General features: G+C 57.3%; 1 protein-coding gene across 2 annotated transcripts; it reads left to right on the forward strand.

The window, feature by feature from the left end:
* Positions 1–7,434: 7,434 nt before the first annotated feature.
* On the forward strand, positions 7,435–42,743 carry LOC132386726 (leucine-rich repeat-containing protein 23-like). Of its 2 annotated transcripts, none has more exons than XM_059959075.1 (9): positions 7,435–7,564; positions 8,960–9,062; positions 11,567–11,676; positions 20,485–20,738; positions 29,009–29,139; positions 31,806–31,942; positions 32,966–33,042; positions 42,085–42,236; positions 42,475–42,743. In XM_059959075.1, the coding sequence occupies exons 2-9, from the start codon at positions 8,970–8,972 to the stop codon at positions 42,508–42,510; spliced, it is 990 nt and encodes a 329-aa protein (XP_059815058.1). In that variant the 5' UTR covers positions 7,435–7,564; positions 8,960–8,969; the 3' UTR covers positions 42,511–42,743. The 2 variants fall into 2 exon arrangements, with proteins under 2 accessions (XP_059815058.1, XP_059815059.1); XM_059959076.1 differs by having other exon boundaries at positions 31,860–31,942.
* The last annotated feature ends 28,412 nt before the right edge of the window (positions 42,744–71,155 follow it).

Here is a 71,155-nt window from a genome sequence, read left to right on the forward strand (position 1 = left end):
CAGTACACCATATGCGATTAAATGAGTACAATTTATAAAGGTTACTATAACTGTGATTAATAACGATACAGTATATATGAAGAGAAAATTAAAGAAAAGGCGCCAAACTTATCAAAGTCCAAACCACTTCGTGCACAGCCGTTGGAGCTCAATTACTGAAGTCTTCTGGCCACCATTCGATCCCCTCCGAACTCCTCGACTCTCCAAACAGCTCAGGACCCTCCGAGTGGTCAACCAAGCACATCTAGCTTCATCCCCCCCCTCCTCGGAGAATCTCCCAGCCTCGGACCCCCCTTTGGGGTCCGATCCTCGCCCAGCTTAGAGCATTGCGTCCTCTCTCTCGACCCCTTCGCGCCGATCTGCCCAAAAGCCCGTCAGACTCAGAAGAAAGAACATTAATCCCCATTTGGTTTACAAAGGAATACCATTCTCGTTATCAGTAAATTAGCATTCCTGCGAGTTAACAATAGGAAACCCTTTCCCAACAGTAACAAAAAGGGAAAAAAGAAACCCCCTTTACATTTACAAGAATTGAATGGGGTACAAAATTGACGCATGGAGTGTAAAAGATTGGTCACACCTGGCCGAAATGTTACCCTCCAGGTTGAGTCGGTGGTGAAGCAGGTGAATTCAAAGTTGGCGTTCGTTTCTAGAGGAACAGAGTACAGGGGCAGGGATGTGATGTTGAGGCTCGATAAGGCCACACTTGGAGTATCGTGTAAGGAAGTTTTGGGCTCGTTATTTTGGAAACAATGTACTGACGTTGGACAGGGTTGAGAGAAGATTCTCGAGAATGATTCCGGGAATGAAGGGGTTACCGTGTGAGGAAAACGGAACGTCTGGCAGCTCTTGGGCTGTATTCCCTGGAGTTCAGCAGAATGAGGGGAGATCTCGCAGAAACACTCCGAAGGTTGAAAGGCCTGAACATATTAGATATGGCAAAGTTATTTCCCACGGTAGGAGAGTCCAGGACAAGAGGGCACGACTTCAGGTTTGAAGGACGCCCATTTATAACGGGGATGCGGAGAAACCACCTCAGTCGGAGGGTGGTAAATCTGTGGAATTTTTTGCCACCAGTGGCTGTGGAGGCCGAGTCACTGGGCGTATTTAAGGCAGAGATAGAAAGGTTCCTGATTAGCCAGGGCATCAAAGGGTTGGGGGGGGGGCGGGGGAAGGCAGTGAGTGGGGATGACGGGAAGAAAGGGATCGGCCCGCGATTGAATGGCGGAGCAGGCTCGACGGGCCGAACGGCCGACTTCTGCCCCGACATCTCCGACGGTCTTACGACGCTGGAGGAACTCGGCCGGCCGGGCCGCATCCGCGGGGGAGGAGTGCACCGTCGAGGTTTCGTGCCGAGACCCTTCGGCGGGTCTGGGCACCGAAGGTGGGGGTGGAGGGAGGGGAGCGGAGGGACACTCGAGGCGATCAGTGAAACCAGGAGGTGGGGGCGGAGGGGTGAAGTGACGAGCTGGGAGGATGACTGACAGAAGAGATACAGGACTGGAGGTAGGGGAGCCTAAGGCAGGGGGTAGAAGACCCTGGAAGAAAGGAAAGGGAATATTATCATATTCTCTCTTATTTAAATTTCGAAAAGATCCGCTGCTCAGTCTTAAATTCGAAACAATCTTTTTATGATATCTGGGGACCTTTCCTAAATTATTTTTCCAATTCGTAAAATTTAACAGTGCACAGACTTTTATGTATATTTTTATCTTCTCTTCTTAAGTGAATATGTTTTCTTTTCTAATTTATCCCTTATCATCCATCAGCTTTTTTCTTTGGTAGTTGGTAAGGGGTTGACTTTTTTTTTATAACTTTTTTTAATGATGCATGACCTATCTTTAAAATTTAGATTACAGAGTGGTATACCTTTACGTGTTACGCTACAACATTTTGATCAATTTTATCACAATATATGAATGTACACAAGTTATGTTGAGATGTTTCTAAGTGTTGCGCTCTGTAAATCTTGTTTTATTTTCCTTCTGAATAAAAATATTGGAAAAAGAAAAGGGAAGAGAAAAGGCCAGGCAGGGAGGTGAGGTGAGAGAGGGGAAAGGGGACGGGGATTGCTGGAGGGAAGGGGGGGCATTACGGGAGGTTTGAGAAATAAATGTTCATGCCGTCAAGTTGGAGGCTGCACGGACGGCACACGAGGTGTGGTCCCTCCAACCTGAGAGGGGCCTGGTCCCGAAAGCGGAGGAGGCCGTGGATCGAAATGTCGGAAAGGCAATGGGAAGTGGGATTAAAATCGATGGGCACCGGTAGATCCCACTTGTTCCGGCAGAGGGGGTGTTGACGCCCGGCGATTCGGACTCCTCATCTACGTCTGGGTCTCACCGATGTACAGGAGGCCGCACTGGGAGCACCGGGCACAGTAAACGACCTCCAATGGACCTTCAGGTTCAGGGACAGTTATCACCCCTCAACCATCAGGAATGAGATACAGGAGCCTCAGGACCCACACCACCAGGTTCAGGGACAGTCATCACCCCTCAAACATCAGGAAGGAGGTACAGGAGCCTCAGGACCCACACCACCAGGTTCAGGGACAGTTATCACCCCTCAACCATCAGGAAGGAGGTACAGGAGCCTCAGGACCCACACCACCAGGTTCAGTGACAGTTATTACCCCTCAACCATCAGGAAGGAGGTACAGGAGCCTCAGGACCCACACCACCAGGTTCAGGGACAGGTATCACCCCTCAGCCGTAAGGAAGGAGGTACAGGAGCCTCAGGACCCACACCACCAGGTTCAGGGACAGTTATCACCCCTCAACCATCAGGAAGGAGGTACAGGAGCCTCAGGACCCACACCACCAGGTTCAGGGACAGTTATCACCCCTCAACCATCAGGAAGGAGGTACTGGAGCCTCAGGACCCACACCACCAGGTTCAGGGACAGTTATCACCCCTCAACCATCAGGAAGGAGGTACAGGAGCCTCAGGACCCACACCACCAGGTTCAGGGACAGGTATCACCCCTCACCCATCAGGAAGGAGGTACAGGAGCCTCAGGACCCACACCACCAGGTTCAGGGACAGTTATCACCCCTCATCCATCAGGAAGGAGGTACAGGAGCCTCAGGACCCACACCACCAGGTTCAGGGACAGTTATCACCCCTCAACCATCAGGAAGGAGGTACAGGAGCCTCAGGAACCACACCACCAGGTTCAGAGACAGTTATCACCCCTCAACCATCAGGAAGGAGGTACAGGAGACTCAGGACCCACACCACCAGGTTCAGGGACAGTTATCACCCCTCAACCATCAGGAAGGAGGTACAGGAGCCTCAGGACCCACACCACCAGGTTCAGGGACAGTTTTCACCCCTCAACCATCAGGAAGGAGGTACAGGAGCCTCAGGACCCGCACCACCAGGTTCAGGGACAGTTTTCACCCCTCAACCATCAGGAAGGAGGTACAGGAGCCTCAGGACCCGCACCACCAGGTTCAGGGACAGTTATCACCCCTCAACCATCAGGAAGGAGGTACAGGAGCCTCAGGAACCGCACCATCAGGTTCAGGGACAGTTATCACCCCTCAACCATCAGGAAGGAGGTACAGGAGCCTCAGGATCCGCACCACCAGGTTCAGGGACAGTTATCACCCCTCAACCATCAGGAAGGAGGTACAGGAGTCTCAGGACCCACACCACCAGGTTCAGGGACAGTTATCACCCCTCAACCATCAGGAAGGAGGTACAGGAGCCTCAGGACGCACACCACCAGGTTCAGGGACGGTTATCACCCCTCATCCATCAGGAAGGAGGTACAGGAGTCTCAGGACCCACACCACCAGGTTCAGGAACAGTTATCACCCCTCAACCATCAGGAAGGAGGTACAGGAGCATCAGGACCCACGCCACCAGGTTCAGGGACAGTTATCACCCCTCAACCATCAGGAAGGAGGTACAGGACCCTCAGGACCCACACCACCGGGTTCAGGGACAGTTATCACCCCTCAGCCATCAGGAAGGAGGTACAGGAGCCTCAGGACCCACACCACCAGGTTCAGGGACAGTTATCACCCCTCAACCATCAGGAAGGAGGTACAGGAGCCTCAGGACCCACACCACCAGGTTCAGGGACAGTTATCACCCCTCAACCATCAGGAAGGAGGTACAGGAGCCTCAGGACCCACACCACCAGGTTCAGGGACAGTTATCACCCCTCAACCATCAGGAAGGAGGTACAGGAGCATCAGGACCCACACCACCAGGTTCAGGGACAGTTATCACCCCTCAACCATCAGGAAGGAGGTACAGGAGTCTCAGGACCCACACCACCAGGTTCAGGGACAGTTATCACCCCTCAACCATCAGGAAGGAGGTACAGGAGTCTCAGGACCCACACCACCAGGTTCAGGGACAGTTATCACCCCTCAACCATCAGGAAGGAGGTACAGGAGCCTCAGGACGCACACCACCAGGTTCAGGGACGGTTATCACCCCTCATCCATCAGGAAGGAGGTACAGGAGTCTCAGGACCCACACCACCAGGTTCAGGGACAGTTATCACCCCTCAACCATCAGGAAGGAGGTACAGGAGCATCAGGACCCACACCACCAGGTTCAGGGACAGTTATCACCCCTCAGCCATCAGGAAGGAGGTACAGGAGCCTCAGGACCCACACCACCAGGTTCAGGGACAGTTATCACCCCTCAACCATCAGGAAGGAGGTACAGGAGCCTCAGGACCCACACCACCAGGTTCAGAGACAGTTATCACCCCTCAACCATCAAGAAGGAGGTACAGGAGCATCAGGACCCACACCACCAGGTTCAGGGACAGTTATCATCCCTCAACCATCAGGAAGGAGGTACAGGAGACTCAGGACCCACACCACCAGGTTCAGGGACAGTTATCACCCCTCAACCATCAGGAAGGAGGTACAGGAGCATCAGGACCCGCACCACCAGGTTCAGGGACAGTTATCACCCCTCAACCATCCGGAAGGAGGTACAGGAGCCTCAGGACCCACACCACCAGGTTCAGGGACAGTTATCACCCGTCAACCATCAGGAAGGAGGTACAGGAGCCTCAGGACCCACACCACCAGGTTCAGGGACAGTTATCACCCCTCAACCATCAGGAACGAGGTACAGGAGCCTCACGACCCACACCACCAGGTTCAGGGACAGTTATCACCCGACAACCATCAGGAAGGAGGTACAGGAGCCTCAGGACCCACACCACCAGGTTCAGGGACAGTTATCACCCCTCAACCATCAGGAAAGAGGTACAGGAGCCTCAGGACCCACACCACCAGGTTCAGGGACAGTTATCACCCCTCAACCATCAGGAAGGAGGTACAGGAGCCTCAGGACCCACAACACCATGATCAGGGACAGTTATCACCCCTCAACCATCAGGAAGGAGGTACAGGAGCCTCAGGACCCACAACACCATGTTCAGGGACAGTTGTCACCCCTCAACCATCAGGAAGGAGGTACAGGAGTGCAGGACCCACACCACCAGGTTCAGGGACAGTCATCACCCCTCAACCATCAGGAAGGAGGTACAGGAGCCTCACGACCCACACCACCAGTTTCAGAGACAGTTTTCACCCCTCAACCATCAGGAAGGAGGTACAGGAGCCTCAGGACCCACACCGCCAGTTTCAGGGACAGTTATCACCCCTCAACCATCTGGAAGGAGGTACAGGAGCCTCAGGACCCACACCACCAGGTTCAGGAACAGTTATCACCCCTCAACCATCAGGAAGGAGGTACAGGAGCCTCAGGACCCACACCACCAAGTTCAGGGACAGTTTTCACCCCTCAACCATCAGGAAGGAGGTACAGGAGCCTCAGGACCCACACCACCAGGTTCAGGGACAGTTATCACCCCTCAACCATCAGGAAGGAGGTACAGGAGCCTCAGGACCCACACCACCAGGTTCAGGGACAGTTAGTTATCACCCCTCAACCAGCAGGAAGGAGGTACAGGATCCTCCGGACCCACACCACCAGGTTCAGGAACAGTTATCAACCCCTCAACCATCAGGAAGGAGGTACAGGAGCCTCAGGACGAACACCACCATTTTCAGGGACAGTTATTACCCCTCAACCATCAGGAAGGAGGTACAGGAGCCTCAGGACCCACACCGCCAGGTTCAGGGACAGTTTTCACCCCTCAACCATCAGGAAGGAGGTACAGGTGCCTCAGGACCAAAACCACCAGTTTCAGGAACAGGTATCACCCCTCAACCATCAGGATGGAGGTACAGGAGCCTCAGGACACACACCACCAGGTTCAGGGACAGTTATCAACCCCTCAACCATCAGGAAGGAGGTACAGGAGTCTCAGGACCCACACCACCAGGTTCAGGGACAGAATCAGAATCAGGTTTATTATCACCGGCATGTGACATGAAATTTGTTACTTTTGCAGCAGCACTTCAATGCAATAGATAATCTAGCAGAGAAAAGAAAATAATAAATAAAATAAAAACAACAATATAAATAAACAAGTAAATCAATTACGTAAATTGATTTTACAAACATTTACAAACACAAATACTGTATATTAAGAAATAACTGAGGAAGTTGGTTTGCAGGGGCAGCGGGCCATCAAGGAGACAAACGGGACATAGGCCACTGCTAGAGGGATTGAATTCAAGAGAAGGGAAGGCATAGAAAACATAGAAAATAGGTGCAGGAGTAGGCCATTCGGCAACTGTACAGGGGACTGGTGAGGCCGCAGCTGGAGTCCTGTGTGCAGTTCCGGTCTCCCAACTCGAGGGTGGAGGTACCGGCTTTGGAGGCGGTGCGGAGGAGGTTCACCGGGTTGATTCCAGAAGATGGGAAGGGTTTAGACTATGAGGAGAGATCAAGTCGCCTGGGACACCTCTATCAGGTCACCTCTCACCCTGCGTCACTCCGTGGAGAAAAGGCCGAGTGCACTCAACCTGTTCTCATAGGGCACGCTCCCCAATCCAGGCAACATCCTTGTAAATCTCCTCTGCACCCTTTCTATGGTTTCCACCTCCTTCCTGTAGTGAGGCGACCAGAACTGAGCACAGCACTCCAAGTGGGGTCTGACCAGGGTCCCATCGAGCTGCAACATTACCTCTCGGCTCCTAAACTCAATCCCACGATTGAACTCTCGAACATGAGCGTTGTTTATCATCAGCCTTAGCCACCATCCATAGTCCTGGACGCGGAGTGTGTTTGGAAACGGTCGGGGCTTTCCCAGAACGATGGGCTGAATGGTCTTTCTTAGGATAATAGTAATTGCATTTTAATTTTAAACTGCAACAGGAATGTGATCCCTGATGTCTAACTGTCGGCACCTTTGTTTTCGTGCTGCACGCTGAACTTAATCGGGGGAATCGCATTTATTCATTTCTACTTTTGTTTACTTCCGGTTCTGTTGCGCCCGGCGGCCGCTTCCGGGTACCTGACGTCACGGCCGTCCGGTCCCGCCCACCGGACTCCGCGCCTGCGCGCCGCGCCGGGTCGGGACGTCACCGCCTCCGGCGTCGCGTCTCCCCTGGCAACCGGCGGCCGGGTCGGGAGATCGGAGGGTGAGGGAGCGAAAGGGGCCTCGAAGAGGGAGGTGAGTGAGGAGAGAGAGAGAGGGAGGTGGAGGGAGCGTGAGGGAGAGGGTCAGGGTGAATGAGGGAGAGGGAGAGAGAGAGGAGGGAGCGTGAGGGGTGAGTGAGGGTCAGGGTGAATGAGGGAGAGAGAGAGGGTGGAGGGAGTGTGAGGGGTGAGTGAGGGAGAGAGAGAGGGAGGTGGAGGGAGTGGGTCAGGGTGAATGAGGGAGAGGGAGAGAGAGGGGGGTGAGAAAAAGAGGGAGGGGTGGGTGAGGGAGGGGGAGAGAGAGGGGGAAGGGTGAAAAGAGAGGGAGGGAGAGGGGCAGCGTCCGAGAAGTGAAGGGTGGGTGAGGGAGGGAAGCCTCGGGGGGGGGGAGGGTGAGAAGGAATGAGAGGGAGAGCGGGTGAGAAAGTGGGGGGGTGGGGAGAAAGGTTGGGACGGAGGGGAGAAAGGAGAGGGAGGGGAAGGAAAGAGGGAGATGAGTGAATGGGGAGGGTGTTAGGAGGGGAGAGAATGGGAGTGAGGGGAGAGGGGCTGCGTGAGGGATGGTGATAGAGGGAGCAAGGGGGAGAGAGTGAGGAAGTGGAGGGAGGGGGCATGTATGAGTGACTGAGGGGCATGAAGGGGGCGTGAGAAAGGTAGCGGGGTAAGGGAGGGAGGGTGAGTGAGAGGGTGTAGGGCTGAGGGTGAGGATGTGGGACAGAGAGGAAAGGTTGGGATTAGGGAGGGAGCCGTGGGCTTGAGGGATCAGGAAGGAGGGCGGAAAATCGGGAGGGTCGGGGAAAGTGGTCGTGGTGAGGACCATCGTTGGTCGTCTCCTTGGGTGGGGGTTGGCTGGGAGGGAGGCTCCCCTCTGGGTAGTGAGGAGGGAGCCTGGTGCACAGAGAACCCCGGGTACTGAGGCTCCGCTCCGCCCGGTCGCACGGCCGCCAGGAAGGGGGTCCAGGAGCCAGACGTCCAGCCTGGGGAACAGTCTCTTCCCCTGGGGCCTGAAACCTTGACTGCACGAGAGATGGTTTCTGGATGGGCTGCCTGTACTCTGGCGGGTGGGACAGGTCCACCAGCTTCATTTGGGGGGATTGGGAATGTGTCCGAGGGCATCTAGGAGGGCAAGAGGGGTGGAGGTGTCCCAATCAGGGCTGTGGGGGCCTCGGGGAAGGTACCCGCGGTCGGGTCAGCACCAGAGAACCAGCGGGACGCGGGAATGAGACCCGGAGAGAGAGAGAGTGGTGCGGGCAGATGATCGGGCGCGAGGGGGCGAAACGGCGGGGTAGATTGTGAGGTCGGGAGCCTATCTGATCGTCCTAGGCGGGCCCTTTCAACCATCCGATCACTGCCGCTCTCTCCCCCCACCAGTTTCTCGCGGGCAGGGCAGTTAAATTTCAGCCTTCAGTCCCCCCTCCCCTCGTCCCAGGTCGGAGGGAATGTCGGACACAGACGGGGAGTCGGATGCAGGGTCCCAGGAGGTGGAAGATTCCCAGGAGGCGGAAGACGCCCAGGAGGACAAACCGGAGCAGGTACGAGCCCTTGACCGCCGGGGCCCCCTCCCGTGAGGTCCTTGCCTCGTCGCAGGAGGCCCCCGCTGCGCGGCCCCACGTCTCCCCGTGCGAGGATGATCTGACAGTAAGAGAGGAGATCTGACAGTAAAAGACAAGAGAAGACAGAGGCAGGAAAGTCGTTGCCACTGGCAGCTGAGACTGGAACCAGGAGGCTGAGCCTCCGGAGTCAGGGGAGCGGATTTAGGACGGAGATGAGCAGGAACTGCTTTTCCCACAGAGTCGTTGGTTTGCAACGGGCAGGGGGCTATCAAGAAGGGAAACCAGATACACTAGAATAATTCAGCACAGTACAGTGCCCATTGGCCCTCGATGCTGTGCCGACTCATATAATCTTTTAAAGGAAAGTACTAAACCCCGTAATCATCCATTTTTCTTTCTTCCCTGTGCCTGTCCGAGAGGCTCTTAAATACCCCCGATATTTTGGCCTCTACCACCGTACCTGGCAAGTCATTCCAGGCACTCACAACCCTCCGTGTAAAAAAAAACTTACCCCGGATGTCTCCCCCTAAACTCCCCTCCCTTGACTTTGTACACATGCCCTCTGGAGTTTGCTATAGTAAGTATGCAGATGATACTAAGGTAGGTGGCGTTGTGGATAATGAAGTAGGTTTTCAAAGCTTGCAGAGAGATTTAGGGCAGTTAGAAGAGTGGGCTGAACGATGGCAGGTGGAGTTTAATGCTGATAAGTGTGAGGTGCTACATTTTGGTAGGCATAATCCAAATAGGACATACATGGTAAATGGTAGGGCATTGAAGAATGCAGTAGAACAGAGTGATCTAGGAATAATGGTGCATAGTTCCCTGAAGGTGGACAGGGTGGTGAAGAAAGCTTTTGGTATGCTGGCCTTTATAAATCAGAGCATTGAGTAAAGGAGTTGGGATGTAATGTTAAAATTGTACAAGGCAAGGGTGAGGCCGAATTTGGAGTTTTGTTCTGGTCACTGAATTATAGGAAAGATGTCAACAAAATAGAGAGAGCACAGAGGAGATTTACTAGAATGTTACCTGGGTTTCAGCACCTAAGTTACAGGGAAAGGTTGAACAAGTTAGGTCTTAATTCTTTGTACAGAGGAGATTTACTAGAATGTTACCCCGGTTTCAGCACCTAAGTCACAGGGAAAGGTTGAAGAAGTCAGGTCTTTATTCTTTGGAGCGTAGAAGGTTGAGGGGGGACTTGATAGAGGTATTTAAAATTATGAGGGGGATAGATAGAGTTGACGTGGATAGGCTTTTTCCATTGAGAGTAGGGGGGATTCAAACAAGAGGACATGATTTGAGAGGTAGGGGGCAAAAGTTTAAGGGTAACACGAGGGGGAATTTCTTTACTCAGAGAGTGTGGAACGAGCTTCCAGTAGAAGTGGTAAAGGCAGGTTTGGTATTGTCATTTAAAGTAAAATTGGATAGGGATATGGACAGGAATGGAGGGTTATGGGCTGAGTGCGGGCCAGTGGGACTATGTGAGTGTTAGCATCGGCACGGAGTAGAAGGGCTGAGACGTCCTGTTTCCGTGCTGTCATTGTTATATGGTGATATGATCCAGTGGGACTAGGTGAGAGTAAGCGTTCGGCACGGACTAGGAGGGCTGAGATGCCCTGCCTCCGTGCTGTGATTGTTACACGGTGATATGTATTTGTGCCCTTGGAAACAGGGACTGGCTATCGACCATCTACGCTCCAAAGACAAAAGTCCCAGCTCTGCTAACTTTGCTTCATAGGGACGTTGGCCTTCACTGCGAGAGGGATCGAGTTGGGGAGCGGGGAGGTTACGCTGCGACTGTACCGGGTCCGGGTGAGGCCGCACCCGGAGTACTGTGTGCAGTTCCGGTCTCCCGACTCGAGGGAGGAGGTACCGGCTTTGGAGGCGCTGCGGAGGAGGGTCACCGGGCTGATTCCGGAGATGGGGGGGCGGTTGGGGGTCAGACTGTGAGGAGAGATCGAGTCACCTGGGACTGGACTGGCTGGAATATGGGAGAACTTATAGAACCATATAAAATTATGAAAGGGACGGATAAGATAGAGGCAGGAAAGTCATTCCCACCGGTAGGTGAGACTAGAACGAGGGGGACACAGCCTGAAGATTTGGGGGAGTGGATTTGGGACGGAGATGAGGAGGGACTGCTTTTCCCAGAGGGGGGTGACTCTGTGGCATTCTCTGCCCCGTGAAGCAGTGGGGGCTGCCTCAGTGAATATATTTAAGACAAGGTCGGGTAGATTGGGCAGAGGAGGGGAGTTAAGGGTTGTGGGGAAAAGGCAGGCAGGTGGAGATGAGTCCGTGGTCAAATCAGCCGTGATCTTATTGAATAGCTGAGCAGTCTTGATGGCCGGACGACCAACTCGCGCTCCCGTTTTGAACGATTCTCCACACCTTACCCGCTTATGCGCGCCCGCCCGTACTCGGCTCCCGCCTGCCCGCGCCGAGTTCCCCGGCTGACACCTCCACCTCTCTTCCTCCACCCCCCGCAGGTGCATCTGCATCCGCTGACCCCGGAGATCATGGCGGAGAGTCTGTCACTCCTTTGCAAGACCGGCAATGCCCTAGCACATGCCTACGTCCGCGTCGACCTCAAGGACCGGTGGGTGCTCGGGCTGGGGGCTGCTCGAGGTGAAGGGGAAGGGGGAGTGGAGGGAGGGCGGGGGCTCGATGGGCGGGTTTAATTCTCTGCAGAGAGGGATGGATGTCAGTCGATTAAGCTGAGAGGAATTTCTCTTCTGAGAGGAGATTCACCGGGACGCTGGCTGGATTAGAGAGGGTGCAGAGGAGATTCACCGGGACGCTGCCTGCATTAGAGAGGGTGCAGAGGAGATTCACCGGGACACTGCCTGGATTAGAGAGGGTGCAGAGCAGATTCACCAGGATGCTCCCTGGATTAGAGAGGGTGCAGAGGAGATTCACCAGGATGCTGCCTGGATTAGAGAGGGTGCAGAGGAGATTCACCGGGACGCTGCCTGGATTAGAGAGGGTGCAGAGGAGATTCACCGGGACGCTGCCTGGATTAGAGAGGGTGCAGAGGAGATTCACCGGGACGCTGCCTGGATTAGAGAGGGTGCAGAGGAGATTCACTGGGACGCTGCCTGGATTAGAGAGGGTGCAGAGGAGATTCACCAGGATGCTCCCTGGATTAGAGAGGGTGCAGAGGAGATTCACCAGGATGCTGCATGGATTAGAGAGGGTGCATACGAGATTCACCGGGACACTGCCTGGATTAGAGAGGGTGCAGAGGAGATTCACGAGGATGCTGCCGAGATTAGAGAGGGTGCAGAGGAGATTCACCAAGATGCTGCCTGGATTAGAGAGGGTGCAGAGGAGATTCACAAGGATGTTGCCTGGATTAGAGAGGGTGCAGAGGAGATTCACCGAGACGCTGCCTGGATTAGAGAGGGTGCAGAGGAGATTCACCGGGACGCTGCCTGGATTAGTGAGGGTGCAGAGGAGATTCACCAGGACGCTGCCTGGATTAGAGAGGGTGCAGAGGAGATTCACCGGGACGCTGCCTGGATTAGAGAGGGTGCAGAGGAGATTCACCGGGACGCTGCCTGGATTAGAGGGTGCAGAGGAGATTCACCGGGACGCTGCCTGGATTAGAGATGGTGCAGAGGAGATTCACCAAGATGCTCCCTGGATTAGAGAGGGTGCAGAGGAGATTCACCAGGAAGCTGCCTGGATTAGAGAGGGTGCAGAGGAGATTCACCAGGATGCTCCCTGGATTAGGGAGAGTGCAGAGGAGATTCACCACGACGCTGCCTGGATTAGAGAGGGTGCAGAGGAGATTCACCAAGATGCTGCCTGGATTAGAGAGGGTGCAGAGGAGATTCACCTGAACACTGCCTGGATTAGAGAGGGTGCAGAGGAGATTCACCAAGATGCTGCTTGGATTAGAGAGGGTGCAGAGCAGATTCACCTGGATGCTCCCTGGATTAGAGAGGGTGCAGAGGAGATTCACCAGGCTGCTGCCTGGATTAGAGAGGGTGCAGACGAGATTCACCGAGACGCTGCCTGGATTAGAGAGGGTGCAGAGGAGATTCACCGGGACGCTGCCTGGATTAGTGTGGGTGCAGAGGAGATTCACCAGGACGCTGCCTGGATTAGAGAGGGTGCAGAGGAGATTCACCGGGACGCTGCCTGGATTAGAGAGGGTGCAGAGGAGATTCACCGGGACGCTGCCTGGATTAGAGAGGGTGCAGAGGAGATTCACAGGGACGCTGCCTGGATTAGAGAGGGTGCAGAGGAGATTAACCGGGACGCTGCCTGGATTAGAGAGGGTGCAGAGGAGATTCACCGGGACGCTGCCTGGATTAGAGAGGGTGCAGAGGAGATTCACCGGGACGCTGCCTGGATTAGAGAGGGTGCAGAGGAGATTCACCAGGACGCTGCCTGGATTAGAGAGGGTGCAGAGGAGATTCACCAGGACTCTGCCTGGATTAGAGAGGGTGCAGAGGGGATTCACCAAGATGCTGCCTGGATTAGAGAGGGTGCAGAGGAGATTCACCGGGACGCTGCCTGGATTAGAGAGGGTGCAGAGGAGATTCACCGGGACGCTGCCTGGATTAGAGGGTGCAGAGGAGATTCACCGGGACGCTGCCTGGATTAGAGAGGGTGCAGGGGAGATTTACCAAGATGCTCCCTGGATTAGAGAGGGTGCAGAGGAGATTCACCAGGAAGCTGCCTGGATTAGAGAGGGTGCAGAGGAGATTCACCAGGATGCTCCCTGGATTAGGGAGAGTGCAGAGGAGATTCACCAGGACGCTGCCTGGATTAGAGAGGGTGCAGAGGAGATTCACCAAGATGCTGCCTGGATTAGAGAGGGTGCAGAGGAGATTCACCTGAACACTGCCTGGATTAGAGAGGGTGCAGAGGAGATTCACCAAGATGCTGCTTGGATTAGAGAGGGTGCAGAGGAGATTCACCAGGATGCTGCCTGGATTAGAGAGGGTGCAGAGGAGATTCACCGGGACACTGCCTGGATTAGAGAGGGTGCAGAGGAGATTCACCGGGATGCAGCCTGGATTAGAGAGGGTGCAAAGGAGATTCACCAGGACGCTGCCTGGATTAGAGAGGGTGCAGAGGAGATTCACCAGGATGCTGCCTGTATTAGAGAGGGTGCAGAGGAAATTCACCGGGAGGCTGCCTGGATTAGAGAGGTGCAGAGGAGATTCACCAGGACGATGCCTGGATTAGAGAGGGTGCAGAGGAGATTCACCGGGACGCTGCCTGGATTAGAGAGGGTGCAGAGGAGATTCACCGGGACGCTGCCTGGATTAGAGAGGGTGAAGAGGAGATTCACCGGGACGCTGCCTGGATTAGAGAGGGTGCAGAGGATATTCACCGGGACGCTGCCTTTATTAGAGAGGGTGCAGAGGAGATTCACCAGGAAGCTGCCTGGATTAGAGAGGGTGCAGAGGAGATTCACCAGGATTCTCCCTGGATTAGAGAGGGTGCAGAGGAGATTCACCAGGACGCTGCCTGGATTAGAGAGGGTGCAGAGAGATTCACCAGGACTCTGCCTGGATTAGAGAGGGTGCAGAGGAGATTCACCAGGACTCTGCCTGGATTAGAGAGGGTGCAGAGGAGATTCACCAAGATGCTGCCTGGATTAGACAGGGTGCCGAGCAGATTCACCAGGATGCTCTCTGGATTAGAGAGGGTGCAGAGGAGATTCACCAGGACGCTGCCTGGATTAGAGAGGGTGCATTCACCGGGATGCTGCCAGGATTAGAGAGGGTGCAGAGGAGATTCACCAGGATGCTGCCTGGATTAGAGAGGGTGCAGAGGAGTTTCACCAGGACACTGCCTGGATTAGAGAGGGTGCAGAGGAGATTCACCAGGACGCTGACTGGATTAGAGAGGGTGCAGAGGAGATTCACCGGGATGCAGCCTGGATTAGAGAGGGTGCAGAGGAGATTCACCAGGACGCTGCCTGGATTAGAGAGGGTGCAGAGGAGATTCACCAGGAGACTGCCTGGATTAGAGAGGGTGCAGAGGAGATTCACAGAGACGCTGCCTGTATTAGAGAGGGTGCAGAGGAGATTCACCGGGACGCTGCCTGGATTAGAGAGGGTGCAGAGTAGATTCACCGGGACGCTGCCTGGATTAGAGAGAGTGCGGAGGAGATTCACCAGGACGCTGCCTGGATTAGAGAGAGTGCAGAGGAGATTCCCCGAGACGCTGCCTGGATTAGAGAGGGTGCAGACGAGATTCACCGGGACACTGCCTGGATTAGAGAGAGTGCAGAGGAGATTCACCAGGATGCTGCCTGGATTAGAGAGGGTGCAGACGAGATTCACCGGGACACTGCCTGGATTAGAGAGGGTGCAGAGCAGATTCACCAGGATGCTCCCTGGATTAGAGAGGGTGCAGAGGAGATTCACCAGGATGCTGCCTGGATTAGAGAGGGTGCAGAGGAGATTCACCGGGACGCTGCCTGGATTAGAGAGGGTGCAGAGGAGATTCACCGGGACGCTGCCTGGATTAGAGAGGGTGCAGAGGAGATTCACCGTGACGCTGCCTGGATTAGAGAGGGTGCAGAGGAGATTCACTGGGACGCTGCCTGGATTAGAGAGGGTGCAGAGGAGATTCACCAGGATGCTACCTGGATTAGAGAGGGTGCAGAGGAGATTCACCAGGATGCTGCATGGATTAGAGAGGGTGCATACGAGATTCACCGGGACACTGCCTGGATTAGAGAGGGTGCAGAGGAGATTCACGAGGATGCTGCCGAGATTAGAGAGGGTGCAGAGGAGATCCACCAGGACGCTGCCTGGATTAGAGAGGGTGCAGAGGAGATTCACCGGGACGCTGCCTGGATTAGAGAGGGTGCAGAGGAGATTCACCAGGAGGCTGCCTGGATTAGAGAGGGTGCAGAGGAGATTCACCGGGACGCTGCCTGGATTAGAGAGGGTGCAGAGGAGATTCACCGGGACGCTGCCTGGATTAGAGAGGGTGCAGAGGAGATTCACCAGGAGGCTGCCTGGATTAGAGAGGGTGCAGAGGAGATTCACCAAGATGCTGCCTGGATTAGAGAGGGTGCAGAGGAGATTCACAAGGATGTTGCCTGGATTAGAGAGGGTGCAGAGGAGATTCACCGAGACGCTGCCTGGATTAGAGAGGGTGCAGAGGAGATTCACCGGGACGCTGCCTGGATTAGTGAGGGTGCAGAGGAGATTCACCAGGACGCTGCCTGGATTAGAGAGGGTGCAGAGGAGATTCACCGGGACGCTGCCTGGATTAGAGAGGGTGCAGAGGAGATTCACCGGGACGCTGCCTGGATTAGAGAGGGTGCAGAGGAGATTCACCGGGACGCTGCCTGGATTAGAGAGGGTGCAGAGGAGATTCACCGGGACGCTGCCTGGATTAGAGAGGGTGCAGAGGAGATTCACTGGGACGCTGCCTGGATTAGAGAGCGTGCAGAGGAGATTCACCGGGACGCTGCCTGGATTAGAGAGGGTGAAGAGGAGATTCACCGGGACGCTGCCTGGATTGGAGAGGGTGCAGAGGAGATTCACCAGGACGCTGCCTGGATTAGAGGGTGCAGAGGAGATTCACCGGGACGCTGCCTGGATTAGAGATGGTGCAGAGGAGATTCACCAAGATGCTCCCTGGATTAGAGAGGGTGCAGAGGAGATTCACCAGGAAGCTGCCTGGATTAGAGAGGGTGCAGAGGAGATTCACCAGGATGCTCCCTGGATTAGGGAGAGTGCAGAGGAGATTCACCAGGACGCTGCCTGGATTAGAGAGGGTGCAGAGGAGATTCACCAAGATGCTGCCTGGATTAGAGAGGGTGCAGAGGAGATTCACCTGAACACTGCCTGGATTAGAGAGGGTGCAGAGGAGATTCACCAAGATGCTGCTTGGATTAGAGAGGGTGCAGAGCAGATTCACCAGGATGCTCCCTGGATTAGAGAGGGTGCAGAGGAGATTCACCAGGCTGCTGCCTGGATTAGAGAGGGTGCAGACGAGATTCACCGAGACGCTGCCTGGATTAGAGAGGGTGCAGAGGAGATTCACCGGGACGCTGCCTGGATTAGTGTGGGTGCAGAGGAGATTCACCAGGACGCTGCCTGGATTAGAGAGGGTGCAGAGGAGATTCACCGGGTCGCTGCCTGGATTAGAGAGGGTGCAGAGGAGATTCACCGGGACGCTGCCTGGATTAAAGAGGGTGCAGAGGAGATTCACCGGGACGCTGCCTGGATTAGAGAGGGTGCAGAGGAGATTCACCGGGACGCTGCCTGGATTAGAGAGGGTGCAGAGGAGATTCACCGGGACGCTGCCTGGATTAGAGAGGGTGCAGAGGAGATTCACCGGGACGCTGCCTGGATTAGAGAGGGTGCAGAGGAGATTCACCAGGACGCTGCCTGGATTAGAGAGGGTGCAGAGGAGATTCACCAGGACTCTGCCTGGATTAGAGAGGGTGCAGAGGGGATTCACCAAGATGCTGCCTGGATTAGAGAGGGTGCAGAGGAGATTCACCGGGACGCTGCCTGGATTAGAGAGGGTGCAGAGGAGATTCACCGGGACGCTGCCTGGATTAGAGGGTGCAGAGGAGATTCACCGGGACGCTGCCTGGATTAGAGAGGGTGCAGAGGAGATTTACCAAGATGCTCCCTGGATTAGAGAGGGTGCAGAGGAGATTCACCAGGAAGCTGCCTGGATTAGAGAGGGTGCAGAGGAGATTCACCAGGATGCTCCCTGGATTAGGGAGAGTGCAGAGGAGATTCACCAGGACGCTGCCTGGATTAGAGAGGGTGCAGAGGAGATTCACCAAGATGCTGCCTGGATTAGAGAGGGTGCAGAGGAGATTCACCTGAACACTGCCTGGATTAGAGAGGGTGCAGAGGAGATTCACCAAGATGCTGCTTGGATTAGAGAGGGTGCAGAGGAGATTCACCAGGATGCTGCCTGGATTAGAGAGGGTGCAGACGAGATTCACCGGGACACTGCCTGGATTAGAGATGATGCAGAGGAGATTCACCGGGACACTGCCTGGATTAGAGAGGGTGCAGAGGAGATTCACCGGGATGCAGCCTGGATTAGAGAGGGTGCAAAGGAGATTCACCAGGACGCTGCCTGGATTAGAGAGGGTGCAGAGGAGATTCACCAGGATGCTGCCTGTATTAGAGAGGGTGCAGAGGAAATTCACCGGGATGCTGCCTGGATTAGAGAGGTGCAGAAGAGATTCACCAGGACGATGCCTGGATTAGAGAGGGTGCAGAGGAGGTTCACCGGGACGCTGCCTGGATTAGAGAGGGTGCAGAGGAGATTCACCGGGACGCTGCCTGGATTAGAGAGGGTGCAGAGGATATTCACCGGGACGCTGCCTTTATTAGAGAGGGTGCAGAGGAGATTCACCAGGAAGCTGCCTGGATTAGAGAGGGTGCAGAGGAGATTCACCAGGACGCTGCCTGGATTAGAGAGGGTGCAGAGAGATTCACCAGGACTCTGCCTGGATTAGAGAGGGTGCAGAGGAGATTCACCAAGATGCTGCCTGGATTAGACAGGGTGCCGAGCAGATTCACCAGGATGCTCTCTGGATTAGAGAGGGTGCAGAGGAGATTCACCAGGACGCTGCCTGGATTAGAGAGGGTGCAGAGGAGATTCACCAGGACTCTGCCTGGATTAGAGAGGGTGCAGAGGAGATTCTCCAAGATGCTGCCTGGATTAGACAGGGTGCCGAGCAGATTCACCAGGATGCTCTCTGGATTAGAGAGGGTGCAGAGGAGATTCACCAGGACGCTGCCTGGATTAGAGAGGGTGCATTCACCGGGATGCTGCCAGGATTAGAGAGGGTGCAGAGGAGATTCACCAGGATGCTGCCTGGATTAGAGAGGGTGCAGAGGAGTTTCACCAGGACGCTGCCTGGATTAGAGAGGGTGCAGAGGAGATTCACCGGGACGCTGCCTGGATTAGAGAGGGTGCAGAGGAGATTCACCAGGACGCTGCCTGGATTAGAGAGGGTGCAGAGGAGATTCACCAGGACTCTGCCTGGATTAGAGAGGGTGCAGAGGGGATTCACCAAGATGCTTCCTGGATTAGAGAGGGTGCAGAGGAGATTCACCGGGACGCTGCCTGGATTAGAGAGGGTGCAGAGGAGATTCACCGGGACGCTGCCTGGATTAGAGGGTGCAGAGGAGATTCACCGGGATGCTGCCTGGATTAGAGAGGGTGCAGAGGAGATTCACCAGGAAGCTGCCTGGATTAGAGAGGGTGCAGAGGAGATTCACCAGGATGCTCCCTGGATTAGGGAGAGTGCAGAGGAGATTCACCAGGACGCTGCCTGGATTAGAGAGGGTGCAGAGGAGATTCACCAAGATGCTGCCTGGATTAGACAGGGTGCCGAGCAGATTCACCAGGATGCTCTCTGGATTAGAGAGGGTGCAGAGGAGATTCACCAGGACGCTGCCTGGATTAGAGAGGGTGCAGAGGAGATTCACCAGGACTCTGCCTGGATTAGAGAGGGTGCAGAGGAGATTCACCAAGATGCTGCCTGGATTAGAGAGGGTGCGGAGGAGATTCACCAGGATGCTCTCTGGATTAGAGAGGGTGCAGAGGAGATTCACCAGGATGCTCTCTGGATTAGAGAGGGTGCCGAGCAGATTCACCAGGATGCTCTCTGGATTAGAGAGGGTGCAGAGGAGATTCACCAGGACGCTGACTGGATTAGAGAGGGTGCATTCACCGGGATGCTGCCAGGATTAGAGAGGGTGCAGAGGAGATTCACCGGGACGCTGCCTGGATTAGAGAGGGTGCAGAGGAGATTCACCAGGACACTGCCTGGATTAGAGAGGGTGCAGAGGAGATTCACCAGGACGCTGACTGGATTAGAGAGGGTGCAGAGGAGATTCACCGGGATGCAGCCTGGATTAGAGAGGGTGCAGAGGAGATTCACCAGGACGCTGCCTGGATTAGAGAGGGTGCAGAGGAGATTCACCGGGACGCTGCCTGGATTAGAGAGGGTGCAGAGGAGATTCACCAGGACGATGCCTGGATTAGAGAGGGTGCAGAGGAGATTCACCAGGACGCTGCCTGGATTAGAGAGGGTGCAGAGGAGATTCACCAAGACGCTGCCTGGATTAGAGAGGGTGCAGAGGAGATTCACCAAGACGCTGCCTGGATTAGAGAGGGTTCAGAGGAGATTCACCGGGACGCTGCCTGGATTAGAGAGGGTGCAGAGGAGATTCACCAAGACGCTGCCTGGATTAGAGAGGGTGCAGAGGAGATTCACCAAGACGCTGCCTGGATTAGAGAGGGTTCAGAGGAGATTCACCGGGATGCTGCATCTTTCTCTGCTCGTTCACTTTCCCGACTCTCTGTCCCCTCCTTCGCACTTCCCTGTCACTCCTCTCCCCCATTTCCCTACCCTGTTACTCACTCCGGCCCTGTGCTGCAGCGAGCTGACGGACGTTTATGCCCTGAGCTCTTTCATCCACCTGCGATACGTCGATATCTCCGGTAACCAGCTGTTCGACATCTCGCCCCTGGCCCACCTGAGCCAGCTGCTGTGGCTGAACGCGGAGGGCAATCGGCTCACCAGCGCCCGCCTCGACAACCTACCCTTCCTCCAGATTGCCTCCTTCGCCCGCAACCGCATCCAGGACACCGAGGGCATCGCCCACCCCTTCCTTGAGACTCTCAACCTCAGTCGTGAGTTAACCTTGGGCCGCCGGTAGTGTGTGTGATGGGACGGTGCGGAGGGAGATTCACTCTGTGTCTTACCCCGGGAGTGTGTGATGGGACGGTGTGGAGGGAGATTCACTCTGTGTCTGATCCCGGGAGTGTGTGATGGGACGGTGCAGAGGGAGATTCACTCTGTGTCTGATCCCGGGAGTGTGTGATGGGACGGTGTGGAGGGAGATTCACTCTGTGTCTGATCCCGGGAGTGTGTGATGGGACGGTGTGGAGGGAGATTCACTCTGTGTCTGACCCCGGGAGTGTGTGATGGGACGGTGTGGAGGGAGATTCACTCTGTGTCTGACCCCGGGAGTGTGTGATGGGACTGTGTGGAGGGAGATTCACTCTGTGTCTGATCCCGGGAGTGTGCGATGGGACGGTGTGGAGGGAGATTCACTCTGTGTCTGATCCCGGGAGTGTGCGATGGGACGGTGTGGAGGGAGATTCACTCTGTATCTGACCCGGGGAGTGTGTGATGGGACGGTGTAGAGGGAGATTCACTCTGTGTCTGACTCCAGGAGTGTGAGATGGGACGGTGAGGAGGGAGATTCACTCAGTGTCTGACCCCGAGAGTGTGTGATGGGACGGTGTGGAGGGAGATTCACTCTGTGTCTGACCCCGGGAGTGTGTGATGGGACGGAGTGGAGGAATAATCACTCTGTGTCTGACCCCGGGAGTGTGTGATGGGACGGTGTGGAGGGAGATTCACTCTGTGTCTGACCCCGGGAGTGTGTGATGGGACGGTGTGGAGGGAGATTCACTCTGTGTCTGACCCCGGGAGTGTGTGATGGGACGGTGCGGAGGGAGATTCACTCTGTGTCAGTCCCCGGGAGTGTGAGATGGGACGGTGAGGAGGGAGATTCACTCTGTCTGACCCTGGGAGTGTGTGATGGGACGGTGAGGAGGGAGATTCACTCTGTGTCTGACCCCGGGAGTGTGTGATGGGACGGTGAGGAGGGAGATTCACTCTGTCTGACTCCGGGAGTGTGTGATGGGACGGTGTGGAGGGAGATTCACTCTGTGTCTGACCCCGGGAGTGTGTGATGGGACGGTGAGGAGGGAGATTCACTCAGTGTCTGCCCCCTTTTTTTTTATTACAAAATCCTTTATTACAAATTTCGGTGCTATACAATATATACAAAACAGTGGCAAACACAATTACTGCACTGCAAATAGACAATAGACATTACACCAGAATGTTGCCATCTCTATCCACGATGGCATTTACACCCCGCGGAGCCCAACGGTCTCGAAACTCCTCCAAGGCCACTGTGGACTGCGCGTGTTCTTTTTCAATAGTTACCCGAGCACGAACATACCCCCTAAACATTGCCAGGCAGTCTGCCCGGGGAGATCCTCCCGCCACCCGTTTCCAAGACCCTCGGATGGCGGATTTCGCCAACCCCAGGAGCAAGTTGACTCGGACATCCTCATCCCTCCATGCCCCCTTCCTTACTGGATGACCATATATAAACAGGGTGGGACTAAAATGCAGCCAGAAGGCGAGAAGCAGCCCACGCAAATATGCAAAAAGAGGCTGCAGCCTCACACACTCCATGTACATGTGGTACACGGTCTCCTCCAGCCCGCAGAAGTGGCATGCGGGTGGGAAGTCCATGTACAAACTGAAAAACTTATTGCAGGGCACTGCCCTATGCAGTACCCTCCAGCCGAGATCCCCCAGGTGCATGGGAAGAACCCCGGCGTAAAGGGACTTCCAGTGGGGACCCTCCTCACCTCTGGGTGGAAGGACCGACCGCCATGGCGTGTCAGGACGGTGTACAAGGGCAAGGAAGTGGAGGATGTGGAGTAGCAGCCCATACAGATACCTCCTACTTGCATCCCTGAATGGGACTGTGGGTATCGATGAGAGACGGCTCAATTTGTGCGGACACGGCTCCCGGAGAAGATTGCGGGGTCTGGGCCCGACCAGCAGCTCGGCCTGAGTCGGTCCACACAACTGAGCCGCACCGACAGCCACTGAGGTAGGGCATGGGCCGGCCAGGACCCCGCCCTCCGCCTGAGGAGGGGATTCCCGGCCTGAGGCGACCATGTTCCAGACTCTCAGTAGGTCCTGATAGAAGCCGGGCAGACTCCGCAAAGCAGCACGGCTGACACCCGCCGGTGGTAGCCGCATGTCTTCATGAAGACAGCAGCCCCTCCGGAGGAAGAAAGTCGCCAACACGTGCCACCTAGGAGGGTGCTCGGCGTACAGGAATCTCTGCAGAGTCCTGAGGCGGAGAGCCGCCAGCTGCGTTCGGACGCACACCAGCGACTGTCCGCCCTCTCCCATTGGGAGACTCAAGACCGCTGCAGAGACCCAGTGTTTCCTGTTGCCCCAGAAGAAGTCCACTAATTTCCTCTGCAGTCTTGCAACAAACGGGGCAGGAGGGGCCAAGGTGACCATCCGATACCACAACATGGAGGCCACCAGCTGGTTTATGACCACCACCCTGCCTCGATAGGAAAGCACCCTGAGAAGGCCTGACCAGTGCCCCAGCCGGGCCATGACTTTCATCTCCAGGTCCTGCCAGTTCGCCAGCCAGGTCTCCCCAGAAGGACTCAGATAGACTCCCAGATAGAGGAGACGCCGAGTACTCCACTCAAAAGCTCTCATCTCCTCCGGCAGGGAGTCCACCTGCCACTGACCCACTAAGAGTCCGGAACATTTCGCCCAGTTGATCCTGGCGGAGGATGCTGCCGAGAAAATGTCTTGGCACTCGCGCATCCTCCGCAGGTCATTGGGATCTGTCATCATGAGGAGTACATCATCGGCGTAGGCCGAGAGGACGACCTCCATGTCCGGTTCACGCAGAACCAGACCTGTCAGCCTTCGCCGTAGGAGGCTCAGGAATGGCTCGACACAGATCGCGTACAATTGACCGGACATGGGGCATCCCTGACGTACTCCTCTCCTGAAGGGAATGGGTGCTGCCAGTGATCCATTGACCTTAACAAGGCACTCTGCGGTAGAGTAGAGGAGCCGAACTCGGGCCACAAAGTGTGGTCCGAGCCCAAAGGCCTGCAGAGTGCCCACCAGGAAACTGTGGTCTACCCGGTCAAACGCCTTCTCCTGGTCAAGAGAAAGAAACGCTGCCGGGGTCCCAGTCTCCTGGTACAGGTGGATCAGGTCCCGTACTAGGTGGACATTGTCCTGGATGGAGCGGCCCGGGACTGTGTAAGATTGGTCAGGATGAATCACCTGTCTCAGTACTGAACCAAGACGGTTGGCCATTGCCCGGGCGAAGATCTTGTAGTCCGCGCACAAGAGGGAGACCGGGCGCCAGTTCTTTAGCAGGCGAAGGTCTCCCTTCTTGGGCAGCAGGACCACGACAGCTCTCCGCCATGAGAGGGGCAATTCCCCGGTGGCTAGGCTCTCCCCTAGAACAAGGCTGTAATCGACCCCCAGGACATCCCAAAAAGCCTGATAAAGCTCCACACTCAGACCATCTAAGCCAGGGGAGTTACCCCTCCGGAGTTGCCGAAGGGCAGCAGACAGCTCCTCCCCAGTCAGGGAGGCGTCCAGACGCGCTGCGTCATCAGGGCTGACCTTTGGCAAATCTTCCCAGACCTCACTGCACGCCCCCCGCATTTGACGGATCCGGTGAGAATAAGGACCGATAGAAAGTGCAGACTTCTTCGATAATTTCGTCAGGATCCGTGATGGAGGAGCCATCAGCAGCCAATAGCTCCACCAGCTGCTTTTGAACTCCCCGCCACTTCTCCAACGAGTCGAAGAAGGGTGAGCCGCGGTCCACATCTTGCAGCATTTGGATCCGCGACCTCACATACGCACCTCAGGACTGCTGAAGCTGCAGATTCCTGAGTGAGTCCTTCTCCTGGTATTCCTGCCACGTTTGATGGTCTCCACCGGTCGAACCAAGACGGGTCTCCAGGTCAAGCAACGCTCTCTCAAGCCGCTCAATCTCAGAGTCCCGCCTCTTTGTCGACCCCCTAGTGTACTCCCGACATAAAAACTGGATGTGGGCCTTGCCCACATCCCACCACAGCCGTAGGGAGCAGAACTCTCTCCGTCTCTCTCTCCAGGCGGCCCAGAACGCTCGGAATGAATCATGGAATCGGCTGTCCTCCAGCAGCCGGTTGTTAAAGTGCCAATACCCGGATCCCACCCGAGGGTGCAGAGGAGTAAATTCCATCCACACAAGGTGATGATCCGAGCACGACACCGGCCGCATGGAGGAAGCCGACACGCGGGAGACATAAGCCCGAGAGATATACAGGCGGTCTATCCGGGAACCCCCCTCTCTCGATCTTCTGGAGAAGGCGCTAGAGTCGGGGTGAAGATTCCGCCAGCTGTCCACCAAGTCAAAGGAGCCGACTAGCTCCTTTAACTTTTTCGCTGATGCCGGGTCGCGTTGGAGGCCCGAGCGGTCCTCCACCTCGAGGGTACAGTTGAAGTCTCCCCCGAGGACGACGCAGTCCCCCGGGTCGATGGAACTCAGCAAGGTGGACAGCTGACAGAATAGGCGCGTCTGCATCACCCCGCGCCTCGGAGCGTACACGTTGATAAAATGTAACGGTACTCCATCCAGGCGCACAGCCAGGTGGAGCAGACGGCCGGGCACAACATCTTGGACTCCTACGATTTCTGGCCGGAAGGTTGGGGCCAACAGGATCGCCACCCCACTAGAGTTGGAGCTAAGGTGACTCATGTAGACCCCGCCCTGCCACTCCAGGAGCCAAGTGGACTCGTCCCCCGGGGTGGTATGGGTTTCCTGCAGGAAACTCACCGCGTATCTCCCGTCCCTGAGGACTGAGAGATTGTTATATCTGCGGAGAGAGCCCCTGCTACCATTTACATTGAGACTAGCTATGGTAAGCTTCATGTCGGAAGCACACTAGGCCTCAGCACCAGTCCCCTTCCCACTGAGAGCGATGGCGCCCTCAGCCGCACTCTCCCGAAGAAAACCGAGAATATCCTTTGCTTTCCGGGCCCGACTGCTACCATCGCTACCCTGTGACCCACCATCTCCCGAAGGAGCGAGGCTGCTTTTCATCCTGATGTCCCGCACCAGGTCATCCAGGAAGGATTTCAGCTGCCGCCTGTCATTCCCTGACACAGCATTCCTCTTCCCCTTCCCCTTCCGTCTGAGGATGACCCTCAGGGACTTCACCAGCCTTGGCATGCTAGGCCAGCGAAGCGAGGCTAGTTTAGGCCGATGCTTTGCACCAACGGAGGAGTGAATAAACTCTCTGATCTCCTCCACAGGTATCAATGGGGACTTCTCTGGAGGGGTGAGGATGTCCATTGTCTCGCTGTCAAATGAATCCCCCTCCAACCCCTCACTGCAGACAGATCCCCCACCGTCCTCCTCAGGTGGTGTATAAGGTGGCTGCCCCTGTAACCTACACTGCACAGTGGGTACCTCCCCCATACCTTCCCGCTCCACCGTCGCAGCAGTCTTACCCACAGTTGCGACGATGGAGGGAAAATCCCAAGGGACTCCCTGCAGGCCATTAGTTGATGGGGTCGGCATGCAGGTTACATAACCCTCCCCAGGAGACAGGCATGAAGGGGACCCCAGCAGCTCTGGCCCAATGGATTCACTGGCAGCCTGATGCTGACTGTGAGAGAGCCTGGTCTCCTCTCCACTTGTACTATTTAATACATTTCCCTCCAGGGAGGCGCTGACTGCTAAGTCCTGGGTGGAGGGCTCCAGGTCTGTTTTAGGCGTGCAAACAGGCCCAGCACTAGCTTCATGCATAACCACACCACCCACCCCAGGACTGGTGTCGACATCTGGGGATTCAGGGTTAGACACAACTCCCACCTGGATCCCCACCCCTTTCTGGGACTCCCCCTCATCTGCATTCTCTGCTCTCTTGGGGGAACAATCCCATCTCCTCTTCAAGCCGGAGGAGCACACAGGTGCGGAATTCACCGACAGCGCGGTACTCTCCGCTCCTATCGCCCCGTCCAACCGTACGCTTCCCCGAGTCTCCCTCTCCACCTCAGGGCAAATGGGCGTGAGCTCTGCGGTCTCGGGGGCCGACTTGTTCACGTGTTTCGACTTCTTCCTCGCTTTCTTGCCCCGCCCGGACTCCACCCCGTCCCTCGCCTGAACCTCCCCACACGTAGCCCCAGGATCACCCGCCTGAACCACAGGGGTAGGAGCAGACGTAGGAATAGGGGCAGGGTTAGAGACAGGGTCAGGGGCAGGAGCAGGGGTCGGCACAGGTGTTGGAGCAGGGATGGGATCAGGGGCAGAGGTAGCTGGGGCACTGGTTCCCGAAGTGGACTCTCTGGGTTTTCGGGTGCTAGGACAGTCCCTCCGAAAGTGCCCCACCTCCCCGCACGCATGGCACCGTGGGCGCTCAGAGCTCCAATACACCTGATAATCCACCCCCCCGTGCCGGACAGTAAACCGGCCCTCAACTTCGTCCTCCCTTTCCAGTTTCATGAATACCTGTCGCCGGAAAGAGATTACGGTCCGGAGGGTGCGCCTCCTGAATTTGTGCCTGATGGCAGTTATCTCTGACCGTACTTGCCCCAAGCGGGCCAGTGCGGGAAGCAGGTCCTCGTTGGGGATGAAAGGCTGTACGTGACCGAGGACGATGCGTTGTGTGGGAGCTGTCACTAGCTCCATCTGTAAAAAGATGTTCTCCACCGTGATCCCTCTACTGAGGGCCCGATGCACCAACTCATCATTCCTCAGGTAAAACACCGCCTTCCCGAACTCCTTCTCAGCGGCCAAAACACCATCTCTCCCCAACAAGTCCTCCATGGCCTCCGCGCACTTTTCCAGGGTAGTTCCAGTTCGCAAAATACATTGCACCCCGCGTTCAACTTTCACCGTCCGAAACAGGGCGTTGTCCGAGGCCGGAGAGGCAGCCGCCTTTGCATAACTCCCCGCAGGCCTGCGACTCCCCGCAGACTGGTCCGGCATGTTACTTGTGTGTCCGAACCGAGAATGATACGGTGGTGCTGGTTATAAAGTCTCGGAGTGAGTTGAGTAACTGGCGGGAAAAGTTTGTACTCGACGGTACCTTGCTGGCTCCGTGCCAGAAATTCCAACGCCAGGAAAGGCTCCGTTAGTCCTGTAGAAACTTCCAGGCCGTGAGAGGTCGAGACGTCCCAAACGACGGTTCGGCTCCAACACCGAACGAGAATCCCGACGATAGAGATGGAAGGAGGTCGCCCCGATGTCAGTGGGGACAAACAACGTCGTTTGCCTCCGGTTTTGGGAGCGAAACTGCTTCACGGCGAGTTGCCAGCCGCCACAGCAGAGTGCTACGCAGTTCGAAGCCGTATACGAACCCCGTCCAAACTGGCAGAAAAACTCCAAACGAAGCTTCCACTCTAAACCAGCCGCTCACTTAGAAGTTCAAGGGACGTTGGAAACCAATTTCCAAGCCATTCAAGACCTTCATAAAGTAGTTTTTCCCCGATTTCTCCCAGCGCAATCAGAACAGCTCCACTCTGTGTCTGACCCCGGGAGTGTGTGATGGGACGGTGTGGAGGGAGATTCACTCTGTGTCTGACCCCGGGAGTGTGTGAGGGGACGGTGTGGAGGGAGATTCACTCTGTGTCTGACCCCGGGAGTGTGTGATGGGACGGTGGGGAGGGAGATTCACTCTGTGTCTGACCCTGGGAGTGTGTGATGGGACGGTGGGGAGGGAGATTCACTCTGTGTCTGACCCAGGGAGTGTGTGATGGGACGGTGTGGAGGGAGATTCACTCTCTGTCTGACCCCGGCAGTGTGTGATGGGACGGTGTGGAGGGAGATTCACTCTCTGTCTGACCCCGGCAGTGTGTGATGGGACGGTGTGGAGGGAGATTCACTCTGTGTCTGACCCCGGGAGTGTGTGATGGGACTGTGAGGAGGGAGATTCACTCTGTGTCTGACCCTGGGAGTGTGTGATGGGACGGTGTGGAGGGAGATTCACTCTGTCTGACCCCGGGAGTGTGTGATGGGACGGTGTGGAGGGAGATTCACTCTGTGTCTGACCCCGGGAGTGTGTGATGGGACGGTGTGGAGGGAGATTCACTCTGTGTCTGACCCCGGCAGTGTGTGATGGGACGGTGTGGAGGGAGATTCACTCTCTGTCTGACCCCGGCAGTGTGTGATGGGACGGTGTGGAGGGAGATTCACTCTGTGAGGCTGACTGTGTGTCTGGGTCTCTGCAGATTTCGGAACTGCTGGTGCCTCTCCCTAATTAACAATCCATTGACCTCTCTTCCTCGCCCTCTCTCTCCTCTCCCGCTCTGCCCTCTCTGATAGATAACCAGATCCGAGCTGTATCGGGCTTCGACCCTCTGAAACTCACCTTTCTGCACACCCTGGAGCTGCGGGCAAACCACCTGGAGTCAACCCTCGGGATCTGCCTGCCTCACCTGCGGCACCTCTACCTGGTGAGATCCTGTCAGCTCCCCCGGTCCGGCCCTCCCCTCCCATGCCGTCCTCCCCTTTTCTCTCCTTTTATCCGAATTGCCGGACCAGAAAGTGAAACGGCCGCCTGCGTCCCGGAGAACCGTAGGCTTTGATCAGCTCCTCTGCACTCGTTCCAACATTCTGTGGCAGATGGAGTTCAACCCAGATAAGTGTGAGGTGGTTCATTTTGGTCGGTCAAATCTGATGGCAGAATATAGTATTAATGGTGAGACTCTGGGCATTGTGGAGGATCAGATTGGGGTCCGAGTCCGAGTCCACAGGAGACTCAAAGCAGCTGTGCAGGTTGACTCTGTGGTTAAGAAGGCGTACGGTGTATTGGCCTTCATCAATCGTGGGATTGAGTTTAGGAGCCGAGAGGTAATGTTGCAGCTCTATCGGACCCTGGTCAGACCCCACTTGGAGTACTGTGCTCAGTTCCGGTCGCCTCACTACAGGAAGGACGTGGAATCCATAGAAAGGGTGCAGAGGAGATTTACAAGGATGTTGCCTGGATTGGGGAGCATGCCTTATGAGAATAGGTTGAGTGAACTCGGCCTTTTCCCCTCGGAGTGACGGAGGATGAGAGGTGACCTGACAGAGGTGTACAAGATGATGAGAGGCCTTGATCGTGTGGATAGTCAGAGGCTTTTCCCCGGGGCTGAAACGGTTGCCACAAGAGGACACGGGTTTGAGGTGTTGGGGAGTAGGTACAGAGGAGATGTCAGGGGTCAGTTTTTCACTCAGAGAGTGGTGAGTGTGTGGAACGGGCTGCCGGTGATGGTGTAGGAGGCGGATACAATAGGGTCTTTTAACAGCCTCTTAGACAGGGAGATGGTTAGAAAAATAGAGGGCAATGCGCTAGGAAAATTCAAGACACTCTCTGGAGGTCGCATAACATTGTGGGCCGAAGGGCTGGTAATATCCAGGAGATTTCCCACAGCTGAGGGCCCGAGGACGGAGGTGGACCCGTCCTGTCTCACTAAGGTGGACACCCTAGTCACAAAAGTTAACCTTGCGAAGCGAAACAAATTCTTCAATCCCCACCCCAGCGACCCTTACCAATGCTCTACAGAAACACAGCATCACAGCTTGCTACAACTACTGCCCTGCCAGTTGAAATCCCAAAGAGCAAAATACAGAGTAACAAACTTTCTCCTCTCTCCCTGACCCCCTCAGACGGTGTTGAGGGAGATTCACTCTGTGTCTGATCCCGGGAGTGTGTGATGGGACAGTGTGGAGAGAGATTCACTCTGTGTCTGATCCCGGGAGTGTGTGATGGGATGGTGTGGAGGGAGATTCACTCTGTGTCTGATCCCGGGAGTGTGTGATGGGACAGTGTGGAGAGAGATTCACTCTGTGTCTGATCCCGGGAGTGTGTGATGGGACAGTGTGGAGGGAGATTCACTCTCTGTCTGACCCCCGGAGTGTGTGATGGGACGGTGTGGAGAGAGATTCACTCTGTAACTGACCCTGGGAGTGTGTGATGGGACGGTGTGGAGGGAGATTCACTCTGTGTCTGATCCCGGGAGTGTGTGATGGGACGGTGTGGAGGGAGATTCACTCTGTGTCTGATCCCGGGAGTGTGTGATGGGACGGTGTGGAGGGAGATTCACTCTGTGTCTGACCCCCGGAGTGTGTGATGGGACGGTGTGGAGAGAGATTCACTCTGTATCTGACCCTGGGAGTGTGTGATGGGACGGTGTGGAGGGAGATTCACTCTGTGTCTGACCCCGGGAGTGTGTGATGGGACGCTGTGGAGAGAGATTCACTCTGTATCTGACCCCGGGAGTGTGTGATGGGACGGTGTGGAGGGAGATTCAATCACTGTCCGACCCCGGGAGTGTGTGATGGGACGGTGTGGAGGGAGATTCACTCTGTGTCTGACCCCGGGAGTGTGTGAGGGGACGGTGTGGAGGGAGATTCACTCTGTGTCTGACCCCGGGAGTGTGTGATGGGACGGTGGGGAGGGAGATTCACTCTGTGTCTGACCCTGGGAGTGTGTGATGGGACGGTGTGGAGGGAGATTCACTCTGTGTCTGATCCCGGGAGTGTGTGATGGGACGGTGTGGAGGGAGATTCACTCTGTGTCTGATCCCGGGAGTGTGTGATGGGACGGTGTGGAGGGAGATTCACTCTGTGTCTGACCCCCGGAGTGTGTGATGGGACGGTGTGGAGAGAGATTCACTCTGTATCTGACCCTGGGAGTGTGTGATGGGACGGTGTGGAGGGAGATTCACTCTGTGTCTGACCCCGGGAGTGTGTGATGGGACGCTGTGGAGAGAGATTCACTCTGTATCTGACCCCGGGAGTGTGTGATGGGACGGTGTGGAGGGAGATTCAATCACTGTCCGACCCCGGGAGTGTGTGATGGGACGGTGTGGAGGGAGATTCACTCTGTGTCTGACCATGGGAGTGTGTGATGGGAAGGTGTGGGGAGAGATTCACTCTGTGTCTGACCCCGGGATTGTGTGATGGGACGGAGTGGAGGGAGATTCACTCTGTGTCTGACCGCGGGAGTGTGTGATGGGACGGTGAGGAGTGAGATTCACTCTGTGTCTGACCCCGGGAGTGTGTGATGGGACGGTGTGGAGGGAGATTCACTCTGTGTCTGACTCCTGGAGTGTGTGACAGGATGGTCTGTCCACAGGCTGCTAACCAGATTTTCAGTCTGGAAGGCCTGGAATTGCTCGTCTCTCTGCAGACCCTGCACCTGAGGGAGAACCAGATTGAGAAGCTGGACGGTTTTTCGGTGAGGATGGGTTCGCTGCAGTACCTCAATCTCAGGTAGTGGTGCCGGGCGGGTGAGGGAGTGAGAGGTGGGTGGAGCGGGGAGGTGCTGAGTGAGGGTGAGGGAGTGAGAGGTGGGGGGAGCGGGGAGGTGCTGAGGGAGGGTGGGGCCAGCGGGAAGGCTCAAGACAAGCAGAATGTGAGAGGCGATGAGGGAAGAAATTGTGAGGGGCGACGAGATGGAGGGAGAAGGAGAGGCGATGAGGGAGATGAGGAAAGGAGCCGTTTGAGGGAGGGTTGGTGTGAAATCGAGAGGGTGAAAAGAGAGGCAGAGGCGGGAGAATGAGTGATTTTGCGTGAGGGAGGCGGGTGAGATGGAAGGCGGGGCTGCGACAGAGACGGAGGAATGAGGGCGAATGAGTTAAAGTGAGGGAGACGGGAGAGAGAGACGGACAGGAGAGCAGGGAAAGGCTGGATGTTGGAGGGAGGAGGGAGAAGAGAGAGGGTGAGAGACGCAGACAGGAGAAGAGAGTGGGAGGGGGCGGTGTTGGGGACCAGACCGTGAGGCAGAGGGAAGTAGGGAGAGTTGGAGAGGAGCAAACTCTCCTCTGCCTGTCTTCCTCTTGGTCTCTTTGCCACCATGAACCCCTCTGACCCCCTCTCTCCCCCCCGCAATCATTCCCCCTTCTCCCCTCCCTCATCTCCGTTTTCTAACCAACCCCATCTCTGCTCCTCCCCATCTCTTCCCCTCCCCATCTCTCCTCTCCCGTCCCCATCCCCATCCCTCTCTACCTCTCCCCTTTCCTCTCCCCTCCTCATTTTTACCCCTTCTCTCACCCTGCCCGTCTCTAACCCCTCCCCCATCTCTTCCCCTCCCCATCTCTTCCCCTCCCCATCTCTCCCTTCCCCTGTCCCCATCCCCATCCCTGTCTCTACCTCTCCCCTTTCCTCTCCCCTCCTCCATCTTCCCCCGTCTCTACCCCCACTGCATCTCTTCCCCTTCTCCCCGTCTAACCCCTCCCCTGCTCACCCTTACCCCTTTCCACCCTCCCTCTCCCACCCACCGATCTCCGCCCCCAGGGCTAACCAGATAATCGATATCCAGCAGACGAAGCGGCTCCACTGTCTTCCCAAGCTCCGGGCGCTCGTCCTGGCGGGTAAGGGGGCGGGTTCCGTTCGTTCCGTGTCCCCGCCACTCCGGACCGGTCACCCCCGCTCACCCTCTCCCCCCCCCACCCCTCTCCTCCCCCCAGATAATCCATGCCCACTGTCTTCCCAAGGTCCGTGCGCTCGTCCTGGCGGGTAAGGGGGCGGGTTCCGTTCGTTCCGTGTCCCCGCCACTCCGGGCCGGTCACCCCCGCTCACCCTCTCCCCCCCACCCCTCTCCTCCCCCCAGATAATCCATGCCCACTGTCTTCCCAAGCTCCGGGCGCTCGTCCTGGCGGGTAAGGGGGCGGGTTCCGTTCGTTCCGTGTCCCCGCCACTCCGGGCCGGTCACCCCCGCTCACCCTCTCCCCCCCACCCCTCTCCTCCCCCCAGATAATCCATGCCCACTGTCTTCCCAAGGTCCGTGCGCTCGTCCTGGCGGGTAAGGGGGCGGGTTCCGTTCGTTCCGTGTCCCCGCCACTCCGGGCCGGTCACCCCCGCTCACCCTCTCCCCCCCACCCCTCTCCTCCCCCCAGATAATCCATGCCCACTGTCTTCCCAAGCTCCGGGCGCTCGTCCTGGCGGGTAAGGGGGCGGGTTCCGTTCGTTCCGTGTCCCCGCCACTCCGGGCCGGTCACCCCCGCTCACCCTCTCCCCCCCACCCCTCTCCTCCCCCCAGATAATCCATGCCCACTGTCTTCCCAAGGTCCGGGCGCTCGTCCTGGCGGGTAAGGGGGCGGGTTCCATTCCGTGTCCCCGCCACTCCGGGCCGGTCACCCCCGCTCACCCTCTCCCCCCCACCCCTCTCCACCCCCCAGATAATCCATGCCCACTGTCTTCCCAAGCTCCGTGCGCTCGTCCTGGCGGGTAAGGGGGCGGGTTCCGTTCGTTCCGTGTCCCCGCCACTCCGGGCCGGTCACCCCCGCTCACCCTCTCCCCTCCACCCCTCTCCTCCCCCCAGATAATCCATGCCCACTGTCTTCCCAAGGTCCGTGCGCTCGTCCTGGCGGGTAAGGGGGCGGGTTCCGTTCGTTCCGTGTCCCCGCCACTCCGGGCCGGTCACCCCCGCTCACCCTCTCCCCCCCACCCCTCTCCTCCCCCCAGATAATCCATGCCCACTGTCTTCCCAAGGTCCGTGCGCTCGTCCTGGCGGGTAAGGGGGCGGGTTCCGTTCGTTCCGTGTCCCCGCCACTCCGGGCCGGTCACCCACGCTCACCCTCTCCCCCCCACCCCTCTCCTCCCCCCAGATAATCCATGCCCACTGTCTTCCCAAGGTCCGTGCGCTCGTCCTGGCGGGCAAGGGGGCGGGTTCCATTCGTTCCGTGTCCCCGCCACTCCGGGCCAGTCACCCCCGCTCACCCTCTCCCCCCCACCCCTCTCCTCCCCCCAGATAATCCATGCCCACTGTCTTCCCAAGGTCCGTGCGCTCGTCCTGGCGGGTAAGTGGGCGGTTCCGTTCGTTCCGTGTCCCCGCCACTCCGGGCCGGTCACCCCCGCTCACCCTCTCCCCCCCACCACTCTCCTCCCCCCAGATAATCCATGCCCACTGTCTTCCCAAGGTCCGTGCGCTCGTCCTGGCGGGTAAGGGGGCGGGTTCCGTTCGTTCCGTGTCCCCGCCACTCCGGGCCGGTCACCCCCGCTCACCCTCTCCCCCCCACCCCTCTCCTCCCCCCAGATAATCCATGCCCACTGTCTTCCCAAGGTCCGTGCGCTCGTCCTGGCGGGTAAGGGGGCGGGTTCCGTTCGTTCCGTGTCCCCGCCACTCCGGGCCGGTCACCCACGCTCACCCTCTCCCCCCCACCCCTCTCCTCCCCCCAGATAATCCATGCCCACTGTCTTCCCAAGGTCCGTGCGCTCGTCCTGGCGGGCAAGGGGGCGGGTTCCATTCGTTCCGTGTCCCCGCCACTCCGGGCCAGTCACCCCCGCTCACCCTCTCCCCCCCACCCCTCTCCTCCCCCCAGATAATCCATGCCCACTGTCTTCCCAAGCTCCGGGCGCTCGTCCTGGCGGGTAAGGGGGCGGGTTCCGTTCGTTCCGTGTCCCCGCCACTCCGGGCCAGTCACCCCCGCTCACCCTCTCCCCCCCACCCCTCTCCTCCCCCCAGATAATCCATGCCCACTGTCTTCCCAAGGTCCGTGCGCTCGTCCTGGCGGGTAAGTGGGCGGTTCCGTTCGTTCCGTGTCCCCGCCACTCCGTGCCGGTCACCCCCGCTCACCCTCTCCCCCCCACCCCTCTCCTCCCCCCAGATAATCCATGCCCACTGTCTTCCCAAGGTCCGTGCGCTCGTCCTGGCGGGTAAGTGGGCGGTTCCGTTCGTTCCGTGTCCCCGCCACTCCGGGCCGGTCACCCCCGCTCACCCTCTCCCCCCCACCCCTCTCCTCCCCCCAGATAATCCATGCCAACTGTCTTCCCAAGGTCCGTGCGCTCGTCCTGGCGGGTAAGGGGGCGGGTTCCGTTCGTTCCGTGTCCCCGACACTCCGGGCCGGTCACCCCCGCTCACCCTCTCCCCCCCCACCCCTCTCCTCCCCCCATATAATCCATGCCCACTGTCTTCCCAAGCTCCGGGCGCTCGTCCTGGCGGGTTCCGTTCGTTCCGTGTCCCCGACACTCCGGGCTGGTCACCCCCGCTCACCCTCTCCCCCCCACCCCTCTCCTCCCCCCAGTTAATCCATGCCCACTGTCTTCCCAAGGTCCGTGCGCTCGTCCTGGCGGGTAAGTGGGCGGTTCCGTTCGTTCCGTGTCCCCGCCACTCCGGGCCGGTCACCCCCGCTCACCCTCTCCCCCCCACCCCTCTCCTCCCCCCAGATAATCCATGCCCACTGTCTTCCCAAGGTCCGTGCGCTCGTCCTGGCGGGTAAGGGGCGGGTTCCGTTCGTTCCGTGTCCCCGACACTCCGGGCCGGTCACCCCCGCTCACCCTCTCCCCCCCACCCCTCTCCTCCCCCCAGATAATCCATGCCCACTGTCTTCCCAAGCTCCGGGCGCTCGTCCTGGCGGGTAAGGGGGCGGGTTCCGTTCGTTCCGTGTCCCCGCCACTCCGGGCCAGTCACCCCCGCTCACCCTCTCCCCCCCACCCCTCTCCTCCCCCCAGATAATCCATGCCCACTGTCTTCCCAAGGTCCGGGCGCTCGTCCTGGCGGGTAAGTGGGCGGTTCCGTTCGTTCCGTGTCCCCGCCACTCCGGGCCGGTCACCCCCGCTCACCCTCTCCCCCCCCACCCCTCTCCTCCCCCCAGATAATCCATGCCCACTGTCTTCCCAAGGTCCGTGCGCTCGTCCTGGCGGGTAAGGGGGCGGGTTCCGTTCGTTCCGTGTCCCCGACACTCCGGGCCGGTCACCCCCGCTCACCCTCTCCCCCCCACCCCTCTCCTCCCCCCAGATAATCCATGCCCACTGTCTTCCCAAGGTCCGTGCGCTCGTCCTGGCGGGTAAGTGGGCGGTTCCGTTCGTTCCGTGTCCCCGCCACTCCGGGCCGGTCACCCCCGCTCACCCTCTCCCCCCCACCCCTCTCCTCCCCCCAGATAATCCATGCCCACTGTCTTCCCAAGGTCCGTGCGCTCGTCCTGGCGGGTAAGGGGGCGGGTTCCGTTCGTTCCGTGTCCCCGACACTCCGGGCCGGTCACCCCCGCTCACCCTCTCCCCCCCACCCCTCTCCTCCCCCCAGATAATCCATGCCCACTGTCTTCCCAAGCTCCGGGCGCTCGTCCTGGCGGGTAAGGGGGCGGGTTCCGTTCGTTCCGTGTCCCCGACACTCCGGGCCGGTCACCCCCGCTCACCCTCTCCCCCCCACCCCTCTCCTCCCCCCAGATAATCCATGCCCACTGTCTTCCCAAGGTCCGTGCGCTCGTCCTGGCGGGTAAGGGGGCGGGTTCCGTTCGTTCCGTGTCCCCGCCACTCCGGGCCAGTCACCCCCGCTCACCCTCTCCCCCCCACCCCTCTCCTCCCCCCAGATAATCCATGCCCACTGTCTTCCCAAGCTCCGGGCGCTCGTCCTGGCGGGTAAGGGGGCGGGTTCCGTTCGTTCCGTGTCCCCGCCACTCCGGGCCAGTCACCCCCGCTCACCCTCTCCCCCCCACCCCTCTCCTCCCCCCAGATAATCCATGCCCACTGTCTTCCCAAGGTCCGTGCGCTCGTCCTGGCGGGTAAGTGGGCGGTTCCGTTCGTTCCGTGTCCCCGCCACTCCGGGCCGGTCACCCCCGCTCACCCTCTCCCCCCCACCCCTCTCCTCCCCCCAGATAATCCATGCCCACTGTCTTCCCAAGGTCCGTGCGCTCGTCCTGGCGGGTAAGTGGGCGGTTCCGTTCGTTCCGTGTCCCCGCCACTCCGGGCCGGTCACCCCCGCTCACCCTCTCCCCCCCACCCCTCTCCTCCCCCCAGATAATCCATGCCAACTGTCTTCCCAAGGTCCGTGCGCTCGTCCTGGCGGGTAAGGGGGCGGGTTCCGTTCGTTCCGTGTCCCCGACACTCCGGGCCGGTCACCCCCGCTCACCCTCTCCCCCCCACCCCTCTCCTCCCCCCATATAATCCATGCCCACTGTCTTCCCAAGCTCCGGGCGCTCGTCCTGGCGGGTTCCGTTCGTTCCGTGTCCCCGACACTCCGGGCCGGTCACCCCCGCTCACCCTCTCCCCCCCACCCCTCTCCTCCCCCCAGATAATCCATGCCCACTGTCTTCCCAAGGTCCGTGCGCTCGTCCTGGCGGGTAAGTGGGCGGTTCCGTTCGTTCCGTGTCCCCGCCACTCCGGGCCGGTCACCCCCGCTCACCCTCTCCCCCCCACCCCTCTCCTCCCCCCAGATAATCCATGCCCACTGTCTTCCCAAGGTCCGTGCGCTCGTCCTGGCGGGTAAGGGGCGGGTTCCGTTCGTTCCGTGTCCCCGACACTCCGGGCCGGTCACCCCCGCTCACCCTCTCCCCCCCACCCCTCTCCTCCCCCCAGATAATCCATGCCCACTGTCTTCCCAAGCTCCGGGCGCTCGTCCTGGCGGGTAAGGGGGCGGGTTCCGTTCGTTCCGTGTCCCCGCCACTCCGGGCCAGTCACCCCCGCTCACCCTCTCCCCCCCACCCCTCTCCTCCCCCCAGATAATCCATGCCCACTGTCTTCCCAAGGTCCGGGCGCTCGTCCTGGCGGGTAAGTGGGCGGTTCCGTTCGTTCCGTGTCCCCGCCACTCCGGGCCGGTCACCCCCGCTCACCCTCTCCCCCCCCACCCCTCTCCTCCCCCCAGATAATCCATGCCCACTGTCTTCCCAAGGTCCGTGCGCTCGTCCTGGCGGGTAAGGGGGCGGGTTCCGTTCGTTCCGTGTCCCCGACACTCCGGGCCGGTCACCCCCGCTCACCCTCTCCCCCCCACCCCTCTCCTCCCCCCAGATAATCCATGCCCACTGTCTTCCCAAGGTCCGTGCGCTCGTCCTGGCGGGTAAGTGGGCGGTTCCGTTCGTTCCGTGTCCCCGCCACTCCGGGCCGGTCACCCCCGCTCACCCTCTCCCCCCCACCCCTCTCCTCCCCCCAGATAATCCATGCCCACTGTCTTCCCAAGGTCCGTGCGCTCGTCCTGGCGGGTAAGGGGCGGGTTCCGTTCGTTCCGTGTCCCCGACACTCCGGGCCGGTCACCCCCGCTCACCCTCTCCCCCCCACCCCTCTCCTCCCCCCAGATAATCCATGCCCACTGTCTTCCCAAGCTCCGGGCGCTCGTCCTGGCGGGTAAGGGGGCGGGTTCCGTTCGTTCCGTGTCCCCGCCACTCCGGGCCAGTCACCCCCGCTCACCCTCTCCCCCCCAGCACTCTCCTCCCCCCAGATAATCCATGCCCACTGTCTTCCCAAGGTCCGGGCGCTCGTCCTGGCGGGTAAGTGGGCGGTTCCGTTCGTTCCGTGTCCCCGCCACTCCGGGCCGGTCACCCCCGCTCACCCTCTCCCCCCCCCACCCCTCTCCTCCCCCCAGATAATCCATGCCCACTGTCTTCCCAAGGTCCGTGCGCTCGTCCTGGCGGGTAAGGGGGCGGGTTCCGTTCGTTCCGTGTCCCCGACACTCCGGGCCGGTCACCCCCGCTCACCCTCTCCCCCCCACCCCTCTCCTCCCCCCAGATAATCCATGCCCACTGTCTTCCCAAGGTCCGTGCGCTCGTCCTGGCGGGTAAGTGGGCGGTTCCGTTCGTTCCGTGTCCCCGCCACTCCGGGCCGGTCACCCCCGCTCACCCTCTCCCCCCCACCCCTCTCCTCCCCCCAGATAATCCATGCCCACTGTCTTCCCAAGGTCCGTGCGCTCGTCCTGGCGGGTAAGGGGGCGGGTTCCGTTCGTTCCGTGTCCCCGACACTCCGGGCCGGTCACCCCCGCTCACCCTCTCCCCCCCACCCCTCTCCTCCCCCCAGATAATCCATGCCCACTGTCTTCCCAAGCTCCGGGCGCTCGTCCTGGCGGGTAAGGGGGCGGGTTCCGTTCGTTCCGTGTCCCCGACACTCCGGGCCGGTCACCCCCGCTCACCCTCTCCCCCCCACCCCTCTCCTCCCCCCAGATAATCCATGCCCACTGTCTTCCCAAGGTCCGTGCGCTCGTCCTGGCGGGTAAGGGGGCGGGTTCCGTTCGTTCCGTGTCCCCGACACTCCGGGCCGGTCACCCCCGCTCACCCTCTCCCCCCCACCCCTCTCCTCCCCCCAGATAATCCATGCCCACTGTCTTCCCAAGGTCCGTGCGCTCGTCCTGGCGGGTAAGGGGGCGGGTTCCGTTCGTTCCGTGTCCCCGACACTCCGGGCCGGTCACCCCCGCTCACCCTCTCCCCCCCACCACTCTCCTCCCCCCAGATAATCCATGCCCACTGTCTTCCCAAGGTCCGTGCGCTCGTCCTGGCGGGTAAGTGGGCGGTTCCGTTCGTTCCGTGTCCCCGCCACTCCGGGCCGGTCACCCCCGCTCACCCTCTCCCCCCCACCCCTCTCCTCCCCCCAGATAATCCATGCCCACTGTCTTCCCAAGGTCCGTGCGCTCGTCCTGGCGGGTAAGTGGGCGGTTCCGTTCGTACCGTGTCCCCGCCACTCCGGGCCGGTCACCCCCGCTCACCCTCTCCCCCCCACCCCTCTCCTCCCCCCAGATAATCCATGCCCACTGTCTTCCCAAGGTCCGTGCGCTCGTCCTGGCGGGTAAGGGGGCGGGTTCCGTTCGTTCCGGGTCCCCGCCACTCCGGGCCGGTCACCCCCGCTCACCCTCTCCCCCCCACCCCTCTCCTCCCCCCAGATAATCCATGCCCACTGTCTTCCCAAGGTCCGTGCGCTCGTCCTGGCGGGTAAGGGGGCGGGTTCCGTTCGTTCCGGGTCCCCGCCACTCCGGGCCGGTCACCCCCGCTCACCCTCTCCCCCCCACCCCTCTCCTCCCCCCAGATAATCCATGCCCACTGTCTTCCCAAGCTCCGGGCGCTCGTCCTGGCGGGTAAGGGGGCGGGTTCCGTTCGTTCCGTGTCCCCGCCACTCCGGGCCGGTCACCCCCGCTCACCCTCTCCCCCCCACCCCTCTCCTCCCCCCAGATAATCCATGCCCACTGTCTTCCCAAGCTCCGGGCGCTCGTCCTGGCGGGTAAGGGGGCGGGTTCCGTTCGTTCCGTGTCCCCGCCACTCCGGGCCGGTCACCCCCGCTCACCCTCTCCCCCCCACCCCTCTCCTCCCCCCAGATAATCCATGCCCACTGTCTTCCCAAGCTCCGTGCGCTCGTCCTGGCGGGTAAGGGGGCGGGTTCCATTCGTTCCGTGTCCCCGCCACTCCGGGCCGGTCACCCCCGCTCACCCTCTCCCCCCCACCCCTCTCCTCCCCCCAGATAATCCATGCCCACTGTCTTCCCAAGGTCCGTGCGCTCGTCCTGGCGGGTAAGTGGGCGGTTCCGTTCGTTCCGTGTCCCCGCCACTCCGGGCCGGTCACCCCCGCTCACCCTCTCCCCCCCACCCCTCTCCTCCCCCCAGATAATCCATGCCCACTGTCTTCCCAAGGTCCGTGCGCTCGTCCTGGCGGGTAAGTGGGCGGTTCCGTTCGTTCCGTGTCCCCGCCACTCCGGGCCGGTCACCCCCGCTCACCCTCTCCCCCCCACCCCTCTCCTCCCCCCAGATAATCCATGCCCACTGTCTTCCCAAGCTCCGGGCGCTCGTCCTGGCGGGTAAGGGGGCGGGTTCCGTTCGTTCCGTGTCCCCGCCACTCCGGGCCGGTCACCCCCGCTCACCCTCTCCCCCCCACCCCTCTCCTCCCCCCAGATAATCCATGCCCACTGTCTTCCCAAGCTCCGTGCGCTCGTCCTGGCGGGTAAGGGGGCGGGTTCCATTCGTTCCGTGTCCCCGCCACTCCGGGCCGGTCACCCCCGCTCACCCTCTCCCCCCCACCCCTCTCCTCCCCCCAGATAATCCATGCCCACTGTCTTCCCAAGGTCCGTGCGCTCGTCCTGGCGGGTAAGTGGGCGGTTCCGTTCGTTCCGTGTCCCCGCCACTCCGGGCCGGTCACCCCCGCTCACCCTCTCCCCCCCACCCCTCTCCTCCCCCCAGATAATCCATGCCCACTGTCTTCCCAAGGTCCGTGCGCTCGTCCTGGCGGGTAAGGGGGCGGGTTCCGTTCGTTCCGTGTCCCCGACACTCCGGGCCGGTCACCCCCGCTCACCCTCTCCCCCCCACCCCTCTCCTCCCCCCAGATAATCCATGCCCACTGTCTTCCCAAGGTCCGGGCGCTCGTCCTGGCGGGTAAGGGGGCGGGTTCCGTTCGTTCCGTGTCCCCGACACTCCGGGCCGGTCACCCCCGCTCACCCTCTCCCCCCCACCCCTCTCCTCCCCCCAGATAATCCATGCCCACTGTCTTCCCAAGGTCCGTGCGCTCGTCCTGGCAGGTAAGGGGGCGGGTTCCGTTCGTTCCGTGTCCCCGCCACTCCGGGCCGGTCACCCCCGCTCACCCTCTCCCCCCCCACCCCTCTCCTCCCCCCAGATAATCCATGCCCACTGTCTTCCCAAGGTCCGTGCGCTCGTCCTGGCGGGTAAGGGGGCGGGTTCCGTTCGTTCCGTGTCCCCGCCACTCCGGGCCGGTCACCTCTCGGTCTCTCCCCCCCAGAGAACCCGTGCACGGACGAGGAGTCCCACCGGCTGGAGGTGCTGATGGCCCTGCCCGGCCTGCAGCGGCTCGACAAGGAGTCTTTCACCCCCGATGAGAGGGCCGAGGCCGCCGAGGCGCTGAGAGCGAGGGAGCAGCAGGAGGGCAAGCTGGTGAGGGGGGGAGGGAGAGGGGTGCGTGTCGTTGTGGGGGGGGGAGGGAGAGGGGTGCGTGTCGTTGTGGGGGGGGAGGAAGGTGGCGGACGAAGGGAGAGGGGGTGGGAAAGAGGGAGGGGGGTGACGGGGCAGGGGAGAAGATAGAGGAGGGAGGGCGGTTGCGGAGAGGGAAGTGGGGGGGGTGCTGTAGGGTTTTGAGCAAACCAGCCTCTTAACAGTCTCCGCTCCCTCACAGAACGAGGAGGGGCAAGAGTTGGAGGAGGCCGGCTGAGGGACCCTCCCTAGAGGACTGTCGGTATGAGGAGACTGAGGGCCGGCGTCCAAACCTCCTCCCTCTGGAGTCGGACGGGCCCTGGGGACAAACAAAAATTCAGCTCCTCACAACCCCCTTCTCCCCCACCTCCTCACTCATCCCTTCACTCGCTCTGACCTGTCTCCCTCTCCTGTTAAACCCACCAGGACCCCGTCCCCCTCTCCCGTCAGACCCACCGGGACCCCGTCTCCCACTCCCGTCAGACCCACCGGGACCCCGTCTCCCTCTCCCGTCAGACCCACCAGGACCCCATCTCCCTCTCCCGTGAGACCCACCGGGACCCCGTCTCCCGCTCCCGTCAGATCCACCGGGACCCCGTCTCCCACTCCCGTCAGACCCACCGGGACCCTGTCTCCCTCTCCCGTCAGACTCACCGGGACCCCGTCTCCCTCTCCCGTCAGACTCACCGGGACCCCGTCTCCCTCTCCCGTCAGACTCACCGGGACCCCGTCTCCCTCTCCCGTCAGACCCACCGAGACCCCGTCTCCAGCTCCTGTCAGACCCACCGGGACCCCGTCTCCCCCTCCCGTCAGACCCACCGGGACCCCGTCTCCCGCTCCCGTCAGACCCACCGGGACCCCGTCTCCCACTCCCGTCAGACCCACCGGGACCCCGTCTCCCACTCCCGTCAGTCCCACCGGGACCCCGTCTCCCGCTCCCGTCAGACCCACCGGGACCCCGTCTCCCGCTCCCGTCAGACCCACCGGGACCCCGTCTCCCTCTCCCGTCAGACCCACCGGGACCCCGTCTCCCACTCCCGTCAGTCCCACCGGGACCCCGTCTCCCGCTCCCGTCAGACCCACCGGGACCCCGTCTACCGCTCCCGTCAGACCCACCGGGACCCCGTCTCCCTCTCCCGTCAGACCCACCGGGACACCGTCTCCCGTCAGACCCACCGGGACCCCGTCTCCCTCTCCCGTCAGACCCACCGGGACCCCGTCTCCCTCTCCCTTCAGACCCACCGGGACCCCGTCTCCCGCTCCCGTCAGACCCACCGGGACCCCGTCTCCCTCTCCCGTCAGACCCACCGGGACCCCATCTCCCGCTCCCATCAGACCCACCGGGACCCCGTCTCCAGCTCCCGTCAGACCCACCGGGACCCCGTCTCCCGCTCCCGTCAGACCCACCGGGACCCCGTCTCCCGCTCCCATCAGACCCACCGGCATCCCGTCTCCCTCTCCCGTCAGACCCACCGGGACCCCGTCTCCCGCTCCCGTCAGACCCACCGGGACCCCGTCTCCCTCTCCCGTCAGACCCACCGGGACCCCGTCTCCAGCTCCCGTCAGACCCACCAGGACCCCGTCTCCCGCTCCCGTCAGACCCACCAGGACCCCGTCTCCAGCTCCCGTCAGACCCACCGGGACCCCGTCTCCCACTCCCGTCAGACCCACCGGGACCTCGTCTCCCACACCCGTTAAATCCACCGGGACCCCGTCTCCCGCTCCCGTCAGACCCACCAGGACCCTGTCTCCCGTCAGACCCACCGGGACCCCGTCTCCCACTCCCGTCAGACCCACCGGGACCCCGTCTCCCGCTCCCGTCAGACCCACCGGGACCCCGTCTCCCCCTCCCGTCAGACCCACCGGGACCCCGTCTACCGCTCCCGTCAGACCCACCGGGACCCCGTCTCCCTCTCCCGTCAGACCCACCGGGACCCCGTCTCCCGTCAGACCCACCGGGACCCCGTCTCCCTCTCCCGTCAGACCCACCGGGACCCCGTCTCCCTCTCCCTTCAGACCCACCGGGACCCCGTCTCCCGCTCCCGTCAGACCCACCGGGACCCCGTCTCCCTCTCCCGTCAGACCCACCGGGACCCCATCTCCCGCTCCCATCAGACCCACCGGGACCCCGTCTCCAGCTCCCGTCAGACCCACCGGGACCCCGTCTCCCGCTCCCGTCAGACCCACCGGGACCCCGTCTCCCGCTCCCATCAGACCCACCGGCATCCCGTCTCCCTCTCCCGTCAGACCCACCGGGACCCCGTCTCCCGCTCCCGTCAGACCCACCGGGACCCCGTCTCCCTCTCCCGTCAGACCCACCGGGACCCCGTCTCCAGCTCCCGTCAGACCCACCAGGACCCCGTCTCCCGCTCCCGTCAGACCCACCAGGACCCCGTCTCCAGCTCCCGTCAGACCCACCGGGACCCCGTCTCCGACTCCCGTCAGACCCACCGGGACCCCGTCTCCCACTCCCGTCAGTCCCACCGGGACCCCGTCTCCAGCTCCCGTCAGACCCACCAGGACCCCGTCTCCCACTCCCGTCAGACCCACCGGGACCTCGTCTCCCACACCCGTTAAATCCACCGGGACCCCGTCTCCCGCTCCCGTCAGACCCACCAGGACCCTGTCTCCCGTCGGACCCACCGGGACCCCGTCTCCCACTCCCGTCAGACCCACCGGGACCCCGTCTCCCGCTCCCGTCAGACCCACCGGGACCCCGTCTCCCCCTCCCGTCAGACCCACCGGGACCCCGTCTCCCACTCCCGTCAGACCCACCGGGACCCCGTCTCCGACTCCCGTCAGACCCACCTGGACCCCATCTCCCGCTCCCATCAGACCCACCGAGACCCTGTCTACCACTCCCGTGAGACCCACCGGGACCCTGTCCCCCGTCAGACCCACCAGGACCCTGTGCCCCGCTCCCGTCAGACCCACTGGGACCCTGTGCCCTGCTCCCGTGAGACCCACCGGGACCCTGTCCCCCGTCAGACCCACCGAGACCCTGTCTACCACTCCCGTGAGACCCACCGGGACCCTGTCCCCCGCTCCCTTTAAACACTCAATGCAAAGTTCACTGGTAAGCCTTGTAAGAAGATTTTGTAAATCTCTGCTGTCTTTTCCTGTGGTTGTCTGACTGTAAAATAAACGGAATTGAAAATGGCCCTGCAGCCCCCGGACGAACCAGTGGGGCTATCGGGATCAAATTCCTCTTTTCTGGGTCGTGGGTCGACGCTGTTGGGGTGGTGTCTATCCCAACTCCCGAACAGGACGGCGCAGGAGCAGGCCCAGCGCTCCGCGATGCCATGCTGGGCTAGTTTGGTCATCCAGAGCCCGAGGCTGAACGGACCCCTTGTGCCGACGCCCTGCACCCCCTGCACGCTCGCCTCGGACAGCCTCTGAAACGCCCCTTATCGTGTCTCCCTCTACCAGCTTCCAGACACCCACCTCGCTCTGTGTGTGTGTGGGGTGGGGGGGAGGAAACTCGCATTTACCATCTCTCACCTTAGACCTATGACCTCTCCAATCAGTCAGACATTTTCACCCTGCGGGACCATCGAGAGCATCCTGACTGTCTGCACCACTGCCCGGTCCGGGAACAGTCCCCCCCTCGATCGAGAGCATCCTGACTGTCTGCACCACTGTCCGGTCCGGGAACCGTCCCCCCCTCGATCGAGAACATCCTGACTGTCTGCACCACTGCCCGGTCCGGGAACCGTCCCCCCCTCGATCGAGAGCATCCTGACTGTCTGCACCACTGTCCGGTCCGGGAACCGTCCCCCCCTCGATCGAGAACATCCTGACTGTCTGCACCACTGCCCGGTCCGGGAACCGTCCCCCCCTCGATCGCGGGACCCCGGTGCGGACAGCCCGGCGCATCTGTCGGTGTGATCCTCCCACCGTTCAGGACGTTCACAGAGACGGGTGTGTTAAAAGGGCTCCGAAGGATCACCGGGGACCCGAGTCACCCCCGAACACAAACTGTCCCGGCTGCTACCGTCCGGGAAACGGGACCGCAGCGTAAAAGCCGAGAGCGACAGGGTCCGGGACAGCTTCTCCCACCGGGTGAATTCACGCCCACACAACTGTATTTCTGTGTCACACTGACTGTCCTGATGTACACACTATTTTTATTATAGATTACATTAGACAGTAGGTGCAGGAGTAGGCCATTCAGCCCTTCGAGCCAGCACCGCCATTCACTGTGATCGTGGCTGATCATACACAATCAGTACCCCGTTCCTGCCCTCTCCCCATATCCCTTGACTCCGCTATCTTTAAGAGCTCTATCTAACTCTCTCTTTCTTGAAAGCACCCAGAGAATTGGCCTCCACTGCCTTCTGTGGCAGAGCATTCCACAGATCCACAACTCCCTGGGTTAAAAAGTTTTTCCTCAACTCCGTTCTAAATGGCCCACCCCTTATTCTTAAACTGTGGCCTCTAGTTCTGGACTCACCCATCATTGGGAACATATTTCCTGCCTCTAGCGTGTCCAATCCCTTAATAATCTTACACGTTTCAATCAGATCCCCTCCCATCCTTCTAAATTCCAGTGTATACAAGCCCAGTCGCTCCAATCTTTCAACATATGACAGTCCCGCCATTTCGGGAATTAACCTCGTGAACCTATGCTGCACTCCCTCAATAGCAAGAATGTCCTTCCTCAAATTTGGAGACCAAAACTGCACCCAGTACTCCGGGTGTGGTCCCACCAGGGCCCTGTACAACTGCAGAAGGACCTCTTTGCTCCAATACTCGACTCCCCTTGTTATGAAGGCCAACGTGCCGTTAGTTTTCCTCACTGCCTGCTGACTTTCAGTGACATTGCTACAAATTTCATGTTCAGGTGAAGACACAACATGAAGATTCCTACTCTTCACGTATGTGAAGGATATGGGAAATAAGGCCAGTTCAAATGTCAGTGCCACTCGTAATCTTATAACCATATCACAATCGCAGCACGGAGACAGGCCGTTCGGCCCTTCTAGTCCGTGCCGAACGCTTACTCTCACCTAGTCCCCCCGACCCGCACTGAGCCCATAACCCTCCATTCCTTTCCAGTCCATATACCTGTCCAATTTTACTTTAAATGACAATACCGAACCCGCCTCTACCACTTCTACTGGAAGCTCGTTCCACACAGCTACCGCTCTCTGAGTAAAGAAATCCCCCCTCGTGTCACCCCCTAAACTTTTGCCCCTTAACTCTCAAATCATGTCCTCAAATTTTTCTTTTTTTTCCCCCGCCGCTCCCGGAGAGAACAGACCACGTTTGCCCTAGCTTTCATGCCCTCTAGTCCAAGCTAAGTCCCTCTTCTGCACCCCCTCCCCCCACCCCAACCACTAGCACCCTTCCTGTAAAGGGGCCGACCAGAACTGAACGGCAGGGACCCTGACCAGAGGTATCTGTAAAGCAGCTCCACAGCAGACCAGGGTCTCGGCCCGAAACGTCGACAGCGCTTCTCCCTATAGATGCTGCCTGGCCTGCTGCGTTCCGCCAGCATTTTGTCTGTTACACCGTGTTTAGTTCCGGCCGCCCTGCCATCAAGAGATGCTGGGGAGCTGGGAAGAGCGCAGGGCTGGTGGTGGAGTAGAATGTGAAAGCAAGGAGACAGTGCTGAGACTCGAGAAGACTCCAGTACCTAGTTCTTGGCAGTATGGCCGACAGTTTCGGGGTGGGGGGGGTCCCCCTACCTCGGAGAGGCCGTGTCGTCGCCGGAGAGGGTCCGGAGGAGGTTGTCTCCGGGAGTGAAGGGGTTAACGTGAAGACGGCAGGGGTTGCGGGGAGGGTCTGGGGTTTGGTCCGCTGAAACCGAGCCGGCGTTGAAAGGACTGGGTGGGCTGGATGTGGAGAGGAGGTTTCCTGGGGCGGGGGTGGCCAGGAGCAGAGGCCACAGCCTCAACATTGAGGGGCAGAGGGGAGGAGGGGGTTGAGTGGGATCTGGGATCGGCCCGAAATGGCCTAATTCTGCTCCTACGGCTTATGGAGATATACCTGGATGTTCGCAGGACCCGAGGGACTGAGTCAGGGAGAAAGGTCAGGCAGGTTGGGACTTTATTCCCCAGAGCGTAGGGGTGACCTTACAGAGAGGGATAAAACCACAAGGGGCACAGACAGGGTGAATGTGCACAGACTTTCCGCCCCGGGGTCGGGGAATCGGGAACTAGGGGACACGGGATTAAGCTGAGAGGAATGACAGTTTTAACAGGGACCCGAGGAGCAACTTTTACACCCAGCAGGTGGTCCGTCTGTGGAAGGAGCTGCCGGAGGAAGTGGTCGAGGCAGGTACATTAACGACACTTGGACAGGGACACGGATAGGAAAGGTTTAGAGGGATACGGGTGGTCCGTCTGCGGAAGGAGCTGCCGGAGGAAGTGGTCGAGGCAGGTACATTAACGACACTCGGACAGGGACACGGATAGGAAAGGTTTAGAGGGATACGGGTGGTCCGTCTGTGGAAGGAGCTGCCGGAGGAAGTGGTCGAGGCAGATACATTAACGACACTCGGACAGGGACACGGATAGGAAAGGTTTAGAGGGATACGGGTGGTCCGTCTGCGGAAGGAGATGCCGGAGGAAGTGGTCGAGTCAGGTACATTAACGACACTCGGACAGGGACACGGATAGGAAAGGTTTAGAGGGATACGGGTGGTCCGTCTGCGAAAGGAGCTGCCGGAGGAAGTGGCCGAGGCAGATACATTAACGACACTCGGACAGGGACACGGATAGGAAAGGTTTAGAGGGATACGGGTGGTCCGTCTGTGGAAGGAGCTGCCGGAGGAAGTGGTCGAGGCAGTTACATTAACGACACTCGGACAGGGACACGGATAGGAAAGGTTTAGAGGGATACGGGTGGTCCGTCTCTGGAAGGAGCTGCCGGAGGAAGTGGTCGAGGCAGGTACATTAACGACATTCGGACGGGGACATGGATAGGAAAGGTTTAGAGAAATACGGGTGGTCCGTCTGCGGAAGGAGCTGCCGGAGGAAGTGGTCGAGGCAGGTACATTAATGACACTCGGACGGGGACACAGATAGGAAAGGTTTAGAGGGAAACGGATGGTCTGTCTGTGGAAGGAGCTGCCGGAGGAAGTGGTCGAGGCAGGTACATTAGCGACACTCGGACAGGGACACGGATAGGAAAGGTTTAGAGGGATACGGGTGGTCCGTCTGTGGAAGGAGCTGCCGGAGAAAGTGGTCAAGGCAGGTACATTAACGACACTCGGACAGGGACACGGATAGGAAAGGTTCAGAGGGATACGGGTGGTCCGTCTGTGGAAGGAGCTTCCGGAGGAAGTGGTCGAGGCAGGTACATTAACGACACTTGGACATGGACACGGATAGGAAAGGTTTAGAGGGATACGGGTGGTCCGTCTGTGGTAGGAGCTGCCGGAGGAAGTGGTCGAGGCAGGTACATTAACGACAATCGGACAGAGACACGGATAGGAAAGGTTTAGAGGGATACGGGTGGTCCGTCTCTGGAAGGAGCTGCCGGAGGAACTGGTCGAGGCAGGTACATTAATGACACTCGGATAGGAAAGGGTTAGAGGGATACGGGTGTAATCTCTGAAGTTTCGAAGTATGGATCTCACTGAAACCTATCGAATATTGAAAATTCTAGATAGAGTGGATGTGGAGATGGTGTTTCCTGTAGTGGGGGAGTCTAGGACCAGAGGACACAGATAGAGTGGATGTGGAGAGGATGTTTCCTGTACTGGGGGAGTCTAGGACCAGAGGACACAGACAGAGTGGATGTGGAGAGGATGGTTCCTGTAGTGTGGGAGAGTCTAGGACCAGAGGACACAGATAGAGTGGATGTGGAGAGGAGGTTTCCTGTAGTGGGGGAGTCTGGGACCAGAGGACACAGATAGAGCGGATGTGGAGAGGATGTTTCCTGTAGTGGGGGAGTCTCGGACCAGAGGCCACAGATAGAGTGGATGTGGAGAGGATGTTTCCTGTAGTGGGGGAGTCTAGGACCACAGATAGAGTGGATGTGGAGAGGATGTTTCCTGTAGTGGGGGTCTAGGACCACAGATAGAGTGGATGTGGAGAGGATGTTTCCTGTAGTGGGGAGTCTAGGACCAGAGGACACAGATAGAGTGGATGTGGAGAGGATGTTTCCTGTAGTGGGGAGTCTAGGACCAGAGGACACAGATAGAGTGGATGTGGAGAGGATGTTTCCTGTAGTGGGGAGTCTAGGACCAGAGGACACAGATAGAGTGGATGTGGAGAGGATGTTTCCTGTAGAGGGGGAGTCTAGGACCAGAGGACACAGATTGAGTGGATGTGGAGAGGATGTTTCCTGTAGTGGGGGAGTCTAGGACCAGAGGGCACGGATAGAGTGGATGTGGAGAGGATGTTTCCTGTAGTGGTGGAGTCTATGACCAGAGGACACAGATAGAGTGGATGTGGAGAGGATGTTTCCTGTAGTGGGGGAGTCTAGGACCAGAGGACACAGATAGAGTGGATGTGGAGAGGATGTTTCCTGTAGTGGGGGAGTCTAGGACCAGAGGACACAGATAGAGTGGATGTGGAGAGGATGTTTCCTGTAGTGGGGGAGTCTAGGACCAGAGGACACAGATAGAGTGGATGTGGAGAGGATGTTTCCTGTAGTGGGGGAGTCTAGGACCAGAGGACACAGATAGAGTGGATGTGGAGAGGATGTTTCCTGTAGTGGGGGAGTCTAGGACCAGAGGACATAGATAGAGTGGATGTGGAGAGGATGTTTCCTGTAGTGGGGGAGTCTAGGACCAGAGGACACAGATAAGAGTGTATGTGTAGAGGATGTTTCCCGTGGTGGGAGAGACGAGGACTAAAGGACACCGATAGAGCCTCAGAATCGTCGTCGTTCCGAAACGGAGATGCGGAGAATTTCATTTGCCAAATGTTGATGAATCTCTAGAATTCGCTGCTGCTGACAAGTCATTGGGTATATTTAAAGCGGCGCCTGACTGACGGGCTGTTGATTAGTCGGGGGGAGGAGGCAGCCAGACGGATCGGGGATATCTCCGAGGTTGGTGGCGCCTCAAGGGAGGCCGAGTACACTGACCACCCGGGATTTGACCTCCCCTTTGCCGAGGGGGAGGGACAGCAGCCTGAGCAGCAGCTCCGTCCCCTCCGCCTCCGGGTTGCCGAGCACCTTGCTATTAATTCCTCCGTTGACGCTGCTGCTGTCCGCCGATTACAGTAATTTTCGCATCTCGCCCGGCACTGCCGCTGTCGCCTCGACAGGATCTGCGTCATTCCCCGTCACCCCCGCCCACCAACCTACCCCTCCTCCCCACCTCCTCTCCCTCTCCAAAACCTCGCTCCCCAGCCTTCTTCCTTTCCCTCATCCCCTTCCTATCACTCTCTCTCTATCCATTGCATCTCCAATCTGTGTCCTGCTCTCTCTGGCCAGTCTCTCTCTCTCTCTCCCTCTCTCCCCCTCTCCCCGCCCCCCACCATCCCTCCGACACTTTCAACCAATTCTGAGGCAGTATCCTCTGCTCCTCTCCACATCCACTCTATCTGTGTCCTCTGGTCCTAGACTCCCCCAGTACAGGAAACATCCTCTCCACATCCACTCTATCTGTGTCCTCTGGTCCCAGACTCCCCCACTACAGGAAACATCCTCTCCACATCCACTCTATCTGTGTCCTCTGGTCCTAGACTCCCCCAGTACAGGAAACATCCTCTCCACATCCACTGTATCTGTGTCCTCTGGTCCTAGACTCCCCACTACAGGAAACATCCTCTCCACATCCTCTCTATCTGTGTCCTCTGGTCCTTGACTCCCACACTACAGGAAACATCCTCTCCACATCCACTCTATCTGTGTCCTCTGGTCCTAGACTCCCCCACTACTGGAAACATCCGCTCCTCATCCACTCTATCTGTGTCCTCTGGTCCTAGGCTCCCCCACTACAGGAAACATCCTCTCCACATCCACTCTATCTGTGACCTCTGGTCCAAGCCTCCCCCACTACAGGAAACAACCTCTCCACATCCACTCTATCTGTGTCCTCTGGTACTAGACTCCCCCTCTCCAGGAAACATCCTCTGCACATCCACTCTATCTGTGTCATTTGGTCCTTGACTCCCCCACTACAGGAAACATCCTCTCCACATCCACTCTATTTGTGTCCCCTGGTCCTAGACACCCCCACTACAGGAAACATCCTCTCCACATCCACTCTATCTGTGTCCTCTGGTCCTGGACTCCCCACTACAGGAAACATCCTCTCAACATCCACTCTATCTGTGTCCACTGGTCCTAGACTCCCCCACTCCAGGAAACATCCTCTCCACATCCACTCTATCCGTGCCCTCTGGTCCTAGACTCCCCCACTCCAGGAAACATCCTCTCCACATCCACTCTATCTGTGTCATTTGGCCCTTGACTCCCCCACTATAGGAAACATCCTCTCCACATCCTCTCTATCTGTGTCCTCTGGTCCTCGACTCCCACACTACAGCAAAAATCGTCTCCACATCCACTCTATGTGTGTCCTCTGGTCCTAGACTCCCCCACTACAGGAAACATCCTCTCCACATCCACTCTATCTGTGTCCTCTGGTCCTAGACTCCCCCACTATAGGAAACATCCTCTCCACATCCACTCTATTTGTGTCCTCTGGTCCTAGACTCCCCCACTACAGGAAACATCCTCTCCACATCCACTCTATCTGTGTCTCGTCCTAGACTCCCCCACAATAGGAAACATCTTCACCACATCCACTCTCTCTGTGTCCTCTGGTCCTAGACTCCCCCACCCCAGGAAACATCCACTGCACATCCACTGTATTTGTGACCTCTGGTCCTACACTCCCCCACTCCAGGAAACATCCTTCCAAATCCACTGTATATGTGTCGACTGGTCCTGTACTCCCCCACTCCAGGAAACACCCTCTCCACATCCAGTCCATCTGTGTCCCCTGGTCCTAGACTCCCCCTCTACAGGAAACATCCTCTCCACATCCACCGTATCTGTGTCCTCTGGTCCTATATGTCCCACTACAGTAAACATCCTCTTCACATCCACTCTATCTGTATCCTCTGTTCCCAGACACCCCCACTAAAGGAAACATCCTCTCCACATTCACTCTATCTGTGTCCTCCGGTCCTAGACTCCCCCACTACAGGAAACATCCTCTCCACATCCACCGTATCTGTGTCCTCTGGTCCTGGACTCCCCCACTACAGGAAACATCCTCTCCACATCCACCGTATCTGTGACCTCTGGTCCAAGCCTCCCCCACTACAGGAAACAACCTCTCCACATCCACTCTATCTGTGTCCTCTGGTACTAGACTCCCCCTCTCCAGGAAACATCCTCTGCACATCCACTCTATCTGTGTCATTTGGTCCTTGACTCCCCCACTACAGGAAACATCCTCTCCACATCCACTCTATCTGTGTCCTCTGGTCCTAGACTCCCCCACTACAGGAAACATCTTAACCACATCCACTCTCTCTGTGTCCTCTGGTCCTATATGTCCCACTACAGTAAACATCCTCTTCACATCCACTCTATCTGTATCCTCTGTTCCCAGACAACCCCACTACAGGAAACATCCTCTCCACATCCACTCTATCTGTGTCCTCCGGTCCTAGACTCCCCCACTACAGGAAACATCCTCTCCACATCCACCGTATCTGTGTCCTCTGGTCCTAGACTCCTCCAATACAGGAAACATCCACTCCACATCCACTCTATCTGTGTCCCCCGGTCCTAGACTCCCCCTCTACAGGAAACATCCTCTCCACATCCACTCTATCTGTGTCTCGTCCTAGACTCCCCCACAACTGGAAACATCCTCTCCACATCCACCGTATCTGTGTCCTCTGGTCCTATATGTCCCACTACAGTAAACATCCTCTTCACATCCACTCTATCTGTATCCTCTGTTCCCAGACACCCCCACTACAGGAAACATCCTCTCCACATCCACTCTATCTGTGTCCTCCGGTCCTAGACTCCCCCACTACAGGAAACATCCTCTCCACATCCACCGTATCTGTGTCCTCTGGTCCTGGACTCCCCCACTACAGGAAACATCCTCTCCACATCCACCGTATCTGTGACCTCTGGTCCAAGCCTCCCCCACTACAGGAAACAACCTCTCCACATCCACTCTATCTGTGTCCTCTGGTACTAGACTCCCCCTCTCCAGGAAACATCCTCTGCACATCCACTCTATCTGTGTCATTTGGTCCTTGACTCCCCCACTACAGGAAACATCCTCTCCACATCCACTCTATCTGTGTCCTCTGGTCCTAGACTCCCCCACTACAGGAAACATCTTAACCACATCCACTCTCTCTGTGTCCTCTGGTCCTATATGTCCCACTACAGTAAACATCCTCTTCACATCCACTCTATCTGTATCCTCTGTTCCCAGACAACCCCACTACAGGAAACATCCTCTCCACATCCACTCTATCTGTGTCCTCCGGTCCTAGACTCCCCCACTACAGGAAACATCCTCTCCACATCCACCGTATCTGTGTCCTCTGGTCCTGGACTCCCCCACTACAGGAAACATCCTCTCCACATCCACCGTATCTGTGACCTCTGGTCCAAGCCTCCCCCACTACAGGAAACAAGCTCTCCTCATCCACTCTATCTGTGTCCTCTGGTACTAGACTCCCCCTCTCCAGGAAACATCCTCTGCACATCCACTCTATCTGTGTCAGTTGGTCCTTGACTCCCCCACTACAGGAAACATCCTCTCCACATGCACTCTCTCTGTGTCCTCTGGTCCTAGTCTCCCCCACCCCAGGAAACATCCACTGCACATCCACTGTATCTGTGACCTCTGGTCCTACACTCCCCCACTCCAGGAAACATCCTTCCAAATCCACTGTATATGTGTCGTCTGGTCCTGTACTCCCCCACTACAGGAAACACCCTCTCCACATCCAGTCCATCTGTGTCCCCTGGTCCTAGACTCCCCCACTACAGGAAACATCCTCTCCACATCTACTCTATCTGTGTCCTCTGGTCCTAGACTCCCCCACTACAGGAAACATCCACTCCACATCCACTCTATCTGTGTCCCCAGGTCCTAGACTCCCCCTCTACAGGAAACATCCTCTCCACATCCACTCTATCTGTGTCTCGTCCTATACTCCCCCACAACTGGAAACATCCTCTCCACATCCACTCTATCTGTGTCCTCTGGTCCTATATGTCCCACTACAGTAAACATCCTCTCCACATCCACTCTATCTGTATCCTCTATTCCCAGAAACCCCCACTACAGGAAACATCCTCTCCACATCCACTCTATCTGTGTCCTCTGGTCCTATACTCCCCTACTACAGGAAACATCCACTCCACATCCACTGTATCTGTGTCCTCTGGTCCTAGACTCCCCACTACAGGAAACATCCTCTCCACATCCTCTCTATCTGTGTCCTCTGGTCCTTGACTCCCACACTACAGGAAACATCCTCTCCACATCCACTCTATCTGTGTCCTCTGGTCCTAGACTCCCCCACTACTGGAAACATCCGCTCCTCATCCACTCTATCTGTGTCCTCTGGTCCTAGGCTCCCCCACTACAGGAAACATCCTCTCCACATCCACTCTATCTGTGTCAGCTGTTCCTAGACTCCCCCACTACGGGAGACATCCTCTCCACATCCACTCTATCTGTGTCCTCTGGTTCTAGATGCCCCCCGACAGGAAACATCCTCTCCACATCCACTCTTTCTGTGTCCTCTGGTCCTAGACTCCCCCACTACAGGAAACATCCTCTCCACATCCACCGTATCTGTGACCTCTGGTCCAAGCCTCCCCCACTACAGGAAACAACTTCTCCACATCCACTCTATCTGTGTCCTCTGGTACTAGACTCCCCCTCTCCAGGAAACATCCTCTGCACATCCACTCTATCTGTGTCATTTGGTCCTTGACTCCCCCACTACAGGAAACATCCTCTCCACATCCACTCTATTTGTGTCCCCTGGTCCTAGACACCCCCACTACAGGAAACATCCTCTCCACATCCACTCTATCTGTGTCCTCTGGTCCTGGACTCCCCCACTACAGGAAACATCCTCTCCACATCCACTCTATCTGTGTCCACTGGTCCTAGACTCCCCCACTCCAGGAAACATCCTCTCCACATCCACTCTATCCGTGCCCTCTGGTCCTAGACTCCCCCACTCCAGGAAACATCCTCTCCACATCCACTCTATCTGTGTCATTTGGTCCTTGACTCCCCCACTACAGGAAACATCCTCTCCACATCCACTCTATTTGTGTCCCCTGGTCCGAGACACCCCCACTACAGGAAACATCCTCTCCACATCCACTCTTATCTGTGTCCTCTGGTCCTGGACTCCCCCACTACAGGAAACATCCTCTCCACATCCCCTCTATCTGTGTCCACTGGTCCTAGACTCCCCCACTCCAGGAAACATCCTCTCCACATCCACTCTATCCGTGCCCTCTGGTCCTAGACTCCCCCACTCCAGGGAACATCCTCTCCACATCCACTCTATGTGTGTCCTCTGGTCCTAGACTCCCCCACTACAGGAAACATCCTCTCCACATCCACTCTATCTGTGTCCTCTGGTCCTAGACTCCCCCACTACAGGAAACATCCTCTCCACATCCACTCTATCTGTGTCCTCTGGTCCTAGACTCCCCACTACAGGAAACATACCCTCCACATCCACTCTATCTGTGTCCTCTGGTCCTAGACTCCCCCACTACAGGAAACATCCTCTCCACATCCACTCTATCTGTGTCCTCTGGTCCTAGACTCCCCCACTACAGGAAACATCCTCTCCACATCCACTCTATCTGTGTCCTCTGGTCCTAGACTCCCCCACAACAGGTAACATCCTCTCCACATCCACTCTATCTGTGTCCCCAGGTCCTAGACTCCCCCTCTACAGGAAACATCCTCTCCACATCCACTCTATCTGTGTCCTCTGGTCCTAGGCTCCCCCACTACAGGAAACATCCTCTCCACATCCACTCTATCTGTGACCTGTGGTCCTAGACTCCCCCACTACAGGAAACATCCTCTCCACATCCACTCTATCTGTGTCCTCTGGTCCTAGACTCCCCCACTACAGTAAACATCCTCTCCACATCCACTCTATCTGTATCCTCTATTCCCAGAAACCCCCACTACAGGAAACATCCTCTCCACATCCACTCTATCTGTGTCCTCCGGTCGTAGACTCCGCTACTACAGGAAACATACTCTCCTCATGCCCGCTGTCTGTGTCCTCTGGTCCTATACTCCCCCATTACAGGAAACATCCACTCCACATCCACTCTATCTGTGCCCTCTGGTCCTGGACTCCCCCACTACAGGAAACTTCCTCTCCATATCCACTCTATCTGTGTCCTCTAGTCCTAGACTCCCCCACTATCGGAAACATCCTCTCCACCACCACTCTATCTGTGTCCTCTGGTCCTAGACTCCCCCACTACAGGAAACATCCTCTCCACATCCACTCTATCTGTGTCCTCTAGACCTAGACTCCCCCACTCCAGGAAACATCCTTCCAAATCCACTCTATCCGTGCCCTCTGGTCCTAGACTCCCCCACTACTGGAAACATCCTCTCCACATCCAGTCTATCAGTGTCCTCTGGTCCTAGACTCCCCCACTATAGGAAACATCCTCTCCACATCCACTCTATTTGTGTCCTCTGGTCCTAGACTCCGCCACTATAGGAAATATCCTCTCCGCATCCACTTTATCTGTGTCAGCTGTTCCTAGTCTCCCCCACTACGGGAAACATACTCTCCACATCCACTCTATCTGTGTCCTCTGGTCCTTGACTCCCACACTACAGGAAACATCCTCTCCACATCCACTCTATCTGTGTCCTCTGGTCCTAGACTCCCCCACTACTGGAAACATCCGCTCCTCATCCACTCTATCTGTGTCCTCTGGTCCTAGGCTCCCCCACTACAGGAAACATCCTCTCCACATCCACTCTATCTGTGTCAGCTGTTCCTAGACTCCCCAACTACGGGAGACATCCTCTCCACATCCACTCCATCTGTGTCCTCTGGTTCTAGATGCACCCCGACAGGAAGCATCCTCTCCAGATCCACTCTTTCTGTGTCCTCTGGTCCTAGACTCCCCCACTACAGGAAACATCGTCTCCACATCCACTCTATCTGTGTACTCTGGTACTTGGCACCCTCAATACAGGAAACATTCTCTCCACATCCACTCTATCTGTGTCCCCAGGTCCTAGACTCCCCCTCTACAGGAAACATCCTCTCCACATCCACTCTATCTGTGTCTCGTCCTAGACTCCCCCACAACAGGAAACATCCTCTCCACATCCACTCTATCTGTGTCCTCTGGTCCTATATGTCCCACTACAGTAAACATCCTCTCCACATCCACTCTATCTGTATCCTCTATTCCCAGAAACCCCCACTACAGGAAACATCCTCTCCACATCCACTCTATCTGTGTCCTTCGGTCGTAGACTCCCCTACTACAGGTAACATACTCTCCTCATGCCCGCTGTCTGTGTCCTCTGGTCCTATACTCCCCCAGTACAGGAAACATCCACTCCACATCCACTCTATCTGTGCCCTCTGGTCCTGGACTCCCCCACTACAGGAAACTTCCTCTCCATATCCACTCTATCTGTGTCCTCTGGTCCTAGACTCCCCCACTATCGGAAACATCCTCTCCACCACCACTCTATCTGTGTCCTCTGGTCCTAGACTCCCCCACTACAGGAAACATCCTCTCCACATCCACTCTATCTGTGTCCTCTAGTCCTAGACTCCCCCACTCCAGGAAACATCCTTCCAAATCCACTCTATCCGTGCCCTCTGGTCCTAGACTCCCCCACTACTGGAAACATCCTCTCCACATCCAGTCTATCAGTGTCCTCTGGTCCTAGACTCCCCCACTATAGGAAACATCCTCTCCACATCCACTCTATTTGTGTCCTCTGGTCCTAGACTCCGCCACTATAGGAAATATCCTCTCCGCATCCACTCTATCTGTGTCAGCTGTTCCTAGTCTCCCCCACTACGGGAAACATACTCTCCACATCCACTCTATCTGTGTCCTCTGGTCCTTGACTCCCACACTACAGGAAACATCCTCTCCACATCCACTCTATCTGTGTCCTCTGGTCCTAGACTCCCCCACTACTGGAAACATCTGCTCCTCATCCACTCTATCTGTGTCCTCTGGTCCTAGGCTCCCCCACTACAGGAAACATCCTCTCCACATCCACTCTATCTGTGTCAGCTGTTCCTAGACTCCCCCACTACGGGAGACATCCTCTCCACATCCACTCCATCTGTGTCCTCTGGTTCTAGATGCCCCCCGACAGGAAATATCCTCTCCAGATCCACTCTTTCTGTGTCCTCTGGTCCTAGACTCCCCCACTACAGGAAACATCGTCTCCACATCCACTCTATCTGTGTCCTCTGGTCCTAGACTCCCCCACTACAGGAAACATCCTCTCCACATCCACTCTATCTGTGTCCTCTGGTCCTAGGCACCCCCAGTACAGGAAACATTCTCCAAACGTACACGCTTTTGTGTCCTCCAGTGCTAAACTCCCCCACTACAGGAAACGTGCTCTCCACATCCACTCTGTCTGTGTCCCCTGGTACTAGACTCCCCCACTATAGGAAACATCCTCTCCACATCCAGTCTATCTGTGTCCTCTGGTCCTAGACTCCCCCACTATAGGAAACATCCTCTCCACATCCACTCTATTTGTGTCCTCTGGTCCTAGACTCCCCCACTATAGGAAATATCCTCTCCGCATCCACTCTATCTGTGTCAGCAGTTCCTATTCTCCCCCACTACGGGAAACATCCTCTGCACATCCAGTCTATCTGTGTCCTCTGGTCCTAGACTCCCCACTATAGGAAACATACTCTCCACATCCTCTCTGTCTGTGTCCTCTGGTCCTCGACTCCCACACTACAGCAAAAATCGTCTCCACATCCACTCGATGTGTGTCCTCTGGTCCTAGACTCCCCCACTACAGGAAACATCCTCTCCACATACACTCTATCTGTGTCCTCTGGTCCTAGACTCCCCCACTACAGGAAACATCCTCTCCACATCCACTCTATCTGTGTCCTCTGGTCCTAGACTCCCCCACTATAGGAAACATCCTCTCCACATCCACTCTATTTGTGTCCTCTGGTCCTAGACTCCCCCACGTAGGAAATATCCTCTCCGCATCCACTCTATCTGTGTCAGCTGTTCCTAGTCTCCCCCACTACGGGAAACATCCTCTCCACATCCACTGTATCTGTGTCCTCTGGTCCTAGACTCCCCACAACAGGAAACATCCTCCCCACATCCTCTCTATCTGTGTCCTCTGTTCCTTGACTCCCACACTACAGGAAACATCCTCTCCACATCCACTCTATCTGTGTTCTCTGGTCCTAGACTCCCCCACTACTGGAAACATCTGCTCCACATCCACTCTATCTGTGTCCTCTGGTCCTAGGCTCCCCCACTACAGGAAACATCCTCTCCACATCCACTCTATCTGTGTCAGCTGTTCCTAGACTCCCCCACTACGGGAGACATCCTCTCCACATCCACTCTATCTGTGTCCTCTGGTACTAGACTCCCCCTCTCCAGGAAACATCCTCTGCACATCCACTCTATCTGTGTCATTTGGTCCTTGACTCCCCCACTACAGGAAACATCCTCTCCACATCCACTCTCTCTGTGTCCTCTGGTCCTAGACTCCCCCACCCCAGGAAACATCCACTGCACATCCACTGTATCTGTGACCTCTGGTCCTACACTCCCCCACTCCAGGAAACATCCTTCCAAATCCACTGTATATGTGTCGTCTGGTCCTGTACTCCCCCACTACAGGAAACACCCTCTCCACATCCAGTCCATCTGTGTCCCCTGGTCCTAGACTCCCCCTCTACAGGAAACATCCTCTCCACATCCACTCTATCTGTGTCTCGTCCTAGACTCCCCCACAACAGGAAACATCCTCTCCACATCCACTCTATCTGTGTCCTCTGGTCCTATATGTCCCACTACAGTAAACATCCTCTCCACATCCACTCTATCTGTATCCTCTATTCCCAGAAACCCCCACTACAGGAAACATCCTCTCCACATCCACTCTATCTGTGTCCTCCGGTCGTAGACTCCCCTACTACAGGAAACATACTCTCCTCATGCCCGCTATCTGTGTCCTCTGGTCCTATACTCCCCCAGTACAGGAAACATCCACTCCACATCCACTGTATCTGTGTCCTCTGGTCCTAGACTCCCCACTACAGGAAACATCCTCTCCACATCCTCTCTATCTGTGTCCTCTGGTCCTTGACTCCCACACTACAGGAAACATCCTCTCCACATCCACTCTATCTGTGTCCTCTGGTCCTAGACTCCCCCACTACTGGAAACATCCGCTCCTCATCCACTCTATCTGTGTCCTCTGGTCCTAGGCTCCCCCACTACAGGAAACATCCTCTCCACATCCACTCTATCTGTGTCAGCTGTTCCTAGACTCCCCCACTACGGGAGACATCCTCTCCACATCCACTCTATCTGTGTCCTCTGGTTCTAGATGCCCCCCGACAGGAAACATCCCCTGCACATCCACTCTATCTGTGTCATTTGGTCCTTGACTCCCCCACTACAGGAAACATCCTCTCCACATCCACTCTATTTGTGTCCCCTGGTCCTAGACACCCCCACTACAGGAAACATCCTCTCCACATCCACTCTATCTGTGTCCTCTGGTCCTGGACCCCCCCACTACAGGAAACATCCTCTCCACATCCACTCTATCTGTGTCCACTGGTCCTAGACTCCCCCACTCCAGGAAAGATCCTCTCCACATCCACTCTATCTGTGTCATTTGGTCCTTGACTCCCCCACTACAGGAAACATCCTCTCCACATCCACTCTATTTGTGTCCCCTGGTCCTAGACACCCCCACTACAGGAAACATACTCTCCACATCCACTCTATCTGTGTCCTCTGGTCCTGGAGTCCCCCACTACAGGAAACATCCTCTCCACATCCACTCTATTTGTGTCCTCTGGTCCTAGACTCCCCCACTGTAGGAAATATCCTCTCCGCATCCACTCTATCTGTGTCAGCTGTTCCTAGTCTCCCCCACTACGGGAAACATCCTCTCCACATCCACTGTATCTGTGTCCTCTGGTCCTAGACTCCCCACAACAGGAAACATCCTCTCCACATCCTCTCTATCTGTGTCCTCTGTTCCTTGACTCCCACAGTACAGGAAACATCCTCTCCACATCCACTCTATCTGTGTTCTCTGGTCCTAGACTCCCCCACTACTGGGAACATCTGCTCCACATCCACTCTATCTGTGTCCTCTGGTCCTAGGCTCCCCCACTACAGGAAACATCCTCTCCACATCCACTCTATCTGTGTCAGCTGTTCCTAGACTCCCCCACTACGGGAGACATCCTCTCCACATCCACTCTATCTGTGTCCTCTGGTACTAGACTCCCCCTCTCCAGGAAACATCCTCTGCACATCCACTCTATCTGTGTCATTTGGTCCTTGACACCCCCACTACAGGAAACATCCACTCCACATCCACTCTATCTGTGTCCCCAGGTCCTAGACTCCCCCTCTACAGGAAACATCCTCTCCACATCCACTCTATCTGTGTCTCGTCCTAGACTCCCCCACAACAGGAAACATCCTCTCCACATCCACTCTATCTGTGTCCTCTGGTCCTATGTGTCCCACTACAGTAAACATCCTCTCCACATCCACTCTATCTGTATCCTCTATTCCCAGAAACCCCCACTACAGGAAACATCCTCTCCACATCCACTCTATCTGTGTCCTCCGGTCGTAGACTCCCCTACTACAGGAAACATACTCTCCTCATGCCCGCGATCTGTGTCCTCTGGTCCTATACTCCCCCAGTACAGGAAACATCCACTCCACATCCACTGTATCTGTGTCCTCTGGTCCTAGACTCCCCACTACAGGAAACATCCTCTCCACATCCTCTCTATCTGTGTCCTCTGGTCCTTGACTCCCACACTACAGGAAACATCCTCTCCACATCCACTCTATCTGTGTCCTCTGGTCCTAGACTCCCCCACTACTGGAAACATCCGCTCCTCATCCACTCTATCTGTGTCCTCTAGTCCTAGTCTCCCCCACTACAGGAAACATCCTCTCCACATCCACTCTATCTGTGTCAGCTGTTCCTAGACTCCCCCACTACGGGAGACATCCTCTCCACATCCACTCTATCTGTGTCCTCTGGTTCTAGATGCCCCCCGACAGGAAACATCCTCTGCACATCCACTCTATCTGTGTCATTTGGTCCTTGACTCCCCCACTACAGGAAACATCCTCTCCACATCCACTCTATTTGTGTCCCCTGGTCCTAGACACCCCCACTACAGGAAACATCCTCTCCACATCCACTCTATCTGTGTCCTCTGGTCCTGGACTCCCCCACTACAGGAAACATCCTCTCCACATCCACTCTATCTGTGTCCACTGGTCCTAGACTCCCCCACTCCAGGAAACATCCTCTCCACATCCACTCTATCCGTGCCCTCTGGTCCTAGACTCCCCCACTCCAGGAAACATCCTCTCCACATCCACTCTATCTGTGTCCTCTGGTCCTAGACTCCCCCACTACAGGAAACATCCTCTCCACATCCACTCTATCTGTGTCTCGTCCTAGACTCCCCCACAACAGGAAACATCCTCTCCACATCCACTCTATCTGTGTCCTCTGGTCCTATATGTCCCACTACAGTAAACATCCTCTCCACATCCACTCTATCTGTATCCTCTATTCCCAGAAACCCCCACTACAGGAAACATCCTCTCCACATCCACTCTATCTGTGTCCTCCGGTCGTAGACTCCCCTACTACAGGAAACATACTCTCCTCATGCCCGCTGTCTGTGTCCTCTGGTCCTATACTCCCCCAGTACAGGAAACATCCACTCCACATCCACTCTATCTGTGCCCTCTGGTCCTGGACTCCCCCACTACAGGAAACATCCTCTCCACATCCACTCTATCTGTGTCAGCTGTTCCTAGACTCCCCCACTACGGGAGACATCCTCTCCACATCCACTCTATCTGTGTCCTCTGGTTCTAGATGCCCCCCGACAGGAAACATCCTCTCCAGATCCACTCTTTCTGTGTCCTCTGGTCCTAGACTCCCCACTACAGGAAACATCGTCTCCACATCCACTCTATCTGTGTCCTCTGGTACTAGGCACCCTCAATACAGGAAACATTCTCTCCACATCCACTCTATCTGTGTCCTCTGGTCCTAGACTCCCCCACTACAGGAAACATCCTCTCCACATCCACTCTATCTGTGTCTCGTCCTAGACTCCCCCACAACAGGAAACATCCTCTCCACATCCACTCTATCTGTGTCCTCTGGTCCTATATGTCCCACTACAGTAAACATCCTCTCCACATCCACTCTATCTGTATCCTCTATTCCCAGAAACCCCCACTACAGGAAACATCCTCTCCACATCCACTCTATCTGTGTCCTCCGGTCGTAGACTCCCCTACTACAGGAAACATACTCTCCTCATGCCCGCTGTCTGTGTCCTCTGGTCCTATACTCCCCCAGTACAGGAAACATCTACTCCACATCCACTCTATCTGTGCCCTCTGGTCCTGGACTCCCCCACTACAGGAAACATCCTCTCCACATCCACTCTATCTGTGTCAGCTGTTCCTAGACTCCCCCACTACGGGAGACATCCTCTCCACATCCACTCTATCTGTGTCCTCTGGTTCTAGATGCCCCCCGACAGGAAACATCCTCTCCAGATCCACTCTTTCTGTGTCCTCTGGTCCTAGACTCCCCCACTACAGGAAACATCGTCTCCACATCCACTCTATCTGTGTCCTCTGGTACTAGGCACCCTCAGGGAAACATTCTCTCCACATCCACTCTATCTGTGTCCACTGGTCCTAGACTCCCCCACTCCAGGAAAGATCCTCTCCACATCCACTCTATCTGTGTCATTTGGTCCTTGACTCCCCCCACTACAGGAAACATCCTCTCCACATCCACTCTATTTGTGTCCCCTGGTCCTAGACACCCCCACTACAGGAAACATACTCTCCACATCCACTCTATCTGTGTCCTCTGGTCCTGGAGTCCCCCACTACAGGAAACATCCTCTCCACATCCACTCTATTTGTGTCCTCTGGTCCTAGACTCCCCCACTGTAGGAAATATCCTCTCCGCATCCACTCTATCTGTGTCAGCTGTTCCTAGTCTCCCCCACTACGGGAAACATCCTCTCCACATCCACTGTATCTGTGTCCTCTGGTCCTAGACTCCCCCACAACAGGAAACATCCTCTCCACATCCTCTCTATCTGTGTCCTCTGTTCCTTGACTCCCACAGTACAGGAAACATCCTCTCCACATCCACTCTATCTGTGTTCTCTGGTCCTAGACTCCCCCACTACTGGGAACATCTGCTCCACATCCACTCTATCTGTGTCCTCTGGTCCTAGGCTCCCCCACTACAGGAAACATCCTCTCCACATCCACTCTATCTGTGTCAGCTGTTCCTAGACTCCCCCACTACGGGAGACATCCTCTCCACATCCACTCTATCTGTGTCCTCTGGTACTAGACTCCCCCTCTCCAGGGAAACATCCTCTTGCACATCCACTCTATCTGTGTCATTTGGTCCTTGACACCCCCACTACAGGAAACATCCACTCCACATCCACTCTATCTGTGTCCCCAGGTCCTAGACTCCCCCTCTACAGGAAACATCCTCTCCACATCCACTCTATCTGTGTCTCGTCCTAGACTCCCCCACAACAGGAAACATCCTCTCCACATCCACTCTATCTGTGTCCTCTGGTCCTATGTGTCCCACTACAGTAAACATCCTCTCCACATCCACTCTATCTGTATCCTCTATTCCCAGAAACCCCCACTACAGGAAACATCCTCTCCACATCCACTCTATCTGTGTCCTCCGGTCGTAGACTCCCCTACTACAGGAAACATACTCTCCTCATGCCCGCGATCTGTGTCCTCTGGTCCTATACTCCCCCAGTACAGGAAACATCCACTCCACATCCACTGTATCTGTGTCCTCTGGTCCTAGACTCCCCACTACAGGAAACATCCTCTCCACATCCTCTCTATCTGTGTCCTCTGGTCCTTGACTCCCACACTACAGGAAACATCCTCTCCACATCCACTCTATCTGTGTCCTCTGGTCCTAGACTCCCCCACTACTGGAAACATCCGCTCCTCATCCACTCTATCTGTGTCAGCTGTTCCTAGACTCCCCCACTACGGGAGACATCCTCTCCACATCCACTCTATCTGTGTCCTCTGGTTCTAGATGCCCCCCGACAGGAAACATCCTCTGCACATCCACTCTATCTGTGTCATTTGGTCCTTGACTCCCCCACTACAGGAAACATCCTCTCCACATCCACTCTATTTGTGTCCCCTGGTCCTAGACACCCCCACTACAGGAAACATCCTCTCCACATCCACTCTATCTGTGTCCACTGGTCCTAGACTCCCCCACTCCAGGAAACATCCTCTCCACATCCACTCTATCCGTGCCCTCTGGTCCTAGACTCCCCCACTCCAGGAAACATCCTCTCCACATCCACTCTATCTGTGTCCTCTGGTCCTAGACTCCCCCACTACAGGAAACATCCTCTCCACATCCACTCTATCTGTGTCTCGTCCTAGACTCCCCCACAACAGGAAACATCCTCTCCACATCCACTCTATCTGTGTCCTCTGGTCCTATATGTCCCACTACAGTAAACATCCTCTCCACATCCACTCTATCTGTATCCTCTATTCCCAGAAACCCCCACTACAGGAAACATCCTCTCCACATCCACTCTATCTGTGTCCTCCGGTCGTAGACTCCCCTACTACAGGAAACATACTCTCCTCATGCCCGCTGTCTGTGTCCTCTGGTCCTATACTCCCCCAGTACAGGAAACATCCACTCCACATCCACTCTATCTGTGCCCTCTGGTCCTGGACTCCCCCACTACAGGAAACATCCTCTCCACATCCACTCTATCTGTGTCAGCTGTTCCTAGACTCCCCCACTACGGGAGACATCCTCTCCACATCCACTCTATCTGTGTCCTCTGGTTCTAGATGCCCCCCGACAGGAAACATCCTCTCCAGATCCACTCTTTCTGTGTCCTCTGGTCCTAGACTCCCCCACTACAGGAAACATCGTCTCCACATCCACTCTATCTGTGTCCTCTGGTACTAGGCACCCTCAATACAGGAAACATTCTCTCCACATCCACTCTATCTGTGTCCTCTGGTCCTAGACTCCCCCACTACAGGAAACATCCTCTCCACATCCACTCTATCTGTGTCTCGTCCTAGACTCCCCCACAACAGGAAACATCCTCTCCACATCCACTCTATCTGTGTCCTCTGGTCCTATATGTCCCACTACAGTAAACATCCTCTCCACATCCACTCTATCTGTATCCTCTATTCCCAGAAACCCCCACTACAGGAAACATCCTCTCCACATCCACTCTATCTGTGTCCTCCGGTCGTAGACTCCCCTACTACAGGAAACATACTCTCCTCATGCCCGCTGTCTGTGTCCTCTGGTCCTATACTCCCCCAGTACAGGAAACATCTACTCCACATCCACTCTATCTGTGCCCTCTGGTCCTGGACTCCCCCACTACAGGAAACATCCTCTCCACATCCACTCTATCTGTGTCAGCTGTTCCTAGACTCCCCCACTACGGGAGACATCCTCTCCACATCCACTCTATCTGTGTCCTCTGGTTCTAGATGCCCCCCGACAGGAAACATCCTCTCCAGATCCACTCTTTCTGTGTCCTCTGGTCCTAGACTCCCCCACTACAGGAAACATCGTCTCCACATCCACTCTATCTGTGTCCTCTGGTACTAGGCACCCTCAATACAGGAAACATTCTCTCCACATCCACTCTATCTGTGTCCTCTGGTCCTAGACTCCCCCACTACAGGAAACATCCTCTCCACATCCACTCTATCTGTGTCCTCTGGTCCCAGGCACCCCCAATACAGGAAACATTCTCCAAACGTCCACTCTATTTGTGTCCTCTGGTCCTAGACTCCCCCACTATAGGAAATATCCTCTCCGCATCCACTCTTTCTGTGTCAGCTGTTCCAGTCTCCCCCACTATAGGAAATATCCTCTCCACATCCACTCTATCTGTGTCCTCTGGTCCTATATGTCCCACGACAGTAAACATCCTCTTCACATCCACTCGATCTGTATCCTCTGTTCCCAGACACCCCCGCTACAGGAAACATACTCTCCACATCCACTCTATCTCTCTCCTGTGGTCCTGGACTCCCCCCCGACAGGAAACTTCTTCTCCACATCCACTCTATCTGTGTCCTCTGGTTGTAGACGCCCCCCGACAGGAATCATCCTCTCCACATCCACTCTATCTGTGCCCTCTGGTCCTAGACTCCCGCACTACAGGAAACATCCTCTCCACATCCACTCTATCTGTGTCCTCTTGTCCTAGACTCCCCCACTACAGGAAACATCCTCTCCACATCCACTCTATCTGTGTCCTCTTGTCCTAGACTCCCCCACTATAGGAAACATCCTCTCCACATCCACTCTATCTGTGTCCTCTGATCCTAGACTCTCCACTGCAGGAACCATCGTCTCCACATCCACTCTATCTGTGTCCTCTGGTCCTAGACTCCCCCACTACAGGAAACATCCTCTCCACATCCACTCTATCTGTGTCCTCTGGTCCTAGACTCCCCCACTACAGGAAACATCCTCTCCACATCCACTCTATCTGTGTCCTCTGGTCCTAGACTCCCCCACTACAGGAAACATCCTCTCCACATCCACTCTATCTGTGTCCTCTGGTCCTAGACTCCCCCACTACAGGAAACATCCTCTCCACATCCACTCTATCTGTGTCCTCTGGTCCTAGACTCCCCCACTACAGGAAACATCCTCTCCACATCCACTCTATCTGTGTCCTCTGGTCCTAGACTCCCCCACTACAGGAAACATCCTCTCCACATCCACTCTATCTGTGTCCTCTGGTCCTAGACTCCCCCACTACAGGAAACATCCTCTCCACATCCGCTCTGTTTTTGCCTTTCAATATTTGACAGAGTTCAATGATTCCCCACCACCTCCGTTCTTCTAAACTGCTGAGCCGTTCAGACATTAACTGGGATCATTCCTGTGAATCTACTCTGCAGTGACTGCTCTCACTATTGTCTCTCCCCTTCTCTCCCGCCTCTTTCTCTTCCCCTACCCCTCCCTGACCCCCTAACCCTCTCTCACTCTCCACCCACTCTCCCTCTCGGTCTGCCTCTTCCACTCCTTCCCCCTTTCTCATCCCTGCTCTCCCTTCTGCCCTTTCCCTCTTTCCTTTCCCCCTCCGCTTCCTCCTTTCTATCCTCCTCACCGCCATCTCTCTCCTCTTCCCTCCCTCTCCCCTTCTCTATCCCTCCTCTCCTCTTCCCTCTCCCCCCTCCGATCTGTCTCTCCGTCTCTCTCCTCTCTCTCACCCCCTCCCCTCTCCCCCTCCCGCTCCCGCTCTGTATCCCCCTCTCCCATCTCTCTCTCCTCTCTCTCTCCCCCTCTCCCATCTCTCTCTCCTCTCTCTCTCCCCCTGCCCTCTCCCCCTCTGTATCCCCCTCTCCCATCTCTCTCTCTCTCCCCGTCTCTCCCCTCTCTCACCCCCTGCTCTCTCCTGGCCTCTCCCCCTCTCGATGCCCCCCACCTCTCTCTCTCTGTCCCCATCTTTCTCCTGTCCCCTCCCTCTCACTCCCTCCTCCTCCCCCTCTCTCCCTCCTCTTTCCCTCCTCTCCCACTCTCTGTCCCTCTTTCTTCCCCTCTACCCCTCCCTCTCTCCCCCTCTCTCTTCCTTTCCCCCACACCCCTCAGCCCTCTCCCCCTCTACACATACATGTTCCCCCCTCTCTCCCCCTCCAAACAGCTCCTCTGCACCTGTCGTTCCGTATTTGACTGCCTCTCTCTCTCTCTCTCTCTCTCTCTCTCTCTCTATCGTACTCTCTCACTCTCTCTCTAGTTATCTCTCTCTCCCTCCCTCCCCTGATCCAATCAGCTGCTGTGTTCCTGTCTCCCAGTGCATCTCTGTCTGTCTGTCGGTCTCTCTCAGTCTGACTCTCTCTCTTGGCTCTGGTCAGCTGTACGTCTGTTGCTCTCTCTCTCTCTCTGCATCTCTCTCTCTCTCTGTCAGCTCCGGTCGATCTCTTTTTCTAACTGCATCTCTCTGCATCTCTCTCTCTCTCTCCCTCTCTCTCTCTCTCTCTCTCTCTCTCTCTCTCTGCATCTCTCTCTCTCTCTCTCTCTGCATCTCTCTCTGTCTGCATCTATCTATCTCTCTCTCTCTCCCTCTCTCTCCCTCTCTCTCTCTCTCTCTCTCTGCATCTCTCTCTCTCCCTCTCTCTCTCTCTCTCTCTCTCTCTGCATCTCTCTCTCTCTGCATCTCTCTCTCTGCATCTCTCTCTCTCTCCCTCTCTCTCTCTCTGCATCTCTCTCTCTCTGCATCTCTTTCTCTGCATCTCTCTCTCTCTCTCTGTGCATCTCTCTCTCTCCACCCCCCCCCAACCAGGCTATTCCAGCGGCTGCAGCAGGAAGAAGTGGTGGTGAGGGTAAGGAGGGCCACGGAGGGGAGGAGGAGGGGAGGAAGCTTCTCATCTTCCGTCCACTGCAGAGACTGAACCCGGCGGGGGCTGCAGATCTCCACTGCGGCCTCATCACAGCCTTCTTTCCCTCCCTCCCCGGGTCCTCTTCATCCCTGCTCTGTCCCTCTTCCCCTCTCCCTCGCTGTCTGTCTGTCTCACACCTCCCCGCTCTCTCACCCCCTTCAGTCTCTCCGCAGTCC

This window comes from Hypanus sabinus, unplaced genomic scaffold, assembly GCF_030144855.1.
Source record: "Hypanus sabinus isolate sHypSab1 unplaced genomic scaffold, sHypSab1.hap1 scaffold_1277, whole genome shotgun sequence".
Taxonomy (NCBI): domain Eukaryota; kingdom Metazoa; phylum Chordata; class Chondrichthyes; order Myliobatiformes; family Dasyatidae; genus Hypanus; species Hypanus sabinus.

What these genes read in the sequence shown, in the direction of transcription:
- LOC132386726 (XM_059959075.1), top strand. Translation starts at nt 8,970, where the DNA reads ATGTCGGACACAGACGGGGAGTCGGATGCAGGGTCCCAGGAGGTGGAA. An exon ending in TGAGACTCTCAACCTCAGTC is followed by an intron (nt 20,739 to 29,008) that starts GTGAGTTAACCT and finishes CCTCTCTGATAG; the next exon opens with ATAACCAGATCCGAGCTGTA. An exon ending in ACCTGCGGCACCTCTACCTG is followed by an intron (nt 29,140 to 31,805) that starts GTGAGATCCTGT and finishes GTCTGTCCACAG; the next exon opens with GCTGCTAACCAGATTTTCAG.